This window comes from Nicotiana tabacum, chromosome 21 (genome assembly GCF_000715075.1).
Source record: "Nicotiana tabacum cultivar K326 chromosome 21, ASM71507v2, whole genome shotgun sequence".
NCBI lineage: Eukaryota > Viridiplantae > Streptophyta > Magnoliopsida > Solanales > Solanaceae > Nicotiana > Nicotiana tabacum.
The window spans coordinates 86,064,939-86,117,732 of NC_134100.1; the positions used below are offsets into that span (position 1 = coordinate 86,064,939).

The 52,794-nt window shown below is 36.8% G+C and overlaps 2 protein-coding genes and 1 non-coding gene across 3 annotated transcripts; all 3 read right to left on the reverse strand.

Annotated features, from left to right (window-relative positions):
• Positions 1–16,746: 16,746 nt before the first annotated feature.
• Positions 16,747–18,181, reverse strand: LOC107790956 (chlorophyll a-b binding protein 36, chloroplastic-like). The gene is made up of 2 exons (XM_016612928.2): positions 17,878–18,181; positions 16,747–17,503 (listed from the first exon to the last, which is right to left on the reverse strand). The coding sequence occupies exons 1-2, from the start codon at positions 18,021–18,023 to the stop codon at positions 16,852–16,854; spliced, it is 798 nt and encodes a 265-aa protein (XP_016468414.1). The 5' UTR covers positions 18,024–18,181; the 3' UTR covers positions 16,747–16,851.
• Positions 18,182–19,020: 839 nt separating this feature from the next.
• Positions 19,021–50,671, reverse strand: LOC107790953 (uncharacterized). Its single transcript, XM_075242314.1, has 3 exons — positions 50,623–50,671; positions 42,895–42,901; positions 19,021–19,606 (listed from the first exon to the last, which is right to left on the reverse strand). The coding sequence occupies exons 1-3, from the start codon at positions 50,669–50,671 to the stop codon at positions 19,150–19,152; spliced, it is 513 nt and encodes a 170-aa protein (XP_075098415.1). The 3' UTR covers positions 19,021–19,149.
• On the reverse strand, positions 26,368–26,474 carry LOC142175639 (small nucleolar RNA R71). The gene has a single exon (XR_012704734.1). It is a non-coding gene; the product is annotated as a small nucleolar RNA R71 (small nucleolar RNA).
• Positions 50,672–52,794: the final 2,123 nt, after the last annotated feature.

Consider the following 52,794-nt stretch of genomic DNA (forward strand, 5'->3'; position numbering starts at 1 on the left):
TGCCACGTGGCTTTTGAAGATCTCTTGGCTGAGACCTCTCTTGACTTCTTTGATTCCCTAATAAAGTTGCATTGAGATTTTAATGTTAGAATAATAATGTGGATTAATAATTCTTGAATTATTTAGCACATATTTTGTTATATTTATTAAACGGAAAAGGTCGAAAATTATCGTTTTACTATAAGAAAAAGAACAATTATGCTCTCGTTTAAAGTTGATGTTCTCTCCGTTCCAATTTATGTGAACATGTTTGAGTGGGAACGGAATTTAAGAAAAAATAAAAAAAATTGAAATTTGTGGTCCTAAACAAATCAAAAAGAGGTCGAGAGTATTTTTGTTGTTATAAAAGCTTCTCATTAAGGGTAAAATTGGAAGTTTAAGCTAAATTATTTCAAATTTAGAAGGAGGTCATTCTTTTTTGAACGGACCAAATAAAAAATAAGTTCACATAAATTGAAACCGAGGGAGTAATATTTTTGCCCCTTTTTCCATTTTTAAAATCCACGTGGCATTTTAAAAATACATCCCCCTCCCCCAAAATCTTTCTTCATACTCCCCCACTCTCTTTTTTTATCATACCCCTTATTTTTCTATTATACTAGTCTTAGGGTACTATCTTTGCGCGTGTACCATATATAAGTGAATATGTGATCTTACAAAATTAAGTAATTATTATTAAATAATATGTTGGAGCTATTAAAAAAATTAAAAGAAAATATAAGTTCCTAAAATTGATAAATGTTGATCTAATTTAGCTAGTTCAATAAATAAAGAATACTGCCCTGTAAAAATTCTTATATGCTTTATTGTGATTTTTGATGACTTATGTAGAAATATATGATGAAAAGTATTGTTATTTTTGTTACATAATGATGAAAACAAGTAGTAACAAATAATACTATGATATAGCTAATTTTGCTCTATTTTTTAATTTCTTTCACCGCTAATGCTCTTCTTGTGAAAATAAATTTATGTAACTTAGGAGTTTTATCAACTTAAAAAAATAATTTTACTTACATGAAGATTTTGAAAAGCATTAAATAATATTTTTTTCTAATTAATTAATTCAAAGATTTTTTTTTTGTTTTTGCATTGGGGCTTTGTACTGTTAAAATAACTTAGAAAATATAGATAATCTTTTAACTCCATTACTTCTCAAACAATTATTTTTCTCTTAATTAATTTTTGAATAATATTTCAAAATTACATTCAACAATTAAAAAAATAATTAATTAAGTACATACCTCTTGCTTTTAATAGTTACAATCTATAGAAGTTTCTCCTTATAAGAATAAGTTCCATATAAGAAAAATGAATGTCTAAACATATTTTATAAGAAAATTGCCTTGTTATTCAGGGAACGCCTTGTTATTCACCGCTGATATATGTTCATGTGGGCTGCCTTAATTGGATTGATCATCCAACCTGCTCATCTTTTACAAAATTAGATCATCAATAAGCTTATCAGACTCCTTTCTTATTGAAAAGCTTGGTCATATATGTTCAGAACTTTGTTGTTTTGTTTCCTGAAATATTTCTTCTGTGTAATTACAAAAGATGTTTTTGCCTTCGTGAAAGTGTTATGGAGAAACCAGCAGGTTGAAGAGGCCACTTGGGAGGCCGAGGAAGAGATGAAGAAGAAGTATCCTTACTTGTTTGAATAGCTGTGTAATCCTTTTTATGAACTTGTCGCCTATAAATTTTGTATCACTTGTTCAGTTAATGTAAAGGTGTTCCTTTTGATTATATGTTGTTTACATAAGGCCACGGTTGGTATTGTTATGAGTTATGTTACATCGTTGGTTTGTGTACATATTTTTAGGATGTGATTCTGGGGCTCTCTGACAGGTGGATAGGCCCAGATACAAAGAAAACTCTGGCAAAATTTTTGGGAATTTAGGAAGTTAGTCAAATTTCGGGCCGATGGTGTGTGGTATGAAAACTGATTTGTATAAGATGCTAATAGTGAACCTTGACCCTCATTCGAGGACGAATGATCTTAAGTGGGGGAGGATGTAAGGCCCCGTAAAAAAATTTCCTTAAAGCGAGGGTTTTATGATGCCAGGGCAGGCGTAGGGGTTAATAATAGTAGATGTTAATAGTAAACCTTGACCCTCATTCGAGGACGAATGATCTTAAGTGGGTTTTGGATTGAACAGTGCGCTGGGGAGTTGAAGAAAAATATTTGGCATCAAATAGGCATTTCTGCGGCCCATTCTACGGCTGCATAATCACTCTGCGGGGTCGCAGAATAGTCCCCGAGTGAATAAGTTTTTTGGGTCATTTTGATTTCATTTTCGTGGTCTATTATGCGACCGCATAACCGTTTCGCGGGCTGCACTCTTGTCGCATAATCAGTCTTGAAGTTTTGTGGAGGGAGGTTCTGCGGCGCATTATGCGATCGCATAACAGGTCTGCGGGCTGCATAGTGACCGCAGACCCGGTCAGATCCTTTCCAGTTTTTGCACCCAATTTGTGCGGCCGATATGCGTCCACATATCCATTCTGCGATTGCATATGCGACCGCATATCCTGTTCCGAAATTTTATTTTTTGGGTTTTTAAACTCGATCCTATTTCGTTAAAACATGTACCATAGCTCATTTTGAGCACATTTTTGATATTCTAGAGTGAGGGAGAGAGTTGTTAGAGTGAGGGAGCAACCTTCAACCTATTATACATAAATTCTTGCTCAACCATTGAGGATTAAAAAAGGAAGTCTTCACCCTAAAGGTAAGAACCTATGTCCTAGCTCTCAATTTCAAAATTTTATAAAAATAGGTTAAATAGAGAGAGAATTCTTGGGTGTGGGGGTTGTTGTCTTGCATACATGTATCCTTGAAGTATGTGGGAAGGTTGTGAACTAAAAATGGTAGAGAATAGATTGGGGAATGGTGGAATCTTCCACAAAAAGGGCCTTAAAACATTGATGCACACCTAGTGTTTGATAATATGCTCAAATGAGCTAAAACCATGATCATCTTCCTAATTTTGGTTCAACTTGTTATATTACTAAAATATATTGAAGTTTCTAAGAATTCCGGATCATTTTAGAGTTTGAGAAGCTCAATTGAGATATGTTGGCCGAATCCCACAGTGTTCATGTAATTGGAGTAAGTCCTTGATCATTATTGAATTGTATATTCCTAATGCGATTGTGTTGAAGGATGTATGTTCAATATTTATTCTAAATGTTTCATAATGTCATCTTGACATTTGAGGATGTGTTCAAAATGTGGAATATGCATTAGAAATGTCAAGACTTCATGTCAAGATCGAAATAAAGATTGTTATGCCAAATTGTATGAAAAGCCTCTATGTGCCTAAGATTTTCCAAATTGCTCATATGTGAAGTTAATATCTTGAATGGGAAGACCTATTGTTGTTGATAATGATAATGATATTTGAATGTGAAAAAGGGAATTAGAATTATGAAATATGGCCAAGTGCGAAGAAAGACTTTATAATTATGGCATTTAGTGCCAATGAATTGAAAGGATATGAAAGAAGAATGATGTGAGATGATTGACTGAAAAAGGTAATGTCTTGGGTGAGACGGCCTAACTGATCGGGACATGATCGGACGCCATGCCGCACACATGGTGGTGACTGTGCTGAAAATGATAATTAAAATTGTGGTTATGGTTGATGTCTAAAATGAGATGACCTAACCGATCGGATCGTGATCGGACTCCGTATAAGAATACAGTGGTATTGTAAATTATGGAATATCGGCACTAAAGTTCACCCAACCTAATAACATGGAAATTGACTTGAAAACTTATGTGATCCTTAACTTGATGTTTTAATATTATTTGAAGCTCTTATTGAATTCTTGACTGTTTCCCCCTTGTATTACTATTCATTCTATTGAGATGGTGTTTAGTTGTACATACTAGTACTATTCGACGGTACTAACGTCCCTTTTACCGGGGGCGCTGCATCTTTAAATGGATGCAGGTGGTTCCATAACAGGCAGTGTTGATCAGCGATAGCAGTACACCTTCCTCCTAGCAGACTTGGTGAGCCCCACCTCATTTCGGGGTCATGTATCTTTTGTATATTTTGTTATCACGTTTTGAGGTATAGCTGGGGCCTTGTTGCCGGCACTATCGTAACACTCTTTGTATCTTTAGAGGCACCGTAGACACTATGTGGGTTGTACATGAGTGCTAAAAAAGTCAAACACATTATGTTGTGTTTTGATCTCTTGTTTTACTCGAATCATAAGAATGTGTGTATTTTTGGACTTTAAAATGATATAACCAATGAGATGATTTAGTATTGTATATATGATCTTCCTACTGTCTAATTAATGAAATCATGTCATCTCTTGATCATGGGTGAGTTGGGTAGAAAGTATCTAACATGCTTGCTCGAACGGGTTCACTCGGTTGACCGCCGGTCGCGCTTTCCGAGGTTGGGGCGTGACAGGCATGTAGCATATAAAGCAGGAATTCAACAAGTGATTACAATCAACAATTAGCATATAAGGGTGAACTTGACAACAAGGGCGAAACATGTGCTAACAATTCCCAGTAAAGCACGTACAAACAATTCTAACATCAAAAGATATAATCATGAATAAATATCTACAATCATTTGTATAAAAGGAGTCTAATGGTCCAAACCATACGAAAAAGTTTACTTTCTACTTTCACTGCTAATGCCTAATTGGGAAGAAAAGAAGGCTTATTTATGGGAAATAATGGATTTTGAGGATTACAGAGCAGCAGCTGCTGATTGGTTCCTGCTTTGGATTTGGATTCCCCTTCTGATTCTTACATGGCATAAAGAGGTCTCTGCCGTGCCACGTGGCTTTTGAAGATCTCTTGGCTGAGACCTCTCTTGACTTCTTTGATTCCCTAATAAAGTTGCATTGAGATTTTAATGTTAGAATAATAATGTGGATTAATAATTCTTGAATTATTTAGCACATATTTTGTTATATTTATTAAACGGAAAAGGTCGAAAATTATCGTTTTACTATAAGAAAAAGAACAATTATGCTCTCGTTTAAAGTTGATGTTCTCTCCGTTCCAATTTATGTGAACATGTTTGATTGGGTACGGAATTTAAGAAAAAATAAAAAAAATTGAAATTTGTGGTCCTAAACAAATCAAAAAGGGGTCGAGAGTATTTTTGTTGTTATAAAAGTTTCTCATTAAGGGTAAAATTGAAAGTTTAAGCTAAATTGTTTCAAATTTAGAAGGAGGTCATTCTTTTTGGAACAGACCAAATAAAAAATAAGTTCACATAAATTGGAACCGAGGGAGTAATAATTTTGCCCCTTTTTCCATTTTTAAAATCCACGTGGCATTTTAAAAATACATCCCCCTCCCCCAAAATCTTTCTTCATACTCCCCCACTCTCTTTTTTTATCATACCCCTTATTTTTCTATTATACTAGTCTTAGGATACTATCTTTGCACGTGTACCGTATATAAGTGAATATGTGATCTTACAAAATTAAGTAATTATTATTTAATAATGTGTTGGAGCTATTAAAAAATTAAAAGAAAATATAAATTCCTAAAATTGATAAATGTTGATCTAATTTAGCTAGTTCAATAAATAAAGAATACTGCCCTGTAAAAATTCTTATATGCTTTATTGTGATTTTTGATGACTTATGTAGAAATATATGATGAAAAGTATTGTTATTTTTGTTACATAATGCTGAAATAAAGTAATAACAAATAATACTATGATATAGCTAATTTTGCTCTATTTTCTAATTTCTTTCACCGCTAATGCTCTTCTTGTGAAAATAAATTTATGTAACTTAGGAGTTTTATCAACTTAAAAAATAATTTTACTTACATGAAGATTTTGAAAAGCATTAAATAATATTTTTTTCTAATTAGTTAATTCAAAGATTTTTTTTTTTTGTTTTTGCATTGGGGCTTTGTACTGTTAAAATAACTTAGAAAATATAGATAATCTTTTAACTCCATTACTTCTCAAACAATTATTTTTCTCTTAATTAATTTTTGAATAATATTTCAAAATTACATTCAACAATTAAAAAAATAATTAATTAAGTACATACCTCTTGCTTTTAATAGTTACAATCTATAGAAGTTTCTCCTTATAAGAATAAGTTCCATATAAGAAAAATGAATGTCTAAACATATTTTATAAGAAAATTGCCTTGTTATTCAGGGAACGCCTTGTTATTCACCGCTGATATATGTTCATGTGGGCTGCCTTAATTGGATTGATCATCCAACCTGCTCATCTTTTACAAAATTAGATCATCAATAAGCTTATCAGACTCCTTTCTTATTGAAAAGCTTGGTCATATATGTTCAGAACTTTGTTGTTTTGTTTCCTGAAATATTTCTTCTGTGTAATTACAAAAGATGATTTTCAATGAATGTTTTAAGATTATGTGATCTTTTGAATATCAGTGATGCTTGATGTTAACCTTGAATATGTAATACACACTTAATGGTAAATCTTTGCTTGTAAAAGTTGTTACACCCCATGTTTTCGTACGTGAAAGTATGCCATAAGTAAATTGATATAAACTTGAAAATGAGATGTTACATCCCCCATTCTCGTACGATAGAGTTTCGTCGTAAGCTAATCGACGTAAGCTCGGGAATGAGATTATTTGACATTATTACGCTATTTCAAATAAGTGATGAGTAAATTCGTGAAGGTGAAAGGGTAAGTGAATCGAAGAAAATGAGTTTCGTCGAACTTTGACATTTTGGGATAAAATACGGTTCGAGCTATAATACCCCGTATTTATGGACTAGTATCATACAAGGTAGCACATGACCATGGTAGTAAGGTGTATAAAGTATGTTAAAAGTGATTAGTATTTTAAGTGAATTAGGATATTACCTAATTATGTTGGGAAGGGGTTAATTATTAATTTTAGTGAAAAATGTAGAATTTGAAAACTATATATATATTTGGTGAAATATTTAAGTGAGATTTTTTTAGGGGACATCATCCACTTGGGATATAGAAACTTGGCAGCAAATGACCTTCTTAAAAACCTACACCCATATTAGTGACTCTTAAGTTGTATGGTAAGGTGGCAAAATTAGAGGTTTATGTGGCTAAGTCACCACATGAAGTGGGGCCCACAACCTACTAATTAAAGAAACTTCTTATCTCATTAGATTGGATGTTAGGCTTGCTAGTTAAGGATGGAAAACTTCACCAAGAAAATTTCATCCAAGATCATATAAGATAGAAACGTAAGTTACTTCAATTCATACGAGACTTCTTAGAAAATTAGCAATGGGATTTTGCGATTCTAAAGGAGTACGGTGCAATATTTATCGAGTATCATATTTCCCTACTTCGATCCGCCGTTATGTGTTATCGTAATTGACGTGTGTTAGAGGAATTGTCAAGAGAATTGGCTCAGGTATGTTAAGGCTAAACCTTTCTTCATTTTGGCATGATCTCGTAATTACATGTATTTGATAACGAGGCATAAAGAGAAATTCATACTCCCGAATTTATATACATTATCCTAGTCTCATAAATTACAGTATTCTCCTTATCGGAACTTCATATTTAATTGAGTATTGTCTTCTTCCAGTCAAGTGAGCAGAGAGCCTATATATACAGTATTACAGTATTTTCATTACCATCGAGCTATAATCGATGGGTAAGCCCCTATTGGGCAACCTCTTATCAGATGGTAAGTTATATACTGAGCCTACTGTGGTCGAGCGCCTATGAGCGAGCCCAGTTGGCCGAGATACAGAGCCTAGTATGGTCGAGCGCCTATGAGCGAGCCTACTACGGCAGAGCAGTTGTATATATACCGAGTCTTATAGGGCCTCACAGTTATTTTACGTACTATATTGAGAGAGTTGAGTCAATATCAGCAGGTAAGCATATCTTCAGATTATCTTTGACTCCTAGTTACTTTCAGTTATTATATTATCACTTCAGTTTCAGTTTTCAGTTATTCTGTTGCCTTACATACTCGGTACATTATTTCGTACTGATATCCCTTTTGCCAAGGACGTTGCATTTCATGCGTGCAGATTCAGACAGACAGACAGACGAGTAGACCTCCTCAGTAGGTGTTGCCCGAGTTCATCTTGATTGGTAAGCTCTGCGTCCTTCGGAGTTACCGGGTCTAGAGTTTTACGTACATCTTGTGTATATATGTATATATATATTATGGATAGGTCGGGACCCTGTTCTGATCACAGTACATCTATCAGTAGAGGCTTGTAGACATATCCTGTCAGTTAATGCAATATGTTGGGCTTGTAAGCCTTGTATGTATATTTTGTTGGTTTGTCAGCTGTAATAGTTATGACGGCCTTGTCGGCCCAGCTTTATATTGATATTTAGTCAGTGTTCGCAAATTGTCTTGCAATATGGCCCATGACCAAAGTATGATATTATATGTTTAGAGTCCCTTAGTCACAAGTTGGTACGCAAGGATAGGTGAGGCACCGGGTGCCGGTCTCGACCCCCAGGTTCCGGGCGTGACAAAAGTGGTATCAGAGCAGTTCTGTCCTAGGGAGTTTACAAGCCGTGTCTAGTAAAGTCTTGTTTATGGGTGTGTTGTACACCACACTTATAAGCAGGAGGCTACAGGGCATTTAGGACTGTCACTTTTTCTTCTTACTCTAGATCGTGTGATAGAGCTCAGTCGTAGAAATTCAAATTCCTAAATTCTATTATATTCGTAATACAATGATACCTACATCGAGAAAGACAGTTGGTAAGACATATAGCTGTGGAAGAGTTGAGTCAGAGGAACTCGATCTTGCATCATGCTTATGATGAGTAAATGTAAGGTCTTCAGTATATCATGTGTGTGCTAAGACGTGTAAGCCTCTTGATAAGGAGCCTTAAGGCAAAGAATATCTATCCACCCTTATGGTGAAAAGAAATGAGAGATTCAGAAGGAAAATACAAGTTTCAACAAGTAAAAGAAGTAAGGTAAAGAAGGGTACGAGGCACCCAGTTAAAGAAGATTATAGGTATTTACAATTCAGGCAGAGAAATATAAGCATTTTGAGTTACCTTCAACAGTAACAGAGGTATGTGCAATTGGTCACACCCATCTCAGTTATGCCTTATGGGAGCTGATAGATATAGTTTAAGAGAACTATAGGATATTGGGATCAAGTTGGGGTTAGAGTAACCCAAAATAGTGCATGGATTTTTAGCATTAGTTGATACTTCCGAATGATAGCGCAAATGTGGTAATAGATCTCCTTGTGAGACACCCAGATGGTGCACTCTAAAATAGTACAGCTAGATATGAGTACAAAGATAGGCAATGGAAGCCTTAAAGGGATAAATATTACCTTAGTGTGGCTCCCATCCCTAGAAGAGAAAGAATGTTAGGCAACCCGAAGAGCCACTAGATGGAGCAAAGGGGAGCTAAAAGCAAAAGAATGTCTTGTTCAAGTTTTCAGAATAAAGTGATAGACATAAATGTTAGCGGGAAATAAGAAAAGAGTTAATGAAGCATTATAAGTAAGATATGATACATGGATGACAACGGTAGATCAAAAGATGACAGTATTACAGATTCTATAATCAAGTGAAGGAAAAGACGAGAGGTGACAGGCCTTGAGACGACAAAATAGTATAGGCCATAAAGTCATATTCTCATTTCGAGAAATAAGTTTGTGACTCCAACGCGACTACCAGAAGGAAAAGTTAAACCCAGAGTAATAGAAATCAGTATGGGCTGGTAAACAAGATAAACTAAACATGAATTAGGAACTGAATGATTTGATAATGGTCGACGTCATGAAAATTTCAGATTTCGTTCTGGCGATAATAGAATGGACAACAGAAGACGATTCATGAGAAATTCAGAGAATGGTCATTCAGGAGACGCTTCCCTAAAGCAAGCAATATGAGCAAAGTTTAGCTTAAGGGACTGTATGTGCAAGTTATACTAAGTGTCACCCTTGCGAGTAAGGAAATTTATTATCCCTGGTACAGAAGGATTACCGCGAGGCGAGTAAGGGTCATCGATGATATGAAAAGACGCCAAAGATGAAGAGGTAAAATATCTATACGTAGATCATCGTAGCTCTAAATCATAGTACTCCCCAAAAGGGGGGAATATGGAGTGATGTGGCATTAAGTCAGAATTAAGTGGTTCTAGTAACTATGCAATGGTAAAGGAAGAATGCGATAAAAATGAGAAAGGGATGATATTGCACTTATTCAAATCTTACAGATATGCTACGATTTCAGAATATTATGCAAGCACGATGTCAAGGAGAGGAAGTAAGGGTTCCAGCCCGGGATGTTTTTGATAAATAAGGAGCATGTGCAAGAGGTAAGTTAAGACAAAAGGAATAACCCAAGAAAGATTACGTGGAATATTGATATGAAAATGGGCCAAAGAGTAGTTAGCAGTTGACTCAGGAAGAGCCTAGTTATGGCTAGACAGGTGGTTACAGACGAATCAGCAGATCGTGCAAGATAAATATAGTAAAACCCAATATAGTGAATTCAGTCTCGCAGATATGACATCGTAACCTTGAGAAATATTAAGATAGGAGTTGGGGTAGTTAAAGGTACCGTATGAGTGTTACGGAGGAAAAAGAGAGTGCCACTGGGAAGATAATCAAAATATCAGCTCAGAAGCAACCCTACGAGCACAAGGGCATGAAGGTAAGTAAGTAAGGATAATTAGAAGTAGGAAAGAACATCAAAAATTCCGCCGCGTAAACAATGTTATAAGCTTGCAGCCTTGCAAGAATCAGAGGGTCCTCCCTAAGTACTACAATGAAAGACTAGCTGAGGAAGTAAGGAAGAAGGCTTCGACCTAAGCTCAGTGACCTAAAGAAGAAATGATCTTATAACAACAGTCTCACAACAACATTGTATGCACTCTATAAGAAAGTGTCACCTACCATGGCTAACAGACAGGAAGTAAAAATCAGAAGTGATATTCAAGATCATATGAGTGGTATGGAATTTCAATATGTATGTGCACTAAGATAAGTTAAGTATGCACACAACAAGGAGGCAGAAAGACCAGGAAAAGTAATTGTCTATGTTTAAAGAAAGCTTAGAAGGAACGAAAGGAATTATTTGATCAGTGATCCAGAGTTAGTTACGTCATGAACGCACTTACGATTTCGGAATATTATCCATGCAACATATATACTGACATTCATACAGTCGTAGAAGACTCCGGTATAAGTTAAAAGAAAGAATTGAGCCCAGGGTATAAACAAAGGATTGAATTGTTAGAAGATTGTATCATGGATATTCTATAGTGCCCATGGAAGGCTAAAGTAATAACTAATACCAGGAGCCGCAGATTGGAAGATAGATCAAGCCTACATGAAGGCTGATCAAAAGGAAGAGGAAACTAAAGAGTTACATCAACTAAATAAATCAGGAGTCTGATTATTAGACCCAGAAAATTATAGAACCGTGATTGAGAACATAGCAGAATCACTCTTAATATCAGAGGTGCAAGAGAGATAGTACAATAACCATATTCTATAATGGCTCTATGAGAAAGCCAGTTAGAAGAGTACCATCCGCATAAGAAGTCAGTATGAAGCTTCCACCGGATCGTGCATGCACCAGAGGTGCTAGTATTATAATAGAGCTTCAAGTCATGGATGTGAATTATACCTATGTGGAAAAGAGGTCATGAAAGAAACAGAAGATGTGATGCGAGATTTTAAGATAAGTAAGGTAAAGGTGAACAACGTACAAGATACTCAAGTGCAGAAGGTTGTGAATAGTCAATACTTCGGATAAAAATCTAGAAGCATGGGGATTCAGTATCCAGGAATGATATCAGTGTCGTCAGTGGCATATCTTCCAGCCTATGGTTTCTAGGTATCGAGAAGCCTAATTAAGAGAGTAAAGAAGAGTTAGAAACGATGTGATGTCTCACTTGATGTTCCAGGATGACATAAGGAAATCTATGATGCAAGCAAGTTGAAGGAAGGTTGAGAGTAGTATAAATAGATATGTGTAGGTTACAAGCTAAAGTATGATAAAGCGACAGGGTTTTAGGAAGACAGGAGTAAGGATAAGAAAAGGCGAGTGAGAAGGTGACGAGAATGAATAAGTCCTCAGGCTTAAGCCCATGAAAATAAGAGGGCTAATGGTTTCTCTAAGTTATCGAAAGCTCAGTATAGCCTGAATGAACTCAAGGGAGTCTAAGAATAATAGCATTTAGAAGAGATAAAATGCTGCCCTGATAGTATAATGAGGGTGTAATTGTGATAGATAAAGGATGACGTTTGGGCCTTCGATTGAGTAATGATTTGATTTCATGGACGACACGGGATTAGAATACCCTCACCTATAAGATGAATCACATTGGGATGCTATGAAATATGGTTATGGAAGTATGGTATCGCCCCCAGGTGGATCAGGAAAATCATTTCAAATGTTCCTCGAGGCAACGTGAGCCCTAGTAAGAGGTTTCAAGTTATCAATGATAGATTGTAGATCAATATTAAGGTGAATCAACAATGGATGGATAAAAGTCAAAAAGTATGAGATGAGATTAGGCCATCATTCTTAAGATGAACATCAATGAAGAAGCATTAAAGGACTTAGATTTATACATATAGGACAAGCAACGAGAGTAACCTGAAGTTTGGTAGTAGACCTCAGTAACGATAAATCGAAGTAAGAGTTATGGTATAGTATGACCTACCTTGATGCAGTAAAGTCATACGGATGGATAACCGGGTCTAGGAAATAAGGTATAACAATATTCGTAAGTTCAACAAAATACCGAGCGAAGAACTTCAGTATACCTATAGATGCCCAGAGGGACATCTTGTCGAGCTCTGTATATGTTTACAAAGTGAGACCTAGAGATTGGCTAAAAACCTGGAGGAAAAAATGAGGGAATCGCATAGGTGCACTTACAAGGTTAGAGTCATACATGCTGCATAATAAAAGGTAGCAAAAGTTATGAGATTGGAAGAATGCCTACCACAGGTCGTGGTGTGAGAAAGAGGCCTAAAGGGGGGAATGACCTGGCCTTTGGATTTATTCACAGAACAATTGCATAGATGGCAAGAAGAATACTAAAGTATTCGCAAGGACTATAGGTTATGATAATGATAAGTGCATCAGTCAACATTCGAGGACGAATATTCCAAGGGGGGAATGATGTTACACCCCATGTTTACGTACGTGAAAGTACGCTATAAGTAAATTGATATAAGCTTGGAAATGAGATGTTACATCCCCCATTCTCGTACGATAAAGTTTCGTCATAAGCTAATCGACGTAAGCTCGGGAATGAGATTATTTGAGATTAAAAGTATTACGCTACTTCAAATAAGTGATGAGTAAATTCGTGAAGGTGAGAGGGTAAGCGAATCGAAGAAAATGAGTTTCGTCGAAATTGGCATTTTGGGATAAAATACGGTCCGAGCTATAATACCTCGTATTTATGGACTAGTGTCATACAAGGTACCACATAACCATGGTAGTAAGGTGTATAAAGTATGTTAAAAGTGATTAGTATTTTAAGTGAATTAGGATATTACCTAATTATGTTGGGAAGGGGTTAATTATTAATTTTAGTGGAAAATGTAGAATTTGAATAAAAAAAATTGGTGAAATATTTATGTGAGATTGTTTTAGGAGACATCATCCATTTGGGATATAGAAACTTGGAAGCAAATGATTTTCTTAAACAAGATAAAAACGTGGTAGCAAACCTACACCCATATTAGTGACTCTTAAGTTGTATGGTAAGGTGGCAAAATTAGAGGTTTATGTGGCTAAGTCACCACATGAAGTGGGGCCCACAACCTACTAATTAAAGAAACTTCATATCTCATTAGATTGGACGTTAGGCTTGCTAGTTAATGATGGAAAAATTCACCAAGAAAATTTCGTCCAAGATCATATAAGATAGTAACGTAAGTTACTTCAATTTATATGAGACTTCTTAGAAAATTAGCAACGGGATTTTGCGATTCTAAAGGAGTACGGTGCAATATTTCTTAAGTATCATACAAATATTTTTCTACTTCGATCCGCCGTTACGTGTTGTCGCAATTGACGTGTGTTAGAAGGATTGTCAAGAGAATCGGCTCAGGTATGTTAAGACTAAACCTTTCTTCATTTTGGCATGATCTCGTAATTACATGTGTTTGATAACGAGGCATAAAGAGAAGTTCATACTCCTGAATATATATACATTATCCTAGACTCATAAATTACAGTATTGTCCTTATCGGGACTTCATATTTAATTGAATATTGTCTTCTTCCAGTCAAGAGAGTAGAGAGCCTATATATACAGTATTACAGTATTTTCATTACCATCGAGTTATAATCGATGGGCAGGCCCCTATTGGGCAACCTCTGATTAGATGGTAAGTTATATACCGAGCCTACTACAGTCGAGCGCCTATGAGCGAGCCCAGTTGGCCGAGATATAGAGCCTAGTATGGACGAGCGCCTATGAGCGAGCCTACTACGGTAGAGCAGTTGTATATATATTGAGTCTTATAGGGCCGGACAATTATTTTACTTACTATATTGAGGGAGTTGAGTTAGTATCAGCACGTAAGCATATCTTCAGATTATCTTTGACTCCCAATTACTTTCAGTTATTATATTATCAGTTCAGTTTCAGCTTTCAATTATTTTGTTGCCTTACATACTCGGTACATTATTTCGTATTGATGTCCCTTTTGCCGGGGACACTGCATTTTATGCGTGCAGGTTCAGACAGACAAACGAGTAGACCTCCTCGGTAGGTGTTGCCCGAGTTCAGCTTGATCGATAAGCTCCGCGTCCTTCGGAGTTGCCGGGTCTAGAGTTTTACGTACATCTTGTATATATATATGTATATATAAGTTATGGATAGGTCGGGACCCTGTTCTGATCACAGTACATCTATCAGTAGAGGCTTGTAGATATATCCTGTCAGTTAGTGCAGTATGTTGGGCTTGTAAGCCTTGTATGTATATTTTGTTGGTGTGCCAGTTTCATCCCCCAGGTTCCGGGCGTAACAGAAGTAGTAGTTTTTAGCTGAAGTTGATGGGTGTTCGTCGGTCGGTACGTTTGGTACGGTATTTAGGCATTTCGGTTCGGTATTTTCGGTATTCGATTTCTTAAAATGCTATATCAATACAATACCTAATTAAATTCGGTATGGTTCGATTTTTCTCCTTTCGGTTTGTTCGATTCGGTAACTTCGGTTTGAATACTAACTAGTGCATAGAGTTATAGACTGTAATATTCTTAATTATAGTACTCAAAAGTACAAAACTAAAAATATTTATTGACAAAAGTTTTGTCCAAAACCAACAAATATCAATCTAGAGAGAGAAAATGTACATAAAGAAATAAATTTAATCATTAGAAATGTCTTGTTACTTGGAGTAAATTGATGAACTTAGAGAATAAAAGAAAGTAAAATTTTTAGATTTTTTTATATTTATGTTATAATTAATAATATGTGTATTGTGTAATATAATATATACTTCCTCCGTTTCAATTTATTTGAATCTATTTCCTTTTTAGTCCGTGCCAAAAAGAATGACCTCTTTCCTTATTTGGAAATAATTTACCTTTATACAATGATTTATAACCACACAAAATAAATGTGCCTCATTTTACACCACAAGTTCAAAAGTCTTCTCTCTTTTCTTAAACTCCGTGCCCAGTCAAATGGGTTCACATAAATTGAAACGGAGAGAGTATTTCAGTATTTTATTTTAAAATACCAAATATCATACCAAATACCAATTTTTTTTAAAACTTAAACCAAATACCATACCGAATACCACAATATCGAATACAAATACCAAAATTTTCGATTTCGATACGGTAATTCGGTATTTACCAAATTATGCGCAGCCCTAGTGCACTGCTGGTCATTTATGCTCAATTATAGATGCAAAACAACAAGAAGGTTGTTAGAAATTAGTCATATCGAAGACAAGCTGACTTAATATACCATATCCTTTATTTCTTTCAAACACAACCTTCCAAGTGCTGGTCTCCTCTTTTATACACTTCCTCTTGCCATTTTCCTCTTCAAAAAAAAAAGTCGTACTGCTTTCTCTACATCAAACTAGCTAACTTTAACATAAGCATTCTAACATTTCTCTTTTGGACTTTGTTCTCTAGTCGCCCATTCGGCTCCCTGCTACATCATGGCTGAAATTTCAATAAACCAATTACCAATGTCAAAAGCTAGCCATTCTCTCCCTATATATGCACATTTTAAAGCCCTCAAAACAAACAAAATCCTCTATTATTATCACATTTTGGAGTTGGTAGTTGAAGTTGCTTTTTTCATGGGAAGGCAGAATAGTGATCCTAATATTGCAGGTCCTTCTATTGAATTACTACAAGAAAGATTCAGGCAACTAGAAAGAGCAAAATTGCAGAGAGAAAGCGGAACAATAAAATCGTTCTCAGAGCCCCATGTAATGACTTCAGCCAAGAATTTTGTCGCTGTCAAGCCAGACGTACCACATGAACTGATTTTTCTATCGCGGACATCTAAATCAGATCAAGATCAGCTCTTTCTTGGACTCAGTTTGAACAGCAAGCACACAGTGGTCCAAGTCAGAAAGACTCAACATTCGCAGTAGAGTTTGAATCCTAAACATAAACAAGAAAATTCTGAGGTTGATACTTCTCTTCATTTGTAGGCATACAATTTTTGTGCCAGACTCTTTTTAAGTGTTTAAAGAAGAGGGAAACTAAATGTAATTATAAAGAACTAGCTATATCATGTTGATATACTCATGTTTGAATAGAGAGAATTGAAGAATATGTAATGTTGGCTTTTGCATATATATTAGTAAGGTCATAGTACATCCAAAACATGCAGTAGCCCCACAAATTTTACATATAACAGGCTACTCATTTCATTTTCCGGGTACAAAGTTTGTGGCATAAGCCCAAGCGTTGTTGGCAACAGGGTCAGCAACATGGTCGAAGAGGTTTTCAATTGGTCCCTTTCCTGTGACAATAGCTTGAACAAAGAAACCAAACATTGAGAACATAGCCAATCGGCCGTTCTTGATTTCCTTCACTTTCAACTCAGCGAATGCCTCGGGATCATCAGCGAGCCCAAGTGGGTCAAAAGCTCCTCCGGGATAGATCTTGTCAAGACCTTCACCAAGTGGGCCTCCGCCAACTCTGTATCCTTCAATTAAGCCCATGAGCACAACTTGGGATGCCCAAATGGCAAGAATGCTCTGTGCATGGATAAGATTTGGGTTACCAAGGTAGTCAAGACCGCCTTCTGAGAAAATCTGAGATCCAGCCTTAAACCAAACTGCCTCACCGAATTTAACACCATTCTTGGAAAGGATTTCAGGGAAGACACAGCCCAAAGCACCAAGCATGGCCCAACGACAATGGATCACCTCAAGCTCACGGTTCCTGGCGAATGTCTCTGGGTCAGCTGAGAGTCCAGCAGTGTCCCATCCGTAATCACCTGGGAACTCACCAGTCAAGTAAGATGGAGTTTGCTCGGAGAATGGTCCCAAGTACTTTGGCCTGTCTTCTCCATACCTATTTCATCAAGCCACAATATATTTTGTTACATTTATGTCATAGCTCTAGATTTATCAAATTACAATTTTACTCTTTCAGTGGATTAAAACATGGGTGTTATATATCCTTTTAATTTTTGTGTATCTAAATAATTGAAGCGAAAGGAAATCTTAACGCAACCACTAGAGTTGTGTGATCAGAAGGTCAAGAATTTAAGTTATGAAAGTAGTTACTTGCAGAAATACAGAAGAGACATAATGTAATCTGAACTTTTTTTTTAATTTTCTGCATACCGAAAAGTTTACTGCACAAGACTGAGCTTATAAATAATCGACACGAACAACTCATGATATATAATTCATTCAAGATTGGAGAAGAAATTAAGAAATTACCAAATGCTTTGTGGGGCACTTTTAACGGTCCGTCTCATTGTTGCACGTCCACCATTAAAGCTACCAATTTTCCTAACGAGTTCATTTTGTGACTTAAGAGCTGTCTGTCCAGCAAATGCAGATTGTTGAATTGCAGAAGTAGCCATTTGAAGACTTTTCTATATTCTTTGTGCTGATGCTAAGTTTGAACTATGAAAAAACTTACTCTATACTTACATTGCTTGGGAATGGAGGTTTTTATATGGAAATTAACGGATTTTGAGGATCACAAAGTGTACACCTAAGCAGAAGCTGATTGGTTCTTGCTTTGGATTTGGATTTCCCTTCTGATTTTTTTAGTGAAAGATTGAGGCCTTTGGTTTGCCATTTGGCTGTTGAAGATCTCTTGGCTGAGATTGTTCTTTCAGATATATACAATACATTGGACCATGTTCACGTGTTGAATAATTACAAAGGAGTAATCTCACGTAACAGTAAAGTTATCTAAGTATGATTTATAGGTCACGGGTTCAAGCCGTTGAAGCAGTCATTAATATTTGTATTAGGATAAGCTGTCTACGTCATACACTTTGCGGTACGGCCCTTCCCCAAACCCTATATAAATGCAAGATTTTGTTCACCGAGCTGTCTTTTTCTTTTTAACTCTGACTTGCTAAGAAAATCAACAATAAATAGCTATGTTTAAGTAAACAAGGAAGATAAAAAAAAAAAAGCTAAAAATATTTAATTTTTACGAAAAATGATTAAGAAAAACAACAAGAATGAAAACTACATTGGAACATTTTAAAGGAACTCGATGCACTAAGTTACCATCGTATGGAATATCCAAGAAAGAGTCCGATCACATTGAATGTTGAAATATTTTAAAGGCAACACGATGCACTAAGTTATCGCCGAATGAAATATTTAAGAAAGAGTCAGATCATATGGGATTTATTATAGGTATTTTACCTAGCATTTCTTCGAGAAACTCATATGATGAAATTTATATAAGTGAATGAAGATTACTAAGTCAATTATTCAGATGTAATAACATAAGTACAGAAGAGCATGTAACTTCTATCAAATTTAAAATCATAGACCAAAAACTGAATATATTACTTACCGTCTATTATTAGAGAACAGAAATTTTTATTTGTTTGAATCTGTGACAACATCGATCTAATTAAGATAAACATAAAAAATATCTTGATCCAACAGATTATTACTATAATTAATAAAGAATAGAATTACATGACGCAAATAATAAAATTATTTGAGCAAGTAGTGGTATCAAAATCCACCACCACCCTGGCCCCATCCTTCTCCGAAACCAAAACCACTACCACCATTTTGACCACCACCGCCGCCGCCTCCACCACCACCGCCGCCGCCACCATTTGCACCTGACCCATGACCCTTGCCATATCCAAAGCCAGAACCAGACCCACCATTACTACCTCCTCCACCACCTCCGCCGCCTCCACCACCGCCACCACTGCCGTTTGCACCTGATCCATGACCCTCGCCATATCCAAAGCCGGCACCAAACCCACCATTACTACCTCCACCACCACCACCTCCACCGCCACCACCACCGCCAAGACCTCCTAGAATTTGGTCAAACCCTCCATTTAAGTCAAAATTGGGTAAAAAAGAATCCCCGAGAAGCTTCCTTGCATAGGAAGTTTGAACAAGAACACCCAAAACAACGAGAAGCATTAACTTGTATGCCATCTTTGCTAAAGTACTAGAATATAGGATTTAACTATTTAAGGTACTATGGAAAATCTGCATAGGAAGGAGATTATATAATGGCATGGTCAGCTAATGTTATTAAGTACATTAATTAAACGTTGCAAAACGGAAAAATTAACTTGAAATGAACTGAATGTGGTTGAACATTAAAAGGATTTGGGATGTCAAATACAATGCAAAAATGAAAAGTACCTCCGATATACTAGCAATCTACATTAATGCCTCCTAGGGCTCATTATGCATTAATTCTTCCAAAATGTTCAAACTAAAATTCTTTCCCGGATTTCAAGCTAATACGTTCGGGATTGTAATCGTGTTAAATTACTGGGTTCTAAATTAATAATTTATACATATTTAATGAATTTTTTAAGACAAATACAAGGTTCGGATCAAAGTTACTGACATGTTCAACCAGTTGAACTACCACTCCCGATACACTAGCTCCGCCTCTGATTACTCTCTTATGGCATAAACTCGAGAGGTGGAGTTTGAATCTGAAGCAATTTATTCGTACCAGCAATAGCAAGTATATGTTCTGTATCGAGTTTCTAACTGTGTGCTACTGGCTCAAGGAATTAATTTCTCGTTTATAAAATAAAAATAAAAATAGCACGTACATGGTCTTTTCTTTCTTTCTTTTTTTGATTTTTTATTCTATTCCTCCGAGAGCTCCCCACCTTGCTCTTGGGTGACTCGAACTCACAACCTATTGGTTGAAAATGAAGGGTACTCACCACTTGAGCGACCTAAACTTGTTGCTGCATGATCTTTCACAACCTCTTACATAACATAATAACTGCACTTAGAGCTAGCTAACATCAAGACCGTGGTTGCTCTAAACATAAATAAATATAGTATAATAAACACATGAGGACTATTCTATTAGTAAAAAAATTCATTTTCACCCGTGCCAAAATTTCCATGCTGCAAATAACAATATCAAATATTTAAAATTAATAATTACTAATTTTATTTGCAAGTATAGTCAATGTTTTCTTACCTTACCACGAAAGGATGTGGTACAGTGGATGGGGCCGCTCCTCCCTTAATCGGATGTCTCGAGTTCGAACCTTGAGTATGGAAAAATCCTTGGTAAGGAGCGCTACTCCCGAATAGGGTCCTACCCGGCGTGAATCCGGATATAGTCGGACTTCAATACGGGTACAGGACACCGGGTGAGAAACCAAAAAAAATATTTTCTTGCATTCTTCGCTTGAATTTTTTATTTTTTATAATATTCTTTCAAAACCATCACAGCTTTCATGGTATACACTTCATATGCTTCTAGTGACATGCATAGTCGACGCCGACTCTGCCGTATCTTTTAAATTTGTCTGAAAAAATAGCTTTTTAACTCGACATTATACAAAATATTGCAAGAACGTAGGAAAACTACATTAAAACTTACACAATAAAAAGGAAAAATGGTCCAAATTTGCTCATGTAAATTGAACTATTTTTTCCCTCCATTTGACTTTTGGTTCAAATTTGCTCATGTAGGTTAGAACTTTTTTTTCCTCTATATGCCCTTAACGTTAGCAAATCGTCACAAATTTGGCTTTCGATTAAAGGAGCTCTAGCATGACATGGGTGAAGCGCACGTGTCCAAATTCTTAAAGTGCACGCTCGCTTATTATATAGCTGCCTTTTTTCTTCTTCTTCACCTTCTCTCTACTAGTTCTTTATTTCTCTATCTCTCGGGTGAATGTTTCTTCTACCTCTTTCCTTTTCTCCAGTGTTTTCTATTGGTTTTTTTTGGGTGGTATTTTCTTTTTGAGTGTTACTGTTGACTTCAATTTTCTTGCTACGGAGAAATTGGGAAATTGACTTGCTGATTCCTCTATTAACGCTCAGCTATGGCGATTTTGCAACTAGATTGCTACTAACTCTTTATATCTTTCCACAGTTCATATTTTGTGATTTTTAAATTCTCAATACATGACTGATGTGTGGCTATTATTCCATATTTTAGTACATTAAGTACCTTATATTTTATGTGCTTTAATGTTAAACTACATTTTATTTGCGCGTAATGAAGTCTATTTTATATGTAGGTGAATTGGAGACGAAATTAGAGCAAAATGAAGATTTAAAGAATAAAGTGTGCTCGAAAACTTTGGAAAGAAGAAAGAATACATTAAGCAGTAAAAAGATGAAGAAGCTCGCGAGGCGACCCTTTGATCTCGCATGGAAGTTGGCGACGCGAGCCTCTGAGCTCGCGTAGGAGCAGGCGTCGCAAAGGATGAGGCGAGCTCGAGCTCGCGTGGGAGCTGGCGCCGCACAGTGTTAGGCGAGGTTCATCTCGCGTGGAGCCTCGCGAGGCATGGTCTGAGGCGCGCTTACTCTGGATTTTGAAGGCTTATTTCGTCTCCTGGTTTGACTAGGACTTGACCTATACCATTTAGGTCTTTTCCTACACATATAAATAGACATAAAATACCACTTTTGAAAGAATTTTTGCGACTAGAGGCAAGAATAGCTCGTGGAATACCAGTTGGGAGATAGAATCATCGATTTCTACATTCCTTCATCTTTACTTTATAATTTATTTATGCAAAATACTCGGGATATTGTTACTATGAGTATGAGTAGCTAAACTCCTAATCTAGGGTTTTGATGGAACCTATTGGAGGATGATTTTCCTGTTACGTTAATATAGATTTGCCGTAGTATTTTCTCTATTTGTTCAACTACGTTATTATTGTGGTTGATTGAAGAGCTCCCAATCGACTGTGCCTATTTAGTGTGTATTACTTGAAAGAGAGTGCATATTTAGGTAGTTATTGAACAACATCACTCCTGTAATGACCCAAAATATCATCTTTAAATTTAATAAATAATTCTATATACTAAGACCTCGAAAAGCACCATTTATCATTCCTCGACTTGCGTGCGCAGTCCGTAAAATTTTTCAGAAAGTTTTCATGTGAAAAATGGATTAAAATGAGAAATAGAGCTTTAAAAACTCAACTAAGTTGACTTTGGTCAACATTTTGAGCAAACGGATCCGGATCAGTATTTTGACAATTTCGGTAAGTCCGTATTGTGATTTGGGAGTTGGGTGTATGCACAAAATCAAATTCCGAGGCCCCTAGCCCGAGATATGAAATTTTGATGAAAAATTAAAAGCTTGAAAGCTTAATGATTTTTAAGAAATTATCGATATTGGATTTATTGACCTCGAGTCCGTATTTTAGTTTCAGAACCCGGTATAGTTCCACTATAATATTTATGACTTGTCTGCCGATTTTGGTGAGAATCAGAGTTGATTTGACATGATTCGGACGTCCGGTTGTAAAAATATAAGTTTTAAAGTTTTCTTGAAAATTTCCTTTGATTTGGTGTCCGATTCGTAGTTCTAGGTGTTATTTTGGCGATTTGATCGTGCGAGCAAGTTCGTATGATATTTTAGGACTTGTGTGCATGTTTGGTTTGGAGCCCCGAGGGCTCGGGTGAGTTTCATATAGGCTACGGGATGATTTTGAACTTAGAAAATCTGGTTTTTAGCTTCTACTGTCATCTGGTGTTTTGTGCTTCGCGATCGCAAAGCCATTCCTGCGATCGCGAAGAGGAAAGTTGGACTGGCACAATTGTGCTTCGTGTTCGCGACCGAGGGCACGCGTTCGCGAAGGGTCGAAGTGCAAAGCTTCGCGATCGATTCCTCGTGTTCGCGAAGAGGAAATAAGGCAGAAGCTGGGGTACTCAAATTTGATCTTCGCGTTCGCATGAAACGGTCCGCGATCGCGTAGGTCTACGGGGTTATGCTTCGCGTTCGTGTGTGTGATGTCGCGTTCGCGTAGAGCAAAGTGGCAGCCTGTGCAAAAATGTGCTTCGCGATCGCGAAGCCATTCCTGCGATCGCGAAGAGTAAAATGAATCTGGGTAAAGTTGTTCTACGCGATCGCGAACGAATTTTCGCGATCGCGATGAATAAAAATCTGAAAAACAGAACTTAAGTTTTGAAAATGGGGTTTCGACCCATTTTCAACCATTTCCAATTTTTGAGCTCGGGTAAGGCGATTTTTGGGCGATTTTCACGGGAAAACATTGGGGTAAGTGTTCCTTATCCTATATTGATTATATTTCATGATTTCATACTCATTTATATCATGAAAACGTGAATTTATGGAAGAAAAACAGATTTTTATAAAATCTTCCAAAAATAAAAATTTAAGATTTGAAGGTCCATTTGACATCGGAATTGGATAATTTTTGTATGGTTGGACTCGTCTCGGAATAGGTTTTTGAATTTCGTAAGTTTTTCCTAGATTTGAGATGTGGGTCCTATTGTCGAATATTTAAATGAATGTAGGATTTTTATCCGAAAAATTTATAAATTCATATGGAACTAATTCCTATGATTAGTATTGAATATATCGAATTGTTTGTGAATAGATTTGAAGCATTCGGAGATAAATTTAAAAGGAAAAGTTGTGGTTGAATAATTGATTGGAATTTGCAAAACGAGGTAAGTGTCGTGGTTAACCTTGACTTGAGGAAATAGAACCCTTAAATTATTTGTTATGTGAATTGCATGTGAACGACGTATAGGCGAGGTGACGAGTGTCTATACATCGTTAAATTAATTATTTGCCTGCTTACTTGAAAAAATTATAAATTATTTTAAATCATGAATTAATTATTATAATAATTATTTCTCTCCTATTCTTTGTCAAATATTAATTCTTTAATTCCTGCATTAATTGTTTCATGCTATTTGAATTATGTGCCTTAATTGTTATTTGACATTTAGCATATTAAATATTAAACTGCTTATTTTCTCCCTGATTTCTATAATAATTTGCTATTTGACATTGTCTATTTCATGATTAAATCATAATTATTGTATGCTTGTTGTCTTATAATTTCATATTAATTGTTGCATTTATTGGGGAAATTTCTTCTATAAGAATTGGTAAATGAATATACTGGAGGAGCGGGTTGCACACCGCAACAAAATTGATTTAAATGAATATATTGGAGGATCGGGTTGCACGCCCCAACAGACTTATTAAAAGTCCATATTGAAGGATCGGGTTGCACGTCTCAAAATACTTATTTAAAAGTCGACATACATATATATATTGGTGAATCGGGTTGCACGCCGCAACAGACTAGATTAAAATAAATATAATGGAGGAGCGGGTTGCACGCCGCAACAGAACCGAATGTGAATATATTGTGAGAGCGGGTTGCACGCTGCAACAGAATTGAATGTGAATATATTGTGAGAGTGGGTTACACGCTGCAACAGAAATGATGGAAATGATAATTGGTTATGACTGCTGAGTTGGCTTCAATTATTATAAATGAGTTACCTGATTTATTTCTATTATTGTTGTTGTTACTAATATTGCGTGCAGGTAATGTAAGTGACCCGCCTTGGCCTCGTTACTACTTCGTCGAGGTTAGGCTCAGCACTTACCAGTACATGGGGTCGGTTGTACTGATACTACACTCTGCACTTCTTGTACAGATTTTGGAGTTGGTCCCAGCAGCGTACCATAGACTTGCTCGGATTTCAGCTATCAGAGGAGACTTGAGGTATAACTGCATGGCGTCCGCAGTTCTGAAGTCCCCGTCTATTTTACTTTAGCCGTGTGCTTATTTCCAGACAGCTTTATTTTATTCAGACCTTTATTTGTATTTATTCTAGAAGCTCGTGCACTTGTGACACCAATTCTGGGATGGCATCTAGACACTGTTATCTTTTATGGATTATTCACTATATTTCAGAATTTACTTTCGTAATTGTTCTTTGTTATTAATAAATTTAAAAATTATTTTATTCAATTCTATTCGTAGTTAGTTATTAAGTACTGCATTTTCATTACATGTTATTTAGTTAGTAAACATCCAACTTGTTATTTTAATATTTCTAAATATTGATTGCGTGAATTTGTGTGAGTCTAGTAGCTGTGCTTAATAGGTTAATTCCCTGTAGGATTCGACTTCGCACTTGTTAACCGGAATATATTTGCAACGACCGCTTAGTCCTTTTTATAAGGCATAGTTGGGCGTGATCAAATTTTGGCGCCGTTGCCGGGGACTTAACGGTGTTATTAATTGCAGCTAAACGAAGTGCTAGAATTCTTAGTGTAGTCAATTTTCTTCATTTTTAAACTAAATACATTGAAATTGTAACGTTTGTAGTCTTGGGTGTTACAGGTGCATGCCTAGAAACTTCTCAAGAACTGGTGAATTGTTCGAAACATTATCAGATCCTGAGAAAGTTTTCAAGGCACTGAATCGTGCAAACAAGAAGGGCAAACAACAACAGAACTCAACAGAACAAATCGAACCAGACATGGATGACGGAATAGAAAACCTAAACAACAGAAATAATGCGAATGACCCGAACAATCAGGGTATGGTGCCTCTTGTGCCAGAAGCAGCATTGTATGATTGGACATAACCCGCCAAAAATCTAGCAACCGTAATTGCAGTCCCTCAGATACAAGCGGAATCATTTCAAATCACAAACAACATGCTACATTTATTGCAGAACAAGGGATTGTTCTCAGGGTCTTACATTGAAGATCCTCAGCAGCATCTGAAATATTTCCTGTAGATATGTGTCACGCAAAGGCAAACTAATGTGACACTGGAAGCAATAAAGCTGTTATTGTTTCCATTCTCGGTAACGGGAGAGGCTCAGACTTGGCTTAGTTAACTCCCCATAAACTCCATCACTACTTGGGAGGAATTAGTCAAGTAATTTTTGAACAAGTCCTACCCACCCAATAAGACTGCCAAACAAATTGATGAGATATTGAGCTACAGGCAGAGACCAACAGAAACACTACAAGAAACATGGGAGAGGTTCAAGGGTATACTGGTTAAGTGTCCTCATCATGGCATTCCAGATCAGATGTTGGGGCAGAGGTTCTACATGGGATTGGCAGACAGCTTAAAGGCTAATGTTGATGCTTCAGCAGGTGGAGCATTTTTTAGCAAATCATTCAGAGAATGCAAGATCCTACTTGATAAAATGGCTCAAAATTCAGGATGGATGACAAGAGACTCTACGATCACTCATGTGGTTCACTCGGTAGCTTTGGACCCAAACAACTCCATAGCCGAAAATGTGGCCACTCTGATGACACAAATGAGTATCCTCACCAAAAATGATCGATGAATCAGGCCAGAAGCAGCAGGTATACATAGTTGACGCGACTAATGGGGGGATTATGTACACCATGCATTAACCAACCATATGTATGCTCTTGGAGTGCGAAAAGTGACAACCAGCAATATCAGGAAGATATGAACTATGTGGCCAACTATGGAGGAGAGAGGCAAGGTGGTCAGAATTGGGGGCAACAGAATCAGCAATATAGACCAGCACAACAGCAGTACAATAATAGCAGCAATCCTGGAGCTATGCGACCACAGGGTCAAGTTGTGCCGTACCAAAGGCAACAGGGATACAACCAGCAAAATCAGTAGCTAGCCTATCAACATCCTCAACAACAGCAAATAGTGAGATAAGAAGATGGGTTGTCTGAAATTAAAGGAATGCTGCAACAACTGATTGGGTCGAATGGTAGAATGCAAGAGAGAGTGCACGCACATGAATCAGCGATAAAAGGCATTGAGATTCAATTAGGAAGATATCAATGGCTCTGAATAATCGCCCCCAAGGGACGTTACCGGCAGACACACAAGTCAATCCAAAAAAGCAGGGGCCGAAACAGCTGATGGCAGTGAGTCTAAGAAATGGTAGAGACCTAGATCTAGAGCAAGAAATCGCTCGCGAAAGCTGACCAACTGAAACACTTGTGTCAGTACCCATTGAGGTAGATGATTCAACAGGTTTAACTGAGGTGACGATACAACATGCACAAGAAAGCACAAGCAAAGAAAAAGAGGTTGTGAAGGAGAGTGAGGTAGCATAAGAAACGACAGTAGAAGCAGTGCCTGGGCATGATAAGACTCAAATCACAAGAAGGAAGCGACCTCCAACACCATTCTCATAGAGATTGGCCAAATATCAAAAGGATGAGCAGTATAAAAAATTCATGGAGATGATAAAACATATCCAGGTAAATATTCCACTGATTGACGCCTTGAGGGAGATGTCTGGGTATGCCAAAATGATGAAGGATTTGATGTCTCGCAAGTTCGACTTCCAAGACTTGGCCACTGTTACCCTAACCCAGACATGTAGTGTTGTCGTGACGAGACCCGTAGCTGAGAAGTTGTCAGACCCAGGGAGTTTCACAATCCCATGCACAATAGGCAGCTATGCTTTTGCTAAAGCATTGTGTGATTTGGGGGCAAGCATAAACTTGGTGCCCTTGGCTATCTACAAAAGGTTAGGCATTGGAAGAGCAAGCTCTGCATCTATGTTACTATAGCTAGCCGACCGGACAGTGAATAAGCTATTAGGTATCCTTGATGATGTACTAGTACAAGTTGGAAAGTTTGTGTTTCCAGCAGATTTTGTCATTCTGGAATGTCGGGTTAACGAGGAGATTCCCATAATTTTGGGAAGACCATTCTTGGCCACTGGGAGAGCATTGATTGATTGTGAAACTGGAGAGCTAAAAATGAGACTGAATGATGAAGAGATAACATTCAATGTGCAGAAGTCCATGCGGTGACCAAGTGAATTTGCTAACTGCTCTCTAATAGAAGCTGTGGATGTAATTTTGGAGGAGGAAGATGAGATTGTGAACGCTAAAGACCCTCTAGCAGCCTGTCTCACGAAATTAGAAGAAGTAAATGGAGAGGACTTGGCGGAGTGGGTGCTGGCTCTTGAAGGCCAAGGGTTCTAGAAAAGAGAGCTCGAAATTGAGTCTTTGCAGTTAGAAGAAAGAAAAACTCCTCCAGCTAAGACATCGATCGAAGAGCCACCATAGTTGGAACTGAAACCGCTACCACCTCATCTCAGGTATGTTTTCTTGGGACCCAACTCTACTTTACCTGTTATTATCTCATCTGATTTGTTAGATACACAGGAAGAACAGCTTTTGCAGGTATTGATAGAGTACAAAACTGCAATTGGTTGGACCATTGCAGACATTAAGGGTATAAGCCCGGCCTTCTATATGCATAAGATTTTACTAGAAGATGGCCACAAATTACCGGATATTTGTGATTTATTTAATTGGAATATAATGGTCTCCAAATTTTTATTTCATAGGTTTTTGAAAGTGGAAATTGCTCAAATTGGAAAAAAGGGACACTACTTCGACGGTAAGAGATACTTTTTACACTTTTTTGTTTTAATATTATATGTTTAGTTATATTGTTAAACGGTTGTGCTTTATATTTCAAGCATATTGTAAAAATATGTGTACTTTAGGAATAAATTAAACGTTAAAATTACAAAACTTAGATTTTACTATCAAAATTTTATGAATCGCTTGAAAAACAGATACCTAATAATAAAAAGAAGACTGGCAAAGTACATTGCCTTCCAATCGCTAAAATTTGAGGTCCATCATCAAAAGTTTTTTCTAGGTTAGTAGAAAAAAACTTTTGACGATGGAATTCATATTTTACTCTTGATGGGCTCAAAGTCGGTTTTAGGGTAAGGCAGAAGTCTTTGCCTTGGGCCCCAAATATTTAAGGCTCCAAAAATGTATAATTTATATTTATATAATAATTATAAAAAAATCAAAGTTTAAGATTTTTTTAAATTTGATAGAGGTAGGATTGAGTGATTTAATAAGATAAATATTTTCTCTCATTAAATTAAATAATATATTTACCTTCAAATCAATGTATTTTTCTTTCTTTATGTATGTTTTTCATGTTTCTCACAATTTCACGTTATAATTCCGACTCAGATTCTCTAAATTAGTTGTTCCTTTTTGCCCATTTGATTGATTCTTATATGAAAAAGCAAGTTCTTTTGTATCTCATCTTTTTTAACTAAGAAATTCCCAAGACAAGTATGGCGAGGTTAAAAAAACTCGATAAATAATGGTCCTTTTATTATTTTCACTTAATACCAAATTTTGTATAGCGAAAAGTTTAATACCATGCCATGTGTAACCCACACATCATGCGTTGCGCTCTCACCACTAAATCAAAGTATGTAGGTTTTTTTGTTGTCTTATTATTATATTAATTTTGAGAAAGAAGTTTAAGAGACTTTTAATATATTTTGATTTTACGCCACTAGTCATGTTGAGACCACTGGCCAATGACATATTATTCAATCAAGTTCATTCATATTTGATAATTAAATGACACATTCACTTTCTTTAATGATTTTGTCATTGTTGTCTTATCTTAATTGAGACTCTACAAAATTTAGTTGACAATGTCAGGAATGGATGGTGGCTCAAGGGTGAGGCTAGTAAAGCCTTGATTTTGGACCATGAGATTTTGAGGCCCCAAAAGTTTTTAATAGTAAATTTTATGATTTTATTTTAGCTTAGACAATATTAAAGTGCAGAAAAAATAAAAAAGTACAAAAATTTTGTAAAAAGGAAAACAAAAAAGGCTGTTTACTCATTAACATCAAAATATTTTAGAACTTTGGATCAAACTGCTTAAATCTTTATATTAGTAAATATAATATTTTACAAAAATATCAAGGAAAATATAATTTAAATACATGCCTAACATCTTATTTATTCAAATTATTGCTTAATAATATAAATAATAATGTTACAATGTGAAGTTAAAGGTTTTATGTCATTTAAGAATATTATACTATAAATAACAAGCACGAAAAAAATAGCAACACTAACTTTTTTGCATATGTGTGTGTGCATACATATATGAATTCTAATATAAAAAAGTATAGGGCCTCTAATTAAAATGAGCAAAAAAACATAAATAAGCAAACATTTAGGAAAATGTCCAAAAATGTAGCCGCAAAAGGTATTTTAAACACAAGACAACTAAATAATTATATTCCTAGCAAGAAACCTTTAAACCCTGTACCTAAAATCACGCATCCAGCTCGCTGATTTCCTTAAAAGAAAACAAAGAATTTCAATTTCGCTGGGAATCTTCTAGTTTGAAATAAAAATCTCAAACCTACACAAAATATATTATCAACTACTAAGAATGCATCCTATTGTTGATAGAATAGTTATTTTTCAGATTATACATTATACTGATAAATAAATAAAAAATAACTACAATCGGTAAATATTGCAAGTAAAACTGATGTTGCAATAATCTTAAATACAAATATACAATACCTTCAAATTTGTTGTCTGTCCACTAGCTCCATCAACCTTTTTTTTTTTTTTTTTTTTGTGTATTTCACTGACTAAGATTGTATATCCTGAAATTCATCCTTAACCCCTTTTGCCTGTTTGTTCTCATCTAACTTTCTTATTGTTGTAGAATGTGAAGGTACTTTAGAAACAACTGTCAGACCCTCCCCCTTTGCTCCATAATCTCCTCAATTGAACTTCCCATTTACAGACGCCTCTGATTTGCACATATTTCAGGAGTTTCATATAACAATTCAAAACTAGGACGAGAAAGTGGTAAAGCATTTTCACTACATCCTGAAGGAGAATCACGGTAGGTATTCCTGATAGTCTTGACAACCGAGACATCCAATTTCAATCCTCTACCCAAAAATTTGTTCAGATATATTTTTTGTTGTTGCCTAAGATTAAATTATTCACAAAGTGATGTAAGATTCAATTAAATATACAACTTTTAGGGTTTTCTTACCTTAAAGTTCAAAGAACCCACATAAGTATTACAGAAAACGATGGAGTAATAGGAGATTTATATAAAGTAATACGAGATTTGTGAGTGAGTCTTCTGTAAAATTTGTATGATATTACGGCACGATTCCATAACAAAATTATCGCATCCATAAAGAAGATTGATAGAAATACCCACGAATCCATGTCAAAATTATCGCAAGCGTGAATCAGTGAATGATAAAGAGGAGAAGAAGAAATATCCGGGGATCTATTAGTGACGGAACTGTAGAATGAAAATATGAAGAGTGTGTGTGTGTGAAAATGTCGAAAAGAATAAAAGTGCTTCCCGTGATTAGTGCATTTAGTTAACTCATTAAATATTGAGCATAATTTTTGTAGTATGCTAATAATGTAAAAAAAAAAAAAAAGGCTCTTTATGAAATAAACAAGAAATAATTCTTTTTTTAAAAATAATAGTTAAAAAGGGATCAAGCGTGAAAAAACTCTATTAATTAGGTCAAAGTTAACAATGGACATGATCATGTCAATAGGCTCCCTTGTGTTAGCCCATATTTAGCAACTTAACAAAGCAAGATAATATTGTACTCCTGTACATAATCTATTTTTAATGAGAAGACAATTTAATTTAAATGCGATATTTAAATAATACCATAAAACCAAATTTGTTGAAATTAGAGACAGATCTAGTATTTTAAAGTTTCGGATGACATTGTCTTTCATGTTCACTAGCTAGAGACGAAGATTGAATTGTGATTCAATCCACTTTGGGTTAATTTGGTTAAATTTACAAGATTTTTGGTTCATCAATAAACCATCTATTGGAGGGACCAGATCCAGTGGACAATTGAGCCTTAAGGTTAGGTCTAATAGATAAGCATCAGTTAGTAGTTAGCCCATTTTTGTAATCATTAGACTATATTGTATATTTATTCTTTACATAGATAGTGGATCCGAATAGAATTGACTAATGTTCTTTTACTCTTTTACCTCAGATATATATATTAGGGGATCTAGAACATTTTTGTATAGTTTTTGTTGAATGAAAAGAAAAATATCTCGTTTCTCTCTCTCTCGGTGTTCTTACTTTTCAAATAAAACTCTAGCTAAACCTCCATCGATTCTGCTCGACTTGTAATGTTTTCATAGTATCGGAGCGAAGGTTTTGGTAGATCCAAGACCGAGTTGTGGAGTAGTGTTACCCTTGTTAGTTAAATCAAAGGTTGCGACTTTGCCGATTTATTCCGTGGATGGTATGCTGAGTTTCCGGTGACGGTTTCTTTCTTTAACTTTCCGGCGTTCGTATCTCCTTTTTATTTCGGCCAACATTCTCTCAGTTTCTTTTGTTTCAAGGCTCACTTCTTCGAGTAAAAAGGAAGAAAACCCTAGTTCGTTCCCTTTTTTGCTTTATCACTCATGTTTAGGTTGATTTCTGAATTCTGTCTCTGTTGAGTGATTGTTTTTAGTTTTTCTCTTATCATACAATTTACTATGGTGTATTCAATTGTACTTGTGAACCCTAATTCTGCTGGAAGTTCGTATAGTCCGGACCCATCGAGTCCTCTTTTCATACACTCTTCTGATATTTTTGGAACGTGTCTAGTTAGTACCCCTTTCTCTGATTCTAGTTATGGCAGGTGGAAGAGAAGTATGATATTGTCTCTCTCTGCCAAGAACAAAATTTCTTTTGTTTATGGCTTTTGTCCTAGACCCTCTGCTAATAATAACCCTGCAAAATTATGTCGGTGAGATAGGTGCAACAATATGGTAATTTCATGATTAACCAGCTCACTCTCACCAGTTATTGCTGAGAGTTTCCAATACTCAGAAACTGCTGAGAGTATTTGAAAACAGCTGGAGCGTAGGTATGGGGCTGTAAATGGCACTAACGTTTTTGAAATTAAAAATTAATTAGCTTCAACTCAGCAAGGATCACTTGACATTACTTCATATTTCAACAAACTGAAGAAGGTTTGGGATGAGTTGGGGACAATGCATAAAAATCATAATAATTCATGTACTTGTGCCACCAAGCCAGGTACTCAATAAGATGAGGAGGAAGATAAGCTTCATCAATTTCTGTCACGACCCCAATTTCCCTCCATAGGATGTCATGATGGCACCTAGTCTCTAAGACTAGGTAAGCCTATCAATTATGCAGAATACAAAACTGAAACTCAAATCTCAACATATAAAATAAATCAAACCGCGATTCAAATAATTACAACTCCCAAAACCCGGTAGAAATAAGTCACAAGCTTCTAAGAATTTATTCTAAGTGTCTCTATACATCAGAGTCTAAAGAGAATAAGGAAAGCAACACAATAAGGATAGAAAGTGACTCTGAGGTCTGCGGACGCTGGCAGATATACCTTGAAGTCTCCGCATGCAGCTAGTTCACTGATACCTGGTCTGATAGGAAGTACCTGGGTCTGCCCAAAAAGATGTGCAGATATGTAGTATGAGTACACCACATTGGTACCCAATAAGTGCCAAGCCTAACCTCGGTAGATTAGTGACGAGGTCAGGTTAGGGCCCTACTGGAAATAATAAACAGGGCGAAATGTTTAACAATATCATAATAATAATGACAATGGGAATGAATCAAGTAAGTAATATGTCACAATTTAACTATGCAGAATAAGGGCAAATAATACCTCGCGGAAGAAAAATAAAAATTTATAACTTTAAGAAAAATACCAAAAATAACCAAAGGCAATGCACCATAAAGAAATATCAACAAGGGCACTCCCGAGGTACTGCCTCGTAGTCCCAAATCATAAATAAATTCACAATATATCATTTTCCTATATCACTACGGGAGCCTTCACATTAAATTTTTAAAGAAAATATTTTTTCCGAAATAGAATCCCGCGTTTTAGCCACCCTTATCACACTGCATGACTTCTAGTAGTTCCCCCACTAGCCACGCATATCAAGCCACCCTTATCTCACTGCATGTATTTCAACACCTAGACATTATACCACCATATGCGTATCAATATCACAATGTGCACCTCAAGTGCCCAAATATTTTAACTTGTCAAAATAAATCAACAACAACAATATTTTCCACAATAAGGAGCTCACGGCTCAATCACGATGAGTATAAAAATCTCATAAAATATTCGGGAATGAATAACTCAGCAAAAATAATATTTCATATTTTTTTTACCACGTTGCCTCAATACCAAATTTAAAAATGTCAAATACTTCATATTGAGCACAGAATAAAAGAAATAAAGTTTCAAATAAATAGGTAAAGCAATTTTGCAGAAAATGTGAAGCAAATTTAAAATATAAAAATAGATCAATGATGATGAATATAACTAGATAAAATAATTTAATTAATGTGTAACAGAGATCTACATAATTTAAAACTAGATTTTTTCACATTTAGCTCGTGTACACACTCGTCACCTCACGTACACAACTTTCAACACATCACAATTATCATATCAATACCAATCCTAAGGAGAATTTCCACCACATAAGATTAGACAAGTCACTTATCTCAAACCACGCTCAATCAGTGAAGTAGTATGCCTTTTCCTCAATTTTTCGACTCAGATCGGCTCGATCTAGTCATAATTAATTCGACTCAATCAATACAAATTATAGGAATAAATTCCATATGAAAATACAAATTTTCTAACAAAATTCAAAATTTAACCCAAAAATCGCCCGTGGGGCCCATATCTCGGAACCCTGGAAAAGTTACAACGTAAGAACGCTCATTCAAGCACGAGTCCAACCATACAACTTTTACTAAAATCTAGCATCAATCTGACCCTCAAATCTTCAAATTAAATCAAGAGAGTTTTCTAAATCTTCCAAGTTAAATCATCAATTAAATGTTAAAATAATCATGGATTCGGGTAATTTGACCAATATTGAGTTAAGAACACTTACCCCATTATTTTTGTTAAAACTCTCCCGAAAATTGCCTCTTCCCGAGCTCTAATTTGTCAAAAATGAAAAATGGGCAGAACTTAAATTTTCTGCCCAGGGGTTTCCTCTTCGCGAATGCGACCACTGCCTCGCGTTCACGAAGCACATTTTTGTGTTGCCCAGATTTCTTCTTCGCGAATGCGAGGGCAGTCTCGCGAACGTGATGCTTTTCCAAACTTGGCCTTCGCGAACGCGAAGCCTTATCACCTAGTGCCCAGCCAGTCCTCGCCCTTCTACGCGAACGTGAGCATGCCCACGTGTTCATGTTGATCACTGCCCATTACCCTTTGCGAACGCGAAGAGTAATATTTTGACTGCCTCCAGTCCTTCTTCGCGAACGCGAGACCCCGCTCGCGAACGCGATGAATGAAACCAAATACTGCACCAGAAAATTTCCAGCAAGGTTCCAAATCCAAAAAAAATTTCGTTAACCCTCTGAAACTCACCCGAGGCCCCAGGACCTCAACCAAATACACCAATAAGTCCTAAAACATCATACGAACTTAGTCGAAACCTCAAATCACATCAAACAACGCTAAAATCATGAATCATACCCCAATTCAAGCTTAACAAACTTAAGAATTTTCAACTTCTACATTCGATGCCGAAACCTATCAAATTAAGTCCGATTGACCTCAAATTTTGCACACAATTCATAAATGACATAACAGACCTATTCAAATTTCTAGAATTGGATTCCGACCCCGATATCAAAAAGTCAACTCCTGGATCAAACTTTCAAACTTAAATTTTTATTTTAGTCATTTCAAGCCCAATTTAACTACGGACTTCCAAATAATTTTTCGGACACGCTCAAGTCCAAAATTACCATACGGAGCTATTGAAATCATAAAAACTCTATTCTGTGGTCATTTACACATAATTCAATATCTGGTCAACCTTTTCAACTTAAGTTTTCAACCTTGAGACTAAGTGTCTCAATTCATTCCAAAATCTCTCCGGACCTGAACCAACTACCCCGGCAAGTCACATAACAGTAAAGTACAGAATGAGCAGTAAATTGGGGAATGGGGCTGCAACTCTCAAAACGACCTGCCGGGTCGTTACATCCTCCCCTTCTTAAACAAATGTTCGTTCTCGAACGGGTATAGAGACATACCTGGAATGGTGAAAAGATGAAGATAGCAACTACGCATATCATGATCGGTCTCCCAAGTCGCCTTCTCGGCTGGATGACACCTCTACTGTACTTTTACTGAAGCAATGCTCTTCAATCTTAGCTTTCTAACATGTCTGTCCAAAATGTCCACTTGTTGCTCAACATAAGATAGATCCTTATCCAACTGGACTGAGCTAAAGTTTAACACATGAAATGGATCACCGTGATACTTTCGGAGCATGGAACACTGGATGAACTGCAGAGAGACTAGGTAGTGCAAGTCTATAAGTCACCTCTCCAACTTTCTCAAGAATATCAAAAGGTCCAATATACCTCGGGCTCAACTTGCCCTTCTTTTTGCACCTTATAACACCCTTCATAGGCGAAACCCTGAGCAAGACTCACTCACCAACCATGAATGCAACATCACGAACCTTCCGATCCGCATAAATCTTATGTCTAGATTAGGCTATACAAAGTCAATCCTGAATCACTTTAACTTTTTCCAACGCATCCTGAACTAAGTCTGTACCCAATAGTCTAGCCTCGTCCGGTTCAAACCAACCACTGGAGACCGGCACCGCCTTCCATACAAGGCCTCATACGGAGCCATCTGAATGCTTGACTGGTAGTTGTTGTTGTAAGCAAACTCCGCAAGTAGCAAGAATTGATCCCATGCACCCCCAAAATCCATCACACACGCACGAAGCATATCCTCCAATATCTGGATAGTGCGCTCGGACTGTCCGTCCGTCTGAGGGTGAAATGTTGTACTCAACTCCACACGAGTACCCAACTCTTGTTGTATGGCTCTCCAGAATCGTGATGTAAACTGCGTACCCCGGTCAGAGATGATAGATACCGGTACGTCATGAAGCCTGACAATCTCGCGAATGTAAACCTGAGCCAGCTACTCCGAAGAGTAAGTAGTAACTATATGAATGAAATGAGCTGACTTGGTCAATTTATCCACAATCACCCAAACTGCATCGAACTTCCGCTGAGTCCGTGGGAGTCCAACAACAAAATCCATAGTGATCCGCTCCCATTTCCATTCTGGGATCTCTAACTTTTGAAGCAATCCACCCGGTTGCTGATGCTCATACTTCACCTGCTAGCAATTAAGGCACCGAGCTATATATTTCACTATGTCTTTCTTCATTCGCCTCCACCAATAGTGATGATACATCTTTACAGCACTAGGATGAATGGAGTACCGCGAATTGTGAGCCTCTTGGAGAATCAACTCACGCAAGCTATCTACATTGGGTACACATAACCTGCCCTGCATCCGTAATAAACTGTCATCTCCAATAATGACTTCCTTGGTGTCACCGTGCTGAACTGTTTCCTTAAGGATAAGCAGATGGGGGTCAACATACTGACGCTCTCTGATACGATCATAAAGAGAAGACCGAGAAACCACACAAGCCAAAACTCGGCTCGGCTCAAAAATATCCAATCTGACAAACTAGTTGGCCAAGGCCTGAACATCCAAGGCTAATGGCCTCTACGCTACCAGTAAATATGCTAAGCTGCCCAAACTCATCACCTTACAACTCAAGGCATCGTCCACTATATTGGCCTTCCCAGGATGATAGAGAATGGTGATATCATAATCCTTAAGCAATTCCAACCACCTCCGCCGCCGCAGATTAAGCTCCTTCTATTTAAACAGATGTTGTAAACTCCGGTGATCGGTATAAACCTCACAATGGACACCGTACAAATAATGCCGCCAAATCTTTAAGGCATGAACAATAACTGCTAACTCAAGGTCGTGGATAGGATAATTCTTCTCATGCACCTTTAACTGTCTAGACGCATAGGCAATCACCCTACCGTCTTGCATCAACACTGCACCGAGACCAATACGTGACGTATCACAATATACAGTATAAGACCCTGAACCTGTAGGCAATTCCAATACTGGGGTTGTAGTCAAAGTTGTCTTGAGCTTTTGAAAGCTCCCTCAAATTCCTCGGTCCACCTGAACGGAGCAACCTTCTGGGTCAATTTGGTCATAGGTGCAGCAATAGAAGAGAAACCCTCTACAAAACGACGATAATACCCCACCAAGCCAAGAAAACTCCGGATCTCCGTAGATGAGGACGGTCTGGACCAACTCTACACTGTCTCAATCTTCTTCGGATCTATCTTGATCCCCTCGCACGAAACTATTTGACCCAAAAATCCTACTGAATCAAGCCAGAATTCACACTTTGAAAATTTTGCATACAACTTCTTTTCTCTCAAAGTCTGAAGCACAGTCCTCAGGTGTTACTCATGATATTCCCAGCTCCGGGAATACACCAGAATGTCGTCAATAAACACAATGATGAAAGAATCAAGATAAGGCTAAAATACACTATTCATTAGTACATAAAAATGTTGCTGGGACGTTAGTCAGCCCAAAAGACATCACAAGGAATTCATAATGACCATACCGAGTCTTGAAAGCAGTCTTCGGGATATCTGGCTCCGGAACCTTCAACTGGTGATAGCCTGAACACAAGTCGATCTTAGAGAACACTCTGGCACCCTGAAGCTGATCAAATAGGTCATCAATATGTGCCAATGGGTACCTGTTCTTTAATATAACATTGTTCACCTGGCGGTAATCAATACACATCCGCATAGAACCATCCTTATTCTTCACAAATAAGACATGAGCAACCCAATGAGATGCACTGGGCCGAACAAAACCCTTATCAAGCAGCTCCTGTAACTGCTCTTTTAATTCTTTCAATTCTACTAGGGCCATACGATATGGTGGAATAGAAATAGGCTGGGTGCCAGGTAACAAATCAATGCCAAAATCAATATCTCTGTCGGGTGGCATACCCGGAAGATCCGCTAAAAATACATCGGGAAAATCCCTTACTATAGGAACTGACTCCACGGTAGGAGTATCAACATTAACATCTCTCACATAGGCCAGATACGCATCACACCCTTTCTCAACCATTCATTGAGCCTTAAGAAATGAAACAACCTTGCTATAAACATAATCTAAGCTACCTCTCCACTCTAGCCGTGGTAGACTTGGCATAGCCAACGTCACTGTCTTAGCGTAACAATCAAGGATAGCGTGATAGGGCAAAAACTAGTACATGCCCAAAATAATATTAAAATCCACCATACTGATAACAATCAAACACGATCGATACATGCGGTGAACAATAATAGATTCACCCACGAGTGTAGATACATAAACAGAAGAACTCAAAGAATCATGGGATACGCCCAAATATGAGGCAAAATAAGATGACACATAAGAATAAGTGGAGCCTAGATCAAATAAGACTAATGCATCCCTATGACAAACCTGAACAATACATGTGATAACAGAATCGGATGCAACTACCTCTGTCCTAGCAGGAAGGGAATAATATCAGGCCTGGCCTCCCCCTCTAGGGCAACCTCTACCTGTCTGACCTTCACCTCTTGCTGGCTGTGCAGGTGAAGTGGCAATTGGTGCAGTAATTATGGCCTGAGAAGCCTGAGGGCCCTATGGAATAGTTGGGGCCTGAGTAACCTATAGAAGTGCACCCCTCCTAAGTCTGGGGCAATCCCTCATGATATGACGAGTGTCACCACACTCAAAACAAGCCCTCATAGGACGTGGTTGTTAAGACTGGCTTGGGCCTGATCGGATGGACTGAACATTGAAAGCACCCCGTGCAGGAGATACAGTAGACACTAGAGGTGCATAATATGGAACCTGAGGTCTGGGAGTAGCCAGAATACCGCTGGAAGCTGGAAGTGCTGAATGAATAGGATGGCTCACATAGCCTCTACTATGAAGGGCCGCAGTTGGGGCACGAGAATTATTATATGTGCTAGAATCTCGAGGTCACTTAGCTTCCCTCTCTTCTCTCTCCGGATCTACATACCCTCCAATCTCCTAGCAATTGACACCACCTGCTGGTATGCGATGCCTATCTCCAGCTCTCGGTCCATACTGAATCTGATACTAGGATGGATCCCCCCAATAAATCGACGAACCGGCTCTCAAACAGTAGCAACCAAGGCTGGTGCTTGCCTAGCCAAATCACTGAATCGGACCGCATACTCTGACATGGTCATAGAACCCTAGCGCAACAGCTCAAACTCCGCGCTCCATGCATCTCTGAGACTCTGAGGAACATACTCCCTCAAGAACATATCTGAAAACTGAGTCCAAGTGAGTGAAGCTACCTCAGCCGGACTATCCAACTCGTATGCTTGCCACCATTGGTAGGCCACTCCTCTAAGCTAGAATGCCAAGAAAGAAACCCCACTAGAATACACAATACCCATAGTACGGAGGATACTGTGACATTCCTCAAGAAAACCTTGAGCATCTTCTGAAGCCAAATCGCTGAAAGTGGGAGGGTGGTACTTCTTGTACCTCTTGAGCCTGAGTTTCTCCCCCTCCAAAACTGCTGCCCTAGCCTCGGGCTGAACTGGGACAACTGGCTGCACTGGTATAACCTCTGGAGCATAGTCAACATAGGCCCGTGGCTCTGGGGTACGGGCAGCGGGAGCCTATGCTCCTCCCCAGCCTAAGATGTGGCAGGAGCAAGTGGAATTAACCCTACCTGAGCTAGAGTGCTAAACATGCTCAAATATTGGGCAAGAGTCTCCTAAAGTGTAGGAGTAGTAACAGGCATTTTAGGTGTCTGTTCTCCGACTGGAGCTACTGGTGGTTCCTCTGCAGTAGCTCGTACGGGTGCCCTGGCTGCACCATGTGGTCTTCCTCGGCCTCTGCCCCAACCTCTTGTGGCTCCAATAGGGGGCATGGGTGTCTGATCATCGGATCCAGTTGTGCGTGTCCTCACCATCTATGAGAGAATGGAAAGACAATGATTTAGTATTCGAAGTCAACAATTGCGCACGATAAGGAATCAAAGAAGTAAACATTTCTTAACAGTTCCATAGCCTCCCGAAGAGACTCTACTAAACCTGCTTGTAACTCATAACACCTATGAACCTAGAGCTCTGATACCATCTTTTCACGACCCCAATTTCCCTCTCTAGGATGTCGTGATGGCACCTAGTCACTAAGACTAGGTAATCCTATCAATTATGCGGAATACAAAACTAAAACTCAAATCTCAACATATAAGATAAATCAAACTGCGATTCAAATAGTCACAGCCTCCAAAATCCGGTAAAAATAAGTCACAAACTTCTAAGAATTTATTCTAAGTGTCTATGTACATCAGAGTCTAAAGAGAATAAGGAAAGCAACACAATAAGGATAGAAGGGGACTCTTATCTCATTTCCTTATATCACCGCGGGAGCCTTCACATTTAATGTTTTAAGAAAATATTTTTTCCGAAATAGCATCCCCCATTTTAGCCACCCTTATCACACCGCATGACTTCTAGTAGTTCCCCTACTAGCCACGCGTATCAAGCCACCCTTATCTCACTGCATGCGTTTCAACACCCAAACCTTACACCACTGCATGCATATGAATATCACAATATATCACAATTTACACCTCAAGTTTTCAAATATTTTAACTTGCCAAAATAAACCAATAACAAAAACATTTTCCACAATAAGGAGATCACGGCTCAATCACGATGAGTATAAAAATCTCATAAAATATTCGGGAATGAATAACTCAGCAAAAATAATATTTCACAATTTTTTTAGCACGTTGCCTCAATACCAAATTTTAAAATGTCAAATACTTCATAATAATAATAATTCAATTAAGAAATTCAACTTTCAAATATTGAGCATAGAATAAAAGAAACAAAGTTTCAACTAAACAGGTAAAGCAATTTGCAAGAAAAATGTCAAGCAAATTTAAAATATAAAAATAGATCAATGATTATGAATATAACCGGATAAAATAATTTAATTAATGTGTAATAGAGATCAACACAATTTAAAATTAGAGTTTTTCACATTTAGCCCGTGTACACACTCGTTACCTCACGTACATGACTTTCAACACATCACAATTATCATATCAATACCAATTCTAAGGGGAATTTTCCCCACACAAGGTAAGACAAGTCACTAACCTCAAACCACGCTCAATCAGTCAAGTAGTATGCCTTTTTCTCGATTTTCTGAATCTGATCGGCTTGAATCTGGTTATAATTAATTCGATTAAATCAATACAAATTATAGGAATAAATTCCATATGAAAATACAAATTTTCTAAAAAAATCCAAAATTTAACCCAAAAATTGCTCGTGGGGCCCAAGTCTCGAAACCCGATAAAAGTTATAAAATACGAATGCCCATTCAACCACGAGTCCAACCATATAATTTTTACTAAAATCCAACATCAACCCGACCCTCAAATCTTCAAATTAAACCAAGATGGTTTTCTAAAGCTTCCAACTTAAATCCTTAATTAAATGTTAAAAACAACCATAGATTCAGGTAATTTGACAAATATTGAGTTAAGAACACTTACCCCATTATTTTTCTTGAAAATCTCCCGAATATTGCCTCTTCCCGAGCTCCAATTTGTCAAAAATAGAAAATGGGACGAAGTCCCATTTTCAGAGCTTAAAGTTTCTGCCCAGGGGTTTCCTCTTCGTGAACGTGACCACTCCCTCGCGTTCGCGAAGCACATTTTTGTGCTGCCCAGATTTCTTCTTCTTGAACGCGAGGGCAATCTCGTGAACGCGAAGATTTGCAAAACTTGGCCTTCGCTAACGCGGTCTCCCCTTCGCGAACGCGAAACCTTATCGCCTGGTGCCCAGCCAGGCCTCGCCCTTCTACACGAACGCGAGCACGCCCACACGTTCATCACTGCCCATTACCCTTCGCAAACGCGGTGCCCTCTTCGTGAACGCGAAAAGTAAAATTTTACCTGCCTCCAGTCCCTCTTCGCGAACGCGAGACCCCGCTCGCGAACACGATGAAGGAAACCAGATACTGCACCAGAACATTTCCAGCATGGTTCCAAATCCAAAATTCTTTCCGTTAACTATCCGAAACTCACCCGAGGCCCCCGGGACCTCAACCAAGTACACAAACAAGTCCTAAAATATCATACGAACTTAGTCGAAACCTCAAATTATATTAAACAACGCTAAAATCACGAATCATACCCCAATTCAAGATTAAGGAACTTAAAAATTTTCAACTTCTACATTCGATGCCCAAACCTATCAAATCAAGTCCGATTGACCAAATGTTTTGCACAATATTCATAAATGACATAACGGACCTATTCAAATTTCTAGAATCGGATTTCGACCCCGATAGCAAAAAGTCAACTCCCCGGTCAATCTTCCAAACTTAATTTTTTATTTAGCTATTTCAAGCCTAATTTAACTATGGACTTTTAAATAATATTTCGGACACGCTCCTAAGTCCAAAATCACCATACGGAGCTATTGAAATCATAAAAACTCTTTTCTGGGGTCGTTTACATTTAAGTCAATATTCGGTTAATCTTTTCAACTTAAGTTTTCAACCTTGAGACTAAGTGTCTCCATTCATTCCGAAATCTCCCCGGACCCGAACCGACTACCCCGACAAGTCACATAACAGTAAAGTACAGAATGAGCAGTAAATAGGGGAATAGGGCTATAACTCTCAAAACGACCGGCCGGGTCGTTACAATTTCTCATGGGGATGAATGAAGTTTATGTGGGGGTTTAGAAGTAATTTGTTGATGATGCAACCTCCTCCGTCACTTGAAAATGCATATAATATCCTTCTCCAAGATAAAAATCAAAGACAAGTTCATTTAACTCCTCAGCTGACTCAAGAATCTGCTTCTTTTTCTGCCAAAAATATGAACAATAAGTCTTTTCCTACAAAGCATTAAAATCAGAAAATAGATTTTGATCAATCCAAGGGAAATGTGTTATGTAAATATTTTAAGAAACATGGACACATGTTTAACTAATATTACAAACTCCATGGATTCCCACTAAATTTCAAATTTAATAAAGGAAAGAAAGTAGCAGCAAACGTGCCTACTGAGGTTGGGTGTCCATATCCTGGTCAGAAGTTTGTTCCTCCTTAGATCTGTAATGGTCCTCCTGGTCCACCTTATGATGATCAAGCGTTTTCCATCCCTGGTTTGACCAAACAACAATATTCACAACTCATGTCATTGCTAAATAGACTCAAATTAGTTTTGACTCTGACTCTCAGCCCAACCTGATGGTTTCTGCCAACTTTGCTGGTAGTGTTTTGTCTTTACCTGTTTATTTTGACAATAATTTTCATGCTTGTTTGCTGTCTGTAACTAGTAGAAGTGCATGAATATAGATAGTGAAGTCATTGATCACATGACCTCTAACAAAGATATTGCTTTTAATCTCACACTACTAGCTACTCCTTACTTAGTAACTTTACCTAATGGATATAAGGCAAAGGTTACTTTCGTTGGATCTATTACTCTGCTTCCTTATTTAACTCTTCATCAAGTTTTATATGTTTCATTCTTTCAGTATAATTTAATTTATGTACACAAATTAATTCAACAAATTAATTGCCTAGTCTTGTTTACTTCTTTTTCATGCCTTCTCATACGGGATCTTTCCATGAGGAAGCTTCTGAAATTTGGTAAATTGGACCAAGAACTTCACAAGCTTCTTCATGAGCATCAGTCTACTCCTGGTTCCTGTTTTTCGGTTTCTGTTTTCAATAAAAATGTACAGCCTGGGAATGGTTTTGATATTTCCTTTACTAAAGTTGTACAAGATAAGAGTGCTTTGATTTTTGTTCCCTTAGTTCCTTCCAATGATGTATAAAGTATAAATAAGAATGATGTGCTATGGCACCATAGATTGGGACATATTCCATTTGCTAAGATGAAGCTCATTTATTCTATATCTGTTGATTTGTCTTCTAAACAATCTTTTGTGTGTCATGTTTGTCCACTATCAAGGCAAACTAGATTACCTTTTTCACACAGAACTTCTGTCTCTAGTTCCTTGTTTGAATTGATTTATATTGATACATGGGGGCCTTATCATACACACACATATTCTGGGGATAGGTACTTTCTTATCATTATGGATGATCATAGTAGGGCAACTTGGACTCATTTAATACAATCCAAAAATAATTCTTTCTCTTTGTTAAAGGCAATCATTTCTATGATTAAAATACAATTCAATCTTTCTGTTAAAACAGTCAGAAGTGACAATGCCTTAAAGATCGGTCTCTCTAAGTCTGCTTTACAATATTTCTCTAATAATGGGATTGTCCATCAAACTACTTGTCCTCACACACATTAACAAAATAGTGTGTTGAGAGAAAACATAAAAACTTGCTAGAAACATCTAGAGCTTTATTACTCCAATCTGAACTGCCAACAAAGTTCTGAGGAGATTATATTCTAACTACCATTTACTTGATAAATAAATTCCTTTCAATTGTCTTGCACAATAAAACTCCTTTTTGAAATCCTATATAGAATGTTACCCTCTTGTGCACATTTGAAGCCTTTTGGATGTCTATGTTATACTACTATCCTTAAATGTAACAGAAATAAGTTAGATCCTAGAGCAGTCCCTTGTGTGTTTATTGGTTATCTATTTGGTATGAAGGGTACAAATTATACAATTTGTCCACCAAAGGTGTCTTTATCTCCGGAGATGTGGTAATCCATGAGTCCATTTTTCCTTTTCTTTTGTCTTCTCCATCTTCTAGCTCTTTTGTCCTTCTATCCTTGTTGATGAGTCTCACTCTTTTCAGTCTGATACTTCTTTTGTCCCTGTTATGTTCCTTCTTCACCTGATCTACTAGTTATAACTACTACCTATGTGCCTTCTGATTCTTCTTCCATTCCTTGTTTTGAAGTTAGAAGGAGTAGCAGAACTAACACTCTACCTTCTTATATTAATGATTTTGTTACAAAACTCCCTCATTCTCTCTCCAGCTCCGCTTCTACATCATTTTCTACTGCCCATACAACAATAGTTGAGCCTCATTCCAATACTCAAGCAGCTGTCAGTCTTGCTTGGCAAGAGGTCGTGGGGAAGAAGTTTGAGGCTTTAGAGACTAATAAGACTTGGACAATAGTTGAATTTCCTAAAGGAAAGAAGTCAACTGGATGTAAATCGGTGTATAAAATTAAACACAAAGCTAATGAAAGTATGGAGAGATATAACTAGATTAGTGGTAAGGGGTGATACACAAATTGAGGGCATTAATTTTCATGAAACTTTTTCCCACGCTATCAAAATGTGCACAATCAGATGTCTGGTAGCTTTTGTTGTTAAAAAATGGTGGTGTCTTCTTCAATTAGATGTTAATAATGCATTCCTCCATGGTGATTTGGATGAGGGGTTTACATGAAGTTACCCCCAGGTCTTACTGCTACTTCTCCTATCCAGCATGCTTCACCTTTGGTTTGCAAGCTCCAAAAGTCTCTTTATGGTCTAAGGCAAGCCTTTCGAAAGTGGTATGCCAAGTTATCACATTCTCTTTGTTCCTGGGTTATATTCCTTCTCTAAATGATTATTCTCTCTTCATTAAGAGATCAAATTCTTCTACTGTATTTTTTGTTGTATATGTAGATGATATTATTCTTACAGGTGATGATCCTCATGAAATTCTACCCTTAAGGAGTTTCTGGACAATCAATTTAAAATCAAAGATTTGGGTTTACTCAACTATTTTCTAAGCATTGAAGTTTTATATGCAGAATCTGGAGTACTTCTTCACCAAAGAAAGTATATTGCTGACTTACTTCATGAGTTCGGTTGTGATTCTGTTTCTATCATGGTTTTCCGTATTGAATTGTGTGTGAAACCTAAATCTAAAGACCGGGAGTTATTGTCTAGGCCTGAGTCTTATAGAAATTTGGTTGGTAAACTCAATTTTCTTACTCACACTAAACCTGACTTTTGCTTTGTTGTTCAACACTTAAGTCAGTTTCTCAAATGTCCTAGCGTGCCTCATATGAATGTGCTCTTCACCCTTTGAGGTATTTGAAAGGCACTCCTTGTGTTGCGATGTTTCTCAATAACTCTTCTGATTTTTCTGTGCAAGCCTACTGTGATAATGATTGGGCAGTCTGTTCTAAGTCTCGTAGGTCAGTTTTTGGGTTCTGCATATCTCTAAAAGGTAGTTTGATCAGTTGGAAATCTAAGAAACATATAGTTGTCTCTTTATCTACTGCTAAAGCAGAGTATCGGGCAACGAGTAAGGTTGTGGCTGAATTGGTTTGGTTGGTTCACTTAGTTACAAATTTGGGGCTTCCCAGATTGTCTCTGGTTCCTGTGTTTTGTGATAACTTGGTTGCACTACATATTGTGAAAAATCATGTGTTTCACGAACGTACTAAGCATATTGAGCTGGATTATCATTTCATACGAACCAAACTAGTTGATGGTCTTATTTCTTTGCATCATATCTCTACTTCTTCTCAGTTGGCTGACAGTTTTACCAAGTGTTTGACATGTGGCCAACATCATTTGTTGCTTGGCAAGTTGGGCATGACCTCACCCTCCAACTTGAGGGAGTGTGTTGGAGTTACCTGATCCAGTGGACATTTAGGCCTGAAGCTTAGGTCATATAGATAGGCATCAGTTAGTAGTTAGCCCTTTTTTTTGTAATAATTAGACTACATTGTATATTTATTATTGAGAAATTTTCAGAAATCACTATTGTTTAGTGACTATTAACTTCATATAGCTAGCATATACATAATTACTTCTTATAGCTACTATTTAATTATTACGCGATTGTATTCGTTGTATTCGCGCTATTGTACTCATGAATATAGTAGCGAAATTCGCCTAAAAAATAGGGAAGTCCAGTTGTACGATTGTATTCGCTGTATTCGCACTACTGTATTCATGAATACAATAGCGTAATTCGCCTAAAAATAGGGGAGTCCAACTAGTTAATAATGAAAAGAGGATCAATTAGCGTGTATCCCTCCTAATTTAACTTAACAAAATCAATTCTACATAAATTCTGGTGCTACTGTGTTGTATTTCATATATTCACGCGACTGTATTTATAAATACAGTGAGGTAATCCGCCTAAAAAAAAGTAATTACGGGTGTTTAATAATAACGAAAAGTGCAATATTGAATTTTATTCAATTTCACTATATTGAATTCAGTTGTATTCAAACAACAAAAAATTAAGAAATATGGTGTATACCGTTCTATTCAATTCGACTGTATACATTGTATTCAATTCACAGATATTCATTATTCAATATTATACATTGTATTCAATTCACCGTATTCAATTCGACTATATTCAAACAACAAAAAATCACAAAACACAGTGATATTCAACTGTATTAAAAAAATACTGACCTTCGAAATACATAAATACAGACAAAAAAATAATATATTTATATAAAAATATAATGTATTTAAGTGTATTTGTACAGAATATAATATATTTGTATCATTGTATGTGACTAATTAGCAAAGAAGAGAAGAAAGTTCGTTGGAGATTGCGTTTTTCGGCCAAGCAAAATACTGTATATATTATATTAAAAAATTGGAGACGAACAAAAATCTGGCCCTCAAATCTTATCCGGTGTAGCCATGGCCAGATCTAACGGTAGGATTTCTCGAACCTAGCACTAGCACCACGACCTCCAAATTTCTTAGGCTCACAGCGTCTAGGATCAGCAACAAGCAAAGTCCTATCATACCTCACCAAAATATCCTTAATTTCTTTCTTCGACTGCTCCTCAACGTACTTCTGGTAAAAAGCAACTACAGCTTTAGCAATGGGCTGACGAATAGCGTAGATCTGAGAAGTGTGACCACCGCCTTTGACACGATTCTGCTGATTTGCTGATTTGAGGGAGAGGATTGAGAACCTTGCTTATAGAGAGAAAAGGAAAAAAGAGAAAGAACATAATTGGCGTATTTCATGTCTCAATAATAAGTATAAATAAATACATATTTTGCTATAAAATAAAAAATATAACTATAAGTAATAATATTTTAAAATTGTTTTGATTTATAATAATGTTCTCCCTTTTCCTTTTTATGAATTTCCAAAATTAAGTTCTAGTTCTTCATAGATACATAAGAAGAACTTGTAATTCTCTCGTTTTAATGCTGCAATTCTTGATTTGATTATCTCGTCGAAGATTAATTTTCTTTACTACTGTTACTGTAAAGAGTAGAATTACAACATTTCAGCATTGTTAACGTGTCTCTGATAATAAAAAGAGAAATTAATTGAAGTCCCTATAACCAAATTGTTTGCTTTTAATTTGCTTTACACTTATTACATAAAATATTATTTGAGTAAATAGTGGGATATTCAAAATCCCCCACCACCATGGCCCCATCCTTCTCCGAAACCAAAGCCACTACCACCATTTTCACCACCGCCGCCGTCGCCTCCATTATTTGCACTTGATCCATGACCCTCGCCATATCCAAAGCCAGACCAAATCCACCATTACTACCTCCTCCTCCTCCTCCTCCTCCACCTCCGCCGCTGCCGCCAAGACCTCCTATAATTTGGTCAAACCCTCCGTTTAAGTCAAAATTGGGTAAAAATGAATCCCCGAGAAGCTTCCTTGCAGAGGAAGTTTGAACAAGAGCGCCTAGAACGAGTAGAAGCATGAAATTGCATGTCATATTTGCATCTACTTTTAGCACTGCACAAAAAAATAGTAATATATCCTCAGTTAAAGAAAATGAGATATTAAATCACAATGAACAGTACATATGAAGGGCAACGAAAAATGTAGACTTTTTCTACGCCAAGGGTTAAGGCAATGCCAATATCAGAAATTATAATAAAGAAAATTTACACCAAGTGCTAGGCAATGGCAGTGTCAGAAATTCAACTACAGCCAAAAATAAAAAACAATTATATAAAAAATAAAAATAAAAAAGGGAAATATTTCATGCTTGGGATTCAAGCTTTTGGCCTAAAGTAATTTTTAGGCACCATTGTTGCTACGTTAAAAACTTCTCCTAGATCAAGGGAAATCAACAAATTCTTATTGTTTTTAATCTATTTGAACATTATTATTTTCGAATAAAAGGAGGTTCAATGAAACCCCTTTCGGATCATATACATAGATCCGTTGTTCGACCTTTCTTTCATTTAGTTTGAACCACCCAAAATAAAAGAAAAATCAGGCTAGGAGATGACTCGTAATCGATCCGACTGTTGGACCCTGGACCCACCCGGCCCATATATTTCATAAGATGTATTTCTTTCGGGAGGATGAACTAGACTGTTTTCATCGTCTCTGTGTGTTACATATGTATAATTGAAAATGTTAAGAATGTCAATATAATTATATTAAGTGTACATTTATTTTGATCAAATAGTATATACAATAATACAATATTAACTAACTTTGTTTTCTTGGTCTTTGTATTGTGAGGCTGAATGCTTGAGTAGCCATGAAAATGCTGAAGTATTAGAATTGTAGGATTTGAGGTACAATGAAAAATCTTCATAGGAAGGAGGTTATATAGGTAATGGAATTTTCAGTACTACTATATATTATTGAAACTACCATTAATTAATAAACGCATGCAAAACAGAAAAAACATGAACAAAATGCAGTTGAACATCAATAAGCAAAAGAGAGTTACTAAAGGATATTATATCTCGCGTATCGCGTTATTTATTAATGGAAAGTAGAAAACATTAATATTTGCCACAAAAATATGTTTGTTTGTTTTTTCATTTCGAAATTGGAAATTTTAAAATCCAATGACTTAACTACTCGACATTTACAGCTCATTTTAGATGGTTGTTATGTATCGTTTCATAATATATCGTATTATATTGTATTGTTTGTCGTCGTTTCTGTCGAGAACCACCATTAACTACCTTACTCTACCTCAATTAGGACCCTAGCTACTGCTAGTAAGCAATCTTAGCTAAGAGAGAAGGCAGAGCATAAGAGTTGTGTTTAGGAAAATGAAAATTGATTCCCATTATTGAAGAAGAGATACAATGTAATCTTATATACACGTGCTCTAACCTCTAAAGACAGTTGTCAACATAACAATTTGACTAACTAATACATAATTAGCTACTAACTACAGCATATTGATACGTGTCCCTTAAGTTACTGCTCCTTCAATACTTCCTGCAGTAGCATTGACAATTCCATATAAAAATAAAGAAAAAGAAACAAAATAACTATTTATATATACCCGGTGTTTGCATCAAATTATATCATTTATAGAATAAATATTCATTAAGCATAATTAATGACGAAAATATGTGCACCCAATAACATATTATGCATTTATTGATATTTTTTTAAACCAAAAACTAGCAAGCTAATTTTCTACGATATATGTCAAAGGTGAAAGAACAATGCTGTAAATTGTTAGGTTCTTTTTCTTATTTACTTACCACATTTGATTTTCTTATCTCTTGAATGGAGGTAACATATTTACCATAATAGATTTTATCATTGTCACGATCCAAAATCTCACCACAGGCGTCATGATGGCACTTAGTCTCTAAGACTAAGTAAGTCGATTTTAATAACAATTCAAGCCATTATTTTTTATAGATAATCGAAACCAACAGTGAAAATAATTATAACAACCTCCCAAGACCGGTAATACTGAATCACGAACTCTAACTGAATACATGAAATGATCTCAAGGATCGAATATACAGTATTGTTCGAATAATAATTAACAGTACAATAAAATGGGAAGATTCCAAGGGACTGCGACAACCAAGCAACTCTACCTTGAATCTTTGCGATCAACACATTAACTCTGCTCGAGTCCAATATCTCTAGTACCTGGCTCTGCACAAAAATATACAAAAGTGTAGTATGAGTACACCACAGTCGGTACCCAGTAAGTATCAAGACTAACCTCGGTGGAGTAGTGACGAGGTACAATCAAGACACTCACTAGTCTAATAACTTGTGCAATATAGCATACAAAAATAATAAAAAAATAAATATTAGTGATAGCAACAATAACCAACTAGTGATATAAACAGCAAGGCGGGAGGAACACTATAAATATTGCTCAAATGAATAATGAACACAAGTACAACCAATTAAGTCCTTCAAAGTATACATCTTTTATCCATAAGTTTTTCAAATAAAAATCTTTAGAATGTAATCCTTTCAATTAAATATATCTCGAATATACTTCCTTCAAATAAATATTTTACGAATATAATTCCTTTCAAGTGAAAGTCACCATGTGACACCTCATTTCATAATCATAAAAATTACGGGTCTCAGTCCACTTTCATATTTTTACGGCACATCATGCCCATATCTCTATCACAACTGCATGGACAACTCGCGTGCCAATAATAAAATTATCATATTTTTTTCCGGCACCTCGCGCCCATATTTTTTTCATAACCGCACAGACAACTCACGTGCCAATAATAAAATTATCATATTTCTCTGGCACCATGTGCCCACATTTCATACCACAACTGCACGGACAGTTCACATGCCAATAATATAAATCATCCGGCAATTGCCACAAGCTCACAATTTCAACATGAATCAGATTATTATCATGTTTA

Bases quoted from the DNA above. Each gene is read 5' to 3' on its own strand.
- LOC107790953 (XM_075242314.1), bottom strand. From the start codon at position 50,671: ATGGCTACTCAAGCATTCAGCCTCACAATACAAAGACCAAGAAAACAA.
- LOC107790956 (XM_016612928.2), bottom strand. From the start codon at position 18,023: ATGGCTACTTCTGCAATTCAACAATCTGCATTTGCTGGACAGACAGCT. The intron at 17,504-17,877 runs GTAATTTCTTAA...TTGATGAAATAG, and splicing joins AGTGCCCCACAAAGCATTTG to GTATGGAGAAGACAGGCCAA.